Genomic DNA, 72,089 nt, shown 5'->3' with positions numbered 1-72,089 from the left:
CACATGCCCCCAGCCAAAGGGCAGATGCTTCCCACCTCACACAGAAGCAACAAGTTTGTCCCTGTTCGGGCACATGTACGCAGCCCACAAGAGGGACAAAATTTATTACTGTCTAATCAAAAGACAAGACTGCTTTGTGCAGTGATGGAGTTCTAGATGTTTGAACCGCAACTGATTACAGGCTCCTCTCTGCCTGAAATGCTGAAAATAAAATACTTCACTGTCGATAAAGAGGATTGCTTAGTGGTGTAAACCTCTCACTTGCCATAAAAAGAGTCTGTTGAATGACAAAAGTGAATTTCAGCAATGTTTTTTAGTGAACTTTACCAAGTGAAGGTATCTCTGTCAGGATCTTATTTACTATCCTTGTTCCAGGTAGGAAGAAGTGATCTCTCTACACTAGCAAATGTTATGCTGTATAATGACTGACTACGTAATTACCTATTTCCATCCAGACCTATTTCAAGCTATGTGAAATGATTTCTATTTGAATATATTATAAGATATTTCAGGATAAGGAATACTCCAAATTGAAAACACTGTTGAAATAAATGCTAAGTCAATGATGACTTATAAAGGATCTTCCTCAATTAACCAGATTCAACTTCTTTTATATCTTTCAATGTAATAAACCTAGTAGTCTTCAAATTATATATGGAGTTTTCCAGTCAAGCCTTGTAATTGCAATGTAACAAACAGGAAAAGGTATTTTTCTTGCATTGAATATACAAGCAAAACCAATATAAAATTTAATTATATATTGTAAAATGCCAACAAAGGTAAAATATTAATTTATGCTTCTTTGAAGGCTACTCTGTCCTTTGGTGCAAAAAATATTTTGATTGAATTGATCACATATTTGGACAAAATTCTTTATAAAATGTAAAATACCATGCTTTCTATAAAGCAATGTTTTAAAGTGAACAAAATAAAGCTGTTGTTTTAGGTATATCCCATATTGCAATTATTAAGAGATTCAAAGTCACCCAGTTATTTTCATTTATTTTGCTACTTTCAATAATTGATATATTTGCATTATGTAGTAATACACAATTTAAGTGAAAACTGTCTAACTTTCAAATTTTAAGGGGTAGCTTAATTAGCCAAGCTTGTAAGAGCAATTTGTAAAATCAAAAACTCTTCTCTCTTCTGGAATAAATAAATAATCACATACTTAAGTCTCAGTTGTTTATTATTATAAAATTAGAAGCAGTAAAAAAACAGCATTGTTAGGGGAAGGATATATTGCAAGAACGTGTGTTTCAAGGTCATTAATCATTGCTTCTTTCAACTTTTAATTGAAGATGTGATAACATTAGAACGCTATCCATCTCCTGTTGGGGTTTCTGAAATCCTATGACAGCTCAAGGAAATGTTCATAGCAAGAGTAAGTGAAATGTAAGGCAAAATTTAGACCATTATCACAAAAAGCAGACGCCTGATTTTTCATCTGCTTTTAATGCAATATGATAGATACTTTGTTTTCCATTCCTAAGAGTAAAAATTATTTAAAACTCCATAATTTACATATGTAAAGTAGAATTAATGATATACTAAGTAGCATCAACAGTTCAGCACTGAACAAAGGTAGAACAAACCTTTTTCTTTCTTTCAAGAAACTCTTAGAGGAAGGATCAGAACTTTTTTCAAACTGCACACCATAAACATTGCACCAAAAATGTGTCAATTACAGAGTCAAATATTCATGAATGTCTTTAGATTTTTCAGAAACTTTTACAGAACACTGAATTCAGTAAATAGGTGTGCACTGTGCCCAGGATCAAATGACAATGATATTCTCTATTACATACTCTTCTTCGTATGCATAGCTGCCCCATTACCAATCGACGGGAAACAAGGTGTAAATCTATATCCTCACACTCTCATTCAGAGCAAAGTGCCCATTTTGAGGGTTACCAGTCACCTGACTTGTATATCTATAGCACCGCACATTTATGTTTTGCCTTGTATCAGGATAATTATGTAAACATTGCCTCTTTTTAAGCAGATAGCGTATACCTGGAGGCAGAATGTGACTATACCCTCATATACAGTACACATGACTACGGTAGTAATAGCTAAATAGCAAGCAGTTTTATTCAATGCATTGTAATGAAGCATTTTAGATGTTTGTACTTGTACACCTTGCACTAATCCTGACCTTCAGCTTTTGGGAAACGTTTTAATAGCCACTCAGCTACTTCTTACTGAACTGAAAGTTGGTGCTGGCTTCTACAACCTGTTCTGCTTTGTAAATATTCTAAAACCACATGATATGAATAGTATAGGCAGTAAAAATAATACTAAAAAATATATATCCTTTTGAGTGGGACATAATTTTACCACAGATTTTTAACAGGATATATAAAAAGCTTTAGCAATGCTTTTGGTGTTTATTATGAAGACCCACTACTACAAACCATGATGTGGGACAGTGAAGAGGTCTTTCTTCCTGTTTTATGTGGTGTATTTGAGTAACAAGCACAGGCACTATCATTATGTGATCAGTAATATGGCATATTTCTGAAGCCTGCTGAGACTTGAGGAAAATTCTAGGCTGCATTCTAATTGGCCTAATAGCTAATATTCTTGTAACCATTTCTGGAAAATATTGCACTAATGCTGGTTGGATTCCCTGTTTGCTCTGCTTTTTACCCTGGTCAACAGTTTCCAGGCCTTGCATAATATCTCTCTCTCTCTCATGTGTCATCTAAGTTTGTATTAATTCACCTCTATCTCCTCTTTAGCCTTCTCTGATCCCCACTTCTGCTCCTGCTTGCCATTTATTTCGTCTACAAGGTACTTTTCTGTGCCATTAGCTATGCATGTGATGCCCTTCTTATTCCAGATCATTCTGCCAGCACCCCCTCCTCAATCAAAAATCAGACATAGTGACTATCCTTATTTAGCTTGTGGTTGAAAGGCAACTTTGCTATAATCACCATTATACACAAGTGTCTATACTAAGTAGGCGTACCCATAGTATTTAGACCTATTTTCCCCCCTTTTCCAGCCTCTCATTTCTTCGTCCTGACCTGTATCACATCTGGAATTTAGACTGAAGATGTGGGTTTTTTTATTTAGCATTGGAACAGCGGGAGGATGGTATATCGAGCATTCTTGTGAATGTGGCTCTACAAGCACAAAGATAAGCACAGCCCCTGCCCAGCTGAGTTTGCTATCAATGGATCTTCTGGTTCAGGTCCCTCCTCATCTATGAGAAATATAAAACTAATAAACACAAATGAAAACTGAGGAAAATAGGCTTAACAGTTACTCTACATTTTGAAACAAACGGTAGAGGAGTGTCAACTTTCAAGTAAATGGTAGGAATTCTTCCTTGTGCTTTTGATTATGGACTGTTAGGGAGAAATTTCCTTCATAGGTCATGAGAATCTTACATTTTCTTCTAAATGGGCAGTAGGACTATGTAATAAGTAATTTGGCAAAAATTTTGCTTCAGCTAAAAATGAATGTGTGCTCGCTATGGCTTCAGCTAAGATGGGTGTGTGCTTGCTATGCGTTTGGAAAAGGGATAGTTTTAAATAGGATATCAGACGAAAGCAACAGTTAGAACTACCGAAAATTTGCAGAACAAAGGGTGGTGTAGTTAGCTAAGATAACCACAGAAGTGTAAAGAGTGAAGAAGCCACAAGAAGGACATGGTGATAAAGACTTTGGCCCTCCCTCCATGGACTATCAGGAAGACCCCGGAGGAAGCATGCCGCCTGGGAGGGGGGCATGTTGCATTCCCAGAACTCATTGACTATGTATTTGGGGGTGGGTTGCATTCCCAGAACTCATTGTTTATGTATTTGGGGGTGGGTCGCGTTCCAAAAACTCATTGATTATGCAAACCATGTTCCAAGAAGAAACATGAATAATTATAAGGAATACGAAATAAAAACAAGCGGTTGTAAAGGGAAAAATGAGGCACAGGAGGAGAAACCCCCTGTGTAACTCCCAGCGCTGTAATAAATATTCTTTGCTCCACCGAATTTGCCCCAGACTAAAATTCAATACAGTGAGCGCGTTTCTCACAATTTGGGGGCTCGTCCGGGAGACCTGAAGCCCACGTTCGGAGCCTTGGACGGGTGAGTAGACCGGGACGGCGCGCCACTGCTGATTTCAGCAATCCTCGGATTCTCCCCGCCCTCGGTGACGGACCAGCGGCAACAGTCCGGCAAAGGGGCTCGTGGACCAAAGAGGGGTCCCAGAGATAACCGCGGCAGCCGATAACACTTGTGCACGAGACCCGGGTAAGAAAATTGACTGTTAAGTACTACTCGGGCGGCTGGGTGACGGGGGATTGAGAGTGGTGTGAATGAGACGCGGACTAGATCTGCGAAGCGAGTGCGGAGTCTTTCTAACCCCGGTTCCGTATCTCCGCGAGGAGACCGGCCGGTGAAGAGACGAAGCGAAAGGCTGGAGTTGAGAGATCCCCCGGGGAAAAAATTGGGACAAGGGAAAAGTAAAAAGGAATTTAAGGGAAATTCCAGGAATACCTCCAGACAGTCCATTAGGGAGGATGTTGTTACAATGGGGCAGGAAGGAGAGTCCTGCACCCGGGATAAAGATAAAAGAAAGAAGATTATATATTGTATGTTTAAATGGACCAAAGAGCCCATAAGGCCAGAGAAGTATTGGCCAAAGTATGATTCTATAGAGGGGTGGCTGTGTCAAGCACTAAATGTATACGTTAACTCTAAAGAATCATTTGATGAAGAAGAAAGCAAGTATGCAGCATGTTGGAAAGGAGCTGCAGGGATTTTTAAATGGGAAATACAAAAGGAGAAGGAGGAAGACCAGAGACCAGTCTGGGATCCTCTTGAATATTTACCTCCCCATATAACCCGGACCCTCCGGAAAGCGCAAAAGAGCCTCAGGTCCCCGTTAGAAGGGAAAGCCAGAGGAAATGGAGACGGGAAGTGAGGACGTCCATAGTGGAAGAAAATGAGAAGATGACGGAACCAATCGGGCTGCATCCTTTATGGGAAGTCCCGATGCCAGGAGTTCAAAATGGGGGAGGATTTGTGAATGTGCCCCTAACCAGTACAGAAGTCAAGAACTTTAAAAAAGAAATGAAGAAATTGTTGGAAGATCTCCTAAGTTTGTCAGAACAATTAGACCAATTTTTAAGTCCAAATGTATACACTTGGGAAAAAATGCAATCCATCATGGGAACTTTGTTCTCCCCGGAAGACAGATAAATGATTTGTTTAGCAGGGATGAGAATATAAGAAAGGAAAAACATTCATAGAGTGGCGGGGGACCAAAAGTTATCCCTACAAAGACCTGATTGGAATCAAAATGACCCCGCAAGAAGGAGAAACGTGTCTGATTATCGGACGTTAATTATAAGGGGAATTAAAGAAGCAGCCCTGAGGGGGTCAAATGTGAGCAAAACTTTTAATAAGTAAATAAGGGAAAGAGGAATCTCCGACGGAGTGTTTGGAGAGGCTCTGAAGGAATATTTAGCAGTTTTCTAAGAATGACCCAGAGACTGTGGCTGGCCAGGAATTATTAAAAAGTAAATTTTGTCACCCATGCCTGGCCAGATATTAAGAAAAAAAAAAAAAAAATGAAAAAGATGGAAAACTGGCATAAGAGAAGAATCAATGAGTTGTTACGAGAAGCACAAAAAGTATATATGTGAGGCGCGATGAAGAGAAGCAGAGGGAAAAAGCAAAACTAATGGTAGCGACTGTAAAAGAAATAACAAAAACTACAGCGCTCCAGAATCCAAGGCCAGGGATGAGACCATACAAGATACAAGGAGCCCATATGCCACCGCTTAAAAAAGCCCATATGAATGAAATCAGGAGCCCCAGACGGTGGAAAGTGTTACTATTGTGGGCAAGAAGAACATTTTAAGAAAGAGTGTCCCAGGCGAAAGAGAGATCGAGTTACGTCAACAGGAAGAATACACTACCAATTAAGGGTGTCAAAGGCTCTACCTCCTGGGGGAAGAAAGAATTAGTGAGCCCTTGATAAATTTAAAATTAGGCCCCCAGGAGGAAATTTACACCTTTTTAGTAGACTCAGGAGCTGAGAAGTCTTGGATTATGAAATTGCCTTTGAATGAGAAGATCCAGACACCGGGAAGAAGCAGCAACTCCGCTGGACCTCCCTGCCTCAAGGATTCACAAAATTCCCAAATCTATTTGAACAGACACTAGAGAAAATTTTAGAGGAGTTCCAGGCAAAACCCGCAGTAAGATTCTTGCAATATGTAAATGACCTGTTGGTATCAAGAGAGAGAGAGCAAAAAGTCAGAAGGAGACATCGATATGTTTGCTGAAATTTTTTTTTGAAGAACAAGAATTAAGAGTCTCAACAACAAAAGTGCAGTTTATACAAAAGAAAGTAAGAGCATCTAATTAGTGAAAGAAAAAGAAAAATCAATCCAGAACGAATTACAGCATTGTGTCCCAAGAATGAAATGAAAAATAAAGATTTTAAGGTTACTAGAGTACTGTAAATTATGGGTTAAAGGATACACTCAATCAGTAAAATTTTTGTATGACAAACTAGTAAAAGAAGGTCCAATAAAGTGGACAGGAGAAGAACAAGAGCAATTTAAAGAATTAAAGCAGAAGCTAATAAAAGCCCCGGGTTTAGCCCTCCCCTCCCTAGAAAAAACATTTCACCTTTTTGTAAACGCAGAAGAATGGATAGCACATGGAGTCATAATGCAGGAATGCGTCGGAGAAAGAAAACCGGTGACATATCTATTCAAAATTAATAGACCCAGTATGTCGGGGGTGGCCCACATGCATACAGGCAGTGGCGGCCACAGCGATATTAGTAGAAGAAAGCTGAAAATTAACCTTTGGGGGAACTTTAATTGTACATACCCCCCACACTGTGAGAACTATCTTATCTCAAAAGCCTGGCCGGTGGTTAACAGATTCCAGAATTGTGAAGTACGAAACCATTTTAATAGAAAGGAATGATTTTACCCTCGTAGTAGATGGAAACACGAATCCTTCACAATTCTTGTATAGACAGACAAGTGGGGAGATGGAACATAATTGTTTAGACTTTATAAATTACCAAACCAGGATAAGAGGAGACCTAATAAACACACTGATGCCCTATATATATATATAAAACAAAAACAACAACAACAACAAAAATATCCAAAAATTTTTATAGACGATTCCTCCTGATGTATAGATGGAAAGAGAGCAAGTAGTTATGTCGTCATCAATAGGGGAAAAAAAAGCAATAATTGAAGAAGGATTAACAGCGAATTAGTCAACCCAGAGTTGTGAACTATACACTCTGAAGAGAGCTTTAGATTATCTCCAGAGAAAAGAAGGCATTATCTATACAGATTCAAAGTATGCATATGGAAATTAACCATGAGAAGGAAGTCTGGTGTTTTTGCTTTGACAGGAAAAAGCCCTGGAGAGCTTTCAGAAGATGCATAAGAGTCAGTACTGCTGCATGAGAGCAAGAGACAGCAAAAGCCTTGAAAGTGCCTTCGGACTAGAGTGGCATCCAACCCCTTCGACCCTACTTTACTGCGATTGTAATTGTTGCGTGTATATACGGTTTAAGTGTAATAATTGTAATAAGGTCATTTTAGGTCCCCGTGGCAGACAGGAGCAGTACCTCTCCCAAGTCTTCGATCTTTAGTGGATCTGATGTGAGTATACCCCAATAGATAAGTGTAAGTAGATTAGATATTATTGTTGCAGAATCCACAGAAAATTACGTAATGTGGACCAACCCAACCAGAATGTTTATAGATCCTTAAACTATCAACTCCAATACAAGTTCCAGGAACGAAGAAAAAAAACCCTACTGTGCCACAAGAATCAGAGATACCGAACTAAAGAGGATGGAGGGCAAGACCAGGTTGGCCTCTGTACTCGCTGCCAAGAAGAACTATTTCTCGGCTGTTGGAAGCACCCCAATAGGCACGAGAGGTAGGAGTATAAGCCATGCTGGACCTCCACTTCTAGTGGTATTATCACTAGTGGTATCTCTAGTATCTGGTGACGAATGCCAGAAGTGCTCTCAGACGGTCTCCTGGGGTAGATAGTCCTTTTATACTATGACTGTGCACATGCATATCAATCACCAATGTTATACCGGTGAGAGTTTAAAAGTGTGCAAATACGGCGAACAAGAATATTGAGTTGGACAGAATTTAGGAATAGGTGGAACAAGATTAAAGTAAGGTGTCCTAAAAGGAAAAAAAAAAAAGAGGCTCTGCTTCACTAAGGCAGGTCACTAGGATATTCCAGACAAGATATGGTAAAAGAAGAACTAGTGAAGGGCGTGACAAAGGTCACAAAACAGAGAAGAAAAAAAATTAAAAGTACAAAACAAGAGCATATACCAAGAAGCTGCAAAAACAGTTACAAAAAGAGTTAGGATTCCCCACTCTTGGACAAAACTTGTTTTTAAATCTAGCAACAGACATAGCTAAAGAATGAAATGTGACTGACTGCTGAGTCTGTGGGGGGACCTTTAATGACTGAAGAGTGGCTGTGGAGATGTGCAAGTTTGAGTCCGATTGAAATCCTGGAATGGAATTATACCCTCACTTGTTTGACTTGGGAAGGGGGGAACTTTTCAGATCGAATGGGGGAGACCCCATGTAAAAAATAAAGTCTTAAAAATAGATTCAAATTTCACCCGAACTTGGTTTCCTTAAAAACCAAAGTCATACCTAACATTTCAAAACGAAGCCAAAAATTGTACCCGGTGTCCTAGTTTGAGGTAAAACAGAACCAATTTTGTTCAGTAACTTTGTTTCTTAATGAAAACATTCTGTCGGTCCCATCTGGGGTCCGCCAGGTCCCAGTAGCGGATTTTGGCCTAAACCACGACACCCGGGTACCAAAAAGTAGTCTCTTTAAACGTAAGAAGGAGGGTATGAATCCATTCTCAGGAATGAAAAACAGCTCACAATATTAAGAGAATGTAGAAGATACAATGAAAGAGTTTTAGCAGGCACCGGATGAGTTGTTCTGGATATGTAAAAACTGGGCATTCTAAATTCAATGGTAAATGCCAGTTGGTGAAATGAATTACTGAAAATAGCTTGGTGGAAGAAATTAAGACTGATTCTGCTGTGTGCCTTTTGAAAGTTTATTATTTCTGCCTTGTTTAACTATCCTGTTTCATAAGATTAATTCACAGTGTAGTCCAAAGACTGCAAGTGGCAACCACTCCTCAGAAAATCATGATCTTGAGAAAAACCAAGAAAGAAGAAAACCTCGAAGAAGCCACTCAAATTCTTGCTAAAATAGAAGAATCCTGCGAGATAAATGTAAAACGCTTCAGCAAAATTAGATGATAAAAAGAAAAAGGGTGGAATTGTAATAAGTAATTTGGCAAAAATTTTGCTTCAGCTAAAAATGAATGTGTGCTCGCTATGGCTTCAGCTAAGATGGGTGTGTGCTTGCTATGCGTTTGGAAAAGGGATAGTTTTAAATAGGATATCAGACGAAAGCAACAGTTAGAACTACCGAAAATTTGCAGAACAAAGGGTGGTGTAGTTAGCTAAGATAACCACAGAAGTGTAAAGAGTGAAGAAGCCACAAGAAGGACATGGTGATAAAGACTTTGGCCCTCCCTCCATGGACTATCAGGAAGACCCCGGAGGAAGCATGCCGCCTGGGAGGGGGGCATGTTGCATTCCCAGAACTCATTGACTATGTATTTGGGGGTGGGTTGCATTCCCAGAACTCATTGTTTATGTATTTGGGGGTGGGTCGCGTTCCAAAAACTCATTGATTATGCAAACCATGTTCCAAGAAGAAACATGAATAATTATAAGGAATACGAAATAAAAACAAGCGGTTGTAAAGGGAAAAATGAGGCACAGGAGGAGAAACCCCCTGTGTAACTCCCAGCGCTGTAATAAATATTCTTTGCTCCACCGAATTTGCCCCAGACTAAAATTCAATACAGTGAGCGCGTTTCTCACAGACTAGATGGGTTATTTGGATCCAATCAGAGCTTCTTCTGACATACAACTTGTTTTCTGCATTCCCTCATTTTGGCAACTGATGATAATCACTCCTGAAACTCATGGTCAAAAGATAATGGTGATAAAAGACTTGGTCCTTAGCCTATGTCACTAAAAGATGCTAGGAGCATCAAAATGGGTTTGGATCTTAGTGATTAAATGAAACTTTAGGCAAGAGGACCATCAGATTTAATGAAATGAACAACTACTTGCCTTATCACTTCCTTTTGCCATTTTTTATTTTTGTTTTTATTTGTTTAGTATAGCATCTGTTTGCCAACTACTGCAACTGCAACTCTTATGCTATGGATAAAGCAGCATGATCAAAATCTACAGAATAAAGTACAGCAAATGCAGAATAAAATCTTTCTTCAATGAAATATCTGTGCACATAATTTGTGAACAGAAAGCAAGCATAAAATAGAACATCAGAGTTCAGTAAAAAGTTTCCTGTTTAAAAATCATAGACAAGACCCATGAAGCATGCAGAAAAGCCACTGAAAGCAAATCTGACTTTTAGAAATGCTTTTGCAAAACTGCAGTGCTCTACATATACATAATGGTTGTTTAGGAAAAAGATGAAAAGTGGTGACAACTAATGATCTGTCTATACTAAAATTAAATATATTAGTGACCTTGGTAATGCTTAAATATGGGTATAACTTGTTTATGCATTACTTCAAATATTTTAGGGGAAACCTCTTTTAAAGTGGTTCTTGTAGATACTATCATACATTTGTTGAAGAAGGAAGTATGGTCTGTTGTTTAAAGCACAGGACTCTGAGTCAGAAGATGTAGATTACGCCCCCTGCACTGATAACTACTGACTATGCAGCTTCCTCATCTCTAAATTGGGAAATAGTATTTAACTACTCAGAGGTAACAAGGAGACAAGTCATTACTGCTTATAATATTACAATTGTAATAATCAGAATAAACCCTGCAGGGGAGTACTGATTTATTAAGAAATCTGTGGGAAAGAAGCAAATCACCTGTATGTTTGAAGTTCTGGTAACTTAATTCTAAGACAAAGTGGAATTTCTGTGCTATGTTGGTGGACGGTTTAGGAATGCAAAGTATCAGTCATTGCATTTGTTAAGCAACAGCCATCTAAAGGTCAGTATGGCTCCAAAGTAGAACTGTGATCTCATAGCTCCAGTTTTTGCCCTTCCCTGTTCACACCCTTTCTGTGTTTATGACTGTTACGCTGGAAGGTATTGGTGGTTTCCATCTTCCATATATAGACAGCCATGTAACTTATAACGATGTGTAGGCTAACTATACCCCATAAGGTATTGATGTTGGAAAAAAAGGGAGGCAACTGCGCAGCTGACTGTATCTTAAGACTGATCAGAAGCTAATCTTGTGAGGGTGGAGGTTTTCCCTGGGACAGGAAAGTGCAGTCAGTGCAAGGCTGACTCACGCCAGGAAACCAAATGCTTACAAGTGTATACAGGCAATAAAACCTGGGGGAAAAAAGGCAGCGAGGAACTCACATACCCAGATATGAGTAAGGCAGGACAGCTTACTTTCTGTATTCAGTGTACGATAAAAATCTTTTTTTTTTTTTCCTTTTTTTAATGTAAAATTAAGGCAACTAGTATTTGGTTTTGATTAAGCTATTAGAAATTGAGCTGGGTGTTTACTCAGTGAGGGAGGCAGGAGTGCACCAAGGAACTGTTAACATACATATTAACTTTTTGTGAATATAGCAAAGGTCTGTAACAGAAGCAACCCGGCAAGGCTCTGAAGGCCCCACTTGGGCCCCACCGAAGGTGACTGGAAGCAACAGAACCAGGACAACTCCATTGCCTCCTTCGCTATGCCAGTGCGCTGGAGGGCCTGGCTGCTGTTGCTGCAGGATCTCTGGATTGTATGCAGGGACGGTTAATACTGATGGAGCTGCCCCTCCCAGTGGTGACAGGAGCGATAAGACTGATTTTCCAGGCTCTATCTACCCTTTTCCTCTTATTCCACGACTTTAGATGCTCATCAAATGACAAAGAAGACAGCTCTACCTAGTATTGTACACTTTCAGTAGGAAGGTATCATCGGCTTTACTTTACAGCAAAACTCGTGGTCCAAACCCTTTTCTATAATTTTAAAGCACTGTTACCATTCCTTTTTATGGTATCATCACCTTGAACCTTATATAATAGGAAAATAGCAGGCTTACAGTCTTAGCTGTCTGAAACAAATGGCAGAAGAAAAGGAAAATGAGAACACGAGTTGAATGCTCCTTTTCGATCTTCAGACAAGCCAGCCTTGCAGATTGTCTGCATGACCAAGCTGGGTTGAGTCAGCAGAAAGCAAGCGTGATGTGGATGACAGACCCATAAAAACAGCAACACACGAATCTGCACCTTTTACTGCCAATAGACACGTTTCAACATTTGCTATGGAGAAGTAATGTTTTACTTTATTTAAAACGTCTATCCTTAGGGTGGGTATGGGACCCCTTACTCCCCTCTAAAGCCTGGCATCTCACTAGCTTTCTGCTAGCCGATGCTTTTACCGGCGCCTCACACCTCATGTCACCGGCCTAGCGAAGTTTCCCTTACCACAGCCACGTCTTTCGTTAAACGGCGCTTCTCCAGAGGCAGCACTCGAGCTCTCGGCCTGCCCCGGCCTACAAACGCCCAACCCCCTCCCCGTACCCCCCCTCCTCCAGCACCCACCCGCGCCGCGGCCGCTGGGCTCGCTCCCCCTCAGAACAGCCGGCGGGGCCGGGCGCTCCCCTCAGTCCGGGCCGGCGCCTCCCTCAGGCGGCAACGGCCGCGGCGAGGCTGCGCGAGGGACGGGAGGGGCGGGGACACGGCGCGCAGCCATCCCGGAAGCGCGGGGCTGAAGCGGCGGACTGGGCAAGGCGGCGGGCCGGGCCGGGCCGCACCGCACCGCGCCGCTCCGGAGAGGAACGGGAAAGGGAACGCGGAGCAGGGGGTTGACGGGCGGCGGTAGCGGCCATGACGAACTTCATCTCGGTGCAGCTGAAGAAGGCCTCGGAGGTGGACTTGGCCAAGCCGCTGTGCAAGTTCATTCAGCAGAGCTACCCGGGCGGCGACGCCCAGGCCGAGCACTGCCGCGCCGCCGAGGAGCTTAGCAAGCTCCGCAAGAGCGCGCTCGGCCGCCCGCTCGACAAGCACGAGAGCGCGCTCGAGACCCTCCTCAGGTAGGAGCAGGAGGGCAGGGCTGGGCCGGGCCGCCTCAACCCCCTCCGCCATCTCTCATCTCTCCCCCCGCTTCCGGTGGGGCGGGCGCGCACCTTTTCCCCCCTCCCTCCCACCCCCCCACTGCCCCCGGTGCCCTGCGCGGCTGAGGGGCCCCGGCAGCAGCTGCGGGCCCAGGCCCTGGGCGCGGCGGAGCCGGAGCCAGGTGTGGGCGGCCCGCGCGGGGGCGGGGCGGGGCGGGGTGAGGCGAAGCGAAGCGGCCGGTGCGCCGGGAGGAAGCGGCTGGGGCTGCCGGGCCGGTTCCGGCGGCCTGTGGGTTGGGTGCTCGCCTCCCCGCGTCTAAGCCGAGCGCTGGGGCGCCTGCCCCGGCTTGCGGCATTCTGGGGTCCCCCCTCCCTAACGGTGCGGCTCGGGCCTTGGGCGCCGTGGGGTGTTGTGTGATGGCAGCGAGCGCCGGCGGGGGAGGTGTGGGGAGCAGGCCTCGTCCCGACCGACTTCCCCTTACGAGTGTCTGTCGCCGTTGGAGCGAGCTAGAAATGACAGGCTGTTTTGCTTCTCAGAAGAGAGCAGGCGTGTCTTTAGTTTCGCTGTTACACTTTGCTGTTAGAGTTGACATCTTTCTTTTCAGTTTTGGATGTTGTTTTTGTTTTGTTTTGGTTTTTTTTTTTTTTATCTTACTGTCGTGTTTTCCTTCGGTTTTCTATGTTTAGCAGCTTCTTAAAGTATTTGCAAAGTCACATCCTTATTTTCTACTTAACACATGTAAACTTGCTATCAGAAAGTTTACTGGTGCTTCTCTTGTGCTGGAATTACCATAGGTTAGATGAGCAAAAGATTAGTCTGTGTCTTCTGCCCAATGAACTGGCTAAAGCCTGCTTTAGGACTAACTGTTCCATCATCTACAATAGCACTCGCTCTTTCCTATCTCTAGAACATTTATGGATTGCAGTATTGACTTACTGCGGTAATCCTGTTGTTCTGTTTCTCTATGTTGGAAACGTTTTGAGCCCATTTGTAGCTCATCTACTCACTGAGGTCACTGTGATTCATTCACTAGGGTAATACTAAGTACACGCTTCTATTTGCAAAACTAGGGTCAAAGATTTGGAGTACTAGAATATGTTTTACATAGCGGTAGCAAATTTTTTTTTTTTTTAAAGAAGGAAAAAAGGGATTTTCTAGTATAGGGAGAAATGGTACTTGTAGACATGACATTTCTGTAATGTCATGGATAAATAGAAATATGTTTGATGTTCACGGGATTTTCTTATTTATAAACTTAAAAAGGAAGAGGAATGGAAAAGAAGTGACTTACTAAAAAGAAGGCAGGATTTGTAAAATGAGTTACTGACGTTTTTTGAGCTTATCAACCCTTCACTGGGTGTTTAGTCTATAAAAGCGATGACTACTGATCTGTTTTGCACTATCTTTGTAGTTTCCTGTTCTAGTCCTGTTTTATTACTGCTTATGCTTTTGAAGGTCCTACTGTGTGTGCCTTTTGAAGGTCAGGGAAATAATGAGCATCTATGAACTGAAAGAGGGATTCTGCTAACCAAATGGAAAGGCATATTCTTATCTTCCCTTGAACGCTGGAATTAAGCTTCTTTTCCTGGTGGTGCCACTTAGGTTTGTGATTAGTTTGCCCCAGCCACATCATAATACTTAAGCCTATCTAACAGCTGTACACTGCCAAAAGGAGAAAGCCCTTTCTTCATTTCTGGTGCTTCTCTTATGCCATTTCTGGAAGGCAAAAGGCATTACATGTGTTTGACAGGTGAGCAACTTGAATGAGTTCAGTGGAAGGTCAGATGAACATCAGGGCCGGTGCAAAAGGGGGTAAAAGTAGTGTTGCTTGAAAGCCAAGGGGCTAAGCTGGAGCTCCCTCTTTTAGTGCCATTAGGTCATTAAATTAATTCAAGCCATAGTATGCAACTTCACCTCATTTTTTTTCTCTCTGAATAATGAAAGAAAACTGCTTCCAATTGCATAATTACCAGCTTTCTTTTTGAGTCAATTTCATATGCAGTGATCTGTTCTCTCCACTGTTGATCAATGATCAGCAGATATCTTCAGCTGGCTCAGGTGCTGTTGCAGTAGTCGGGAGGTGTTGAATAAGGCTCTGCACTGCTGCCACCTTATGTGTGAACAAGAAGTGATATCCCTGCCACACAGAAGCTCCTCTTATAAAACACCTGCATTTTAAATGGTATCATTTTAAAGTATTTGTTCCCTTTGCAGTGGAGATGAGATAGGATGAAGGTCTGAATTAACTGTAAATTAGAGAAAATAAAACAATCAGATGTATGTTTCACCCTATCTCTAACAAGTTATGAGTGGCTTGTCCCTGTGACCATTTGTATTCATTGCAATTGCTGGGAAACAAAATTTGTTCTTTTTATTGTGTAAAAATGTTCTGCAGTATATTCTGCTAATATTCTGTAAGGCGCAGTTAACTTTAGGAAGTCAGACTGTCTGCACACCCTTGAGTTTGAAGTATCTGGCTGAGCTTATGATTGAAAGAGCACAAGCGCCTGAGTGCCTTGTGTTTCATCTGAAAATTCCCTTCCCTCTCCAACTTACAGTATTTTCCTGTTGCTATTGAAGAGTTGTACTCAGTCTTACGTTTAAGTAACAACTTCAGCAAGATTTTTGTTGGAGTTTAAAACTGGTTTGTTAGTCAAGTAAGGCTGGAAGAGCTAATTACAATGTGGATACCCTTTGCATAGATTTACTTCTTTGTGGCTTTTTATAGACCATAATACCTGAGCAATGTAGACCATTTAACTGTTAAGAAATGAGGGCTTAATCTTCTGCTAATTAATCTAGGATTTGCCCACGGTTTTGTAATCTTTAGAAGCCTTGTTTTGCTGAGTAGTTACTGCAGAATTTTTTCTTTAAGGGAAAAAAATAACTCAGTTTCAGCCCTATTTCCTAGGCAAACACTGACCGGTAAAGCTTTGAAAGCGCATGGTGTGCTGTTGTTTGACTGATGAACGCAAATGCTTCTCTTGAAGAAGTATTTGAGGTACCAAGTGAAAAGGGGCACAGTGTAACTGGGAAAGACCTCAGCCTGCTTCCAAGCTTTCTTTGTTTTCTGTGAATCTGAGTGTTCTGAAGGTGACGTAGGTGAGCTTGGTACAGATGTTTCCCCTTAAAATCTGTCATAGCAGATTTGATTTAGTGGTTTTTTTTTTGTTTGTTTTTGTTTTTTTTTTTTCTTTCTTTTCTGAGTATAATTATAGCTTCAAGGGGTTCCTTGCTTCCTCTCTTAATATTAAAGATAGCCTGGACTTAATTTCCGTTTTCTGGAGGGATGGGGTGGTGGTGTGAGTTTAATTGGTTTAATTTTGCTAACAACTCTTGCCGTTCTTTTAAAAAAAGAAAAAGGGAGGGGGGAAGAAGGGGGGTTCTGTGGTTTTATTTTGAATGGTCAAATTCTCTGGGGGCTGGAAGTTGCCTTTCTGGTTTCCAGCTGTGAGTTCAGGACTCCAGTTCTTATCTAGAAGATCGAAGGCAGATCTTAGTCTCTTTTATGTTCTTTTGAAGGAGATTTTTCTTTATGATTCTTTGAAGGAGGAACAGGGTTTGAGATTCTTAATGCAATACATATATTTTAATTAAATTCTAATTTAAACCTTGATTTCCAACTCATTTGAGTGCTGTAACTTGTTTTTGCTAGCATTTAGGAGTGTGTAATGCCTGTTTTGGTGAAAGATTGCTGTACTTTGAGGACTAGATCTGTGTCACTGACATTTGCCCTCCCTTTCATTGCTGTAGTTGGAACTCATGCAGTTGATATGTTTGCATGGTTTTCTGTAGTTCATCACTCTGGCACAGCCAAAAACACAAGGCCCACCTGTGTTGCACAGCAACTTCTGTTCTTTGTGTTTTGATAGTTAGATTACTGTAAATTTTGTTTTAAATAGCAACTTTGTTTACCCTCATCCTTCAGTGTGTGACTTGTGCATCAGATGTGGCCATTACTTTGATATTTATTTTCTATCTTCATACTGCTAGTTTTATGCCATTCTGTGGTTAACATCTTCATTTACCACTTTATATATGTACCATTGGTTTTTATGTACCATTGGTTTTTATGTACCATTGGTTTTTATGTACCATTGTATTTATACATGTTTAGCTACTGCTAAGCAAAACTAAATGATTTTACATGTTGGGGTTTTTTTTGGTCTGCAGAGTTTTAAGGAGCTCTTAAATCTTGAGTAGAATTTCAAGTTCTTTAATAAAAAGAAATGACACCACTTGCTTAAAATAGTAAAGAAAATAGTAACGTAAGTGCTGAACTTTTGTAAAATCAACCAAACAAAAAGCCCTGTGTTACTGGTATTCATTGATGTTAAATGCAGCAATGTGCATGTTTGGGAGGAACGTACACCTACCTCCTTGGCTTATTTTTGTTTTCTTTGTGGTTCTGTTGACATACAAAGAATGGTCTGTCTGCAAACACCAGACTTCACAATGCTATTTAACAAGCTTTGCTTCTTGACTGCCCTCATGGCAGATGAGGACAGGGTAATCGTGGAATGTGGGAAGGCAGCTTGGCTTTATTGATGGCTTCTGGTTAACAAATTAAATTGAGGCAGGAGGAGACAGCATGGGAAGTCTTGTTTTCTTTATGATACTACCTGAAAATGACTGTGTTGAGACCAGCTGAAGGCAGTGAAGGAAATATATTTAAATACATCAGTTAAAGTGGTCTTCAGTGCTAGTATTGAACTAATTTTTGTCCTGTGTGTTAATCTGTATCAATGAAACTGCTTAGGTTAGGAATGGGGAAAAAAAAAAAAAGTGTGATTGTGTGCTAAATCAGACCAAATTTAAACCAATGAGAGAGCATCAACATGCAAAGCTGAATTTCTTTAACTACAAAAGGGATGCTATTCTCTGTGATTTTTATAGATCAAACCTTGGATGTAAGGTCGCTTAAAAAAAACCCTGTAACTACATTATATTTAACTATTGCTTCATTTCAGGTGGTATGTGCTTTCCAGATATGAACATCAAATGAAAGATGAAGAAAAGAGACAAATGAAAATCTTCTACAAAAAATATAGAATCTTTTAAAGCTAGTACCTTTCATGTGCTAGCTTCATAAATGTTGGAAGATATTAGTTGCTGTACTATCACATAGTTTAAAATTATCAGACTCTGTTATTGCCAATATTTTAGTTCTTTCTGAAAAACATCTTTGATTTAAAAGGTTTACTCTCTCAGTGGAGGAATATTTGAAGTCTGACTTCATAATGGCTGCTCTTGTAGTAGTAACCTTAATGCTGAAGTATAGGAAGGCAGAATACAGATTCATAAATTTGTGTAGGCAGTGAAAAAAATAGTCATTAGCTTTAAGATCCACATTAAGGTTTGTTTTTTGTGTGTGGTTTTTTTTTTTTAACTAGGCATACACACACAATGTTAACCCTGTTACACAAACTGTGAAACTCATCACTACAACAAGTTTTGTATATTGGAAATATAAATTGTTAAAAAGAATTTAACCAATATAATGTTGGGTGTACGCCCATATAGCAAGTCCTACAGGAATAGTATAGGAAATGGGCTTCGCATGTTATGTGTTCTACGCAATTGGCAGTTTAAAGTTTTTCTGTTCTGCATCCAGCCTGTCACTTTTAACAAGTGGTACAAGTGTAGGGTACAACTTGGGAAAACTTTGAATTGCTAACTGTTGCTTGGAACCGTGCTATGCTTGCTATATTATCTTTCTGGCATTCTTTCCTGAACATCTTGTACTGTGAGTAGACAAAATATTGGCACAGAGAAAATTTTGATTTTAATTCACTGACTGCAACAAATACTCTAATGAAAACTAAGCTTACAACTAAATAACTTTATCAAGCGTTAGGGTCTCCAGTTGATACTGTGCAAGGCAAATAGCATCTGTTTCAAAGACATTGAAGTTTAAACAGATGAGTCACAAATTGTAGGGGAGCGGGATATAATGTTCAGATCAAGAGAGTGCAGTGTAACTTGTTAATATTATGTTAAATGCTGTACTTAATTTACTTTTGCAGCATGATTTAAGGTCTAATGTACTCTTTGTCTTTCTGTATGTATACAGGGACTCCTTTGCATGACATTCTTTTCTAATGCACCCTCCATCAGAAAATGGAATAGGTCAGCTTCGTCTGTGATGCTCTTCTACTTCTAACTGAGATAGGGTTTCCACATTAGCTGTGGATATTGAACTTGATTATCTGTTATTATCTGTTCCTCTGCTGAAGAAATCCCATTTGGCAGAATTTGTCTGTCCTGCAAATCCTCTGTAGTTAGAATGAGCTTCACAACTTAGTTGTGTGTGGGATTTTTGTGCTTTTTTTCTTAAATGCCAGCATAATAAACAAAACTTTTAATTTTATTTATCTAATAGCTGTTTCTGCCTTTTTTTTTTTTTTAGATACTATGATCAGCTGTGTTCAATTGAACCAAAGTTTCCATTCTCTGAAAATCAGGTAAGAAAACTTATAAAACCATTAAACTGAATAATGGCACCTATGATGTATGACTTCCGAGCCTATACCTAACCCATTAAACAGTAGTTATCTCAAGCAAGGCATTTAATCTCTTTGAGCCCTATTTTCCTAATCTCTGTTTATTTTCTAGTTGGTGGTCACATATAGTCTATACTGAAACTTCATCTCTAGTGGCCATAATTGCCTTCGTTTCACAGATTCAGAAACGTTTTGACTTTGGCTAGTGGTCACTGCGGTCTAGGTCAGAAAGAGTTGTGCTGTGTTGATTCCTCTTCAACTTTTCTTTTTCCAAGAAGTCTTATTTCATACTATGTTAAAAAGGCTTTTAAAAATGTAATTTCTGTAGGAAAACCATTAGTAATGGATGGAATATGATCTTTGGTTTTTGAAGTAGAACAGATGTTTCATTCACAACAGCTAACAGAATAAACCACTTAAGAGCTTACCACTTTATTCCTGCCTCTGCACCTACAAATTACATAATTTTTATATAGCTATGATTTTCATTAAGCTGGTTTTTTTTTCTGCCTTATTTCTTTAGAATCGTGTCTCTAAGGAGAAATTCAGCTTAACTCCTGCCTATTGAAGTCTTCCCCAGGTGGAGACTGGAATAGATCTTTAGGTTCCTGTATTTTGGTGGAAAAAGGTGTAGGTTTTCTTGGAATATGTTTACAAATAGGACAGAACTTACTTTTTTTTTTTTGCTGACCAAATGATATTTAGATGGTAATGTTACGACTAAAAGAAAAAGTTTCTTTCAGACTTAAAGGTTACAAGTAAGGGAATAGTTTTAATGCAGTTCAGATTGATTTGAGTTTTGCATGTAGCTGCGTTCACTTGTAGCCAAGAACTGCACTTTGGTTTTTAGTATGCAAATGTTTTGATATGGTGATCTGCAAACCCTGAGACTTGGAAAACCGAAAAACTTTAAGAGCAAGTTCTTCAGATTTGTTAACTGTTCCATCAAAGGGAAGACGTAGTCGGTGGAAACAGCAATGAACAGCTGGGGACCAGAACTTCCTGAACTAGCATTGCTGCTAGAGGAAAATACGTTACCAAACAGTACTGTACCCTTTCTGAAGTTATTCTCCCCAACTACTTCAAAATGAGGGATTTTGCTGTCTTTTCTGGTTTGATACCAGTGGCCTACAACTAGTTTGATCAGCTGAATAAGATGTCAAATTGTGGGACTTCAAAGCAGATTCTGTGAAGTATTTGCATTGTCTATGAAATATATGCTGGAAGTGTAATATAAAACACACTGATTTTACTTGCATTCTCTTTCCTGAGTACGTTTCCTGATAATACTGCAATTGAATTCACTCATAAAAATGGGTGAATTTTGGTATTACAAAACAGTTCCAAATATGCTAGTAATTTGGAATAGTGGAAACTGCCTGGTTGGGTGGTTTCCTTTAACTGTGACTGTACTAGACTGTCATATTTCTTTGGAGAGGAATATCTTGATTTGGAAACAAATTTCTCTCCCTCAGAATATGATCAGAGCTGAAGGATTATTTTGAGAATGTGTGTCTTGTCTGCTTCAAATATTTTGAGCAAACTAACAGGAAGGGAAAAAATCAGAATAATTTATTTTTTTAATAACTCTTGATGATTCCCTGAAACTTCCATAATGTTTGTAATGTTACAAATGACTTAATTGTTTTATGCAATCAAAGTATAAAAGGATAAATATGTGAATTTGGGATATTTTCTGAAGACTTCATATTTAATTTTAGAGATAAAGATCTTTCTTTTTCACAACTTTCAGGTCTGTGTAACATTTACATGGAAGGATGCTTTTGATAAAGGATCACTTTTTGGAGGATCTGCCAAATTGGGTATGTGAATGTACCAAAAGTGGAAGTACTAATGATACTAAACTCTGAGAATATTTTTATATAACTGAATTGTTAATAGTCTTTCTAGTTTCAGTAGTAGGTTTTGGTAATCCAGCTCTTACTTTTCTAAATGAATAAGGTCCTCTTGAGACGTGCTTGTGGGTGAGTGAGTCCCCTCCAGAAGAAGGGGAATGATGGTAACTGGCTTCAGTAACCTAGTCTGATACACATTTTGTTCAAGAGAATAGAAGGATCTGCCTGTGCCCTGAAATGATTCTCCTATTACTTCTTTTTAAAATATTTTTGTACAGATTTGAACCCTTGGAAAGAAGAATTTGTTTCCTGCAAACATAAGGAGTTTGAGTCTATGATTTGTTTTAGTCATATAGGGACAATTCTGCACTGCAAATTCAGGATCATTAAATGGATTTGGAACACTTGCCAATAGAGAAACTGAGACTAAATGCTTTTGAGTTAAGTGAGGAGCTGTTCAGTCATGTGTCATCATTTGTTAGTGTTTCTATTTATACCTAACTGTGCATCAGGACTAGCATTGCAAGATGACCATTGCAATTTTGAAGCTCCAGACAAAGCCTGAAAAAATGTTACAGTACTTACTCTCTTTTTATTTTTTTTTTAAGTTTTTGTTCTCAAACCAGGACAATCTATAGTTTTCTGGTAGCAACTACTGATGTCTTTGCAGTTTTCCATGTTCTGAATACACATGCTGAAGTTGTGCTTGTATGAACTATAACAATACACTGCCTTCCTATATGTAAGCAGGTGGTGCACACCTTTTGTTACTTCATTTTCTAACTGTTGTAAGAAGTCCTTCTGGATATTTGGAGACCTTCCTGAAGATGTGGGGTTTTTTTTAGAATTTGATTGGTTCTCTCTTCTTTGGGGCTAGCGCTTCATGATGATTGAATCTGTTTCATAGTAAAGTTCAGAATATTTCATTATGACTTAAACATAGCCTGTGAATCGCTTGAGATTTTTAATAATTGTGAGGAAAAGAATTGGTAATCATACTGTTGATGGTTACCCTGAGAATTTGAATAAATGTGATGTTACAGCAGATTGAGAAAGCTTGCTTGTCTGCAGGTTAATTATATACTAGTCTAAATAATCTGTGAGGCAGATGGCTGGAGATTTATGCAACAGTCCATGTGAAATATCAAAGAAATTCTTAACTGAGATGTGAGTAATGCTCAGTTAACAAGCAATGGAATAAATTTTATTTTGAAACTTTAAAGCAAATCTTAGTGGAAAGAAATTCACAAAAGGAGTCTTCTAGTGCTTTACAGTGCTGTATTGCAGTTTATCCAGATGCTGCTCTCCAGATTAACTGTAGCATGTGTGTATCTCTTTATTTCAGACCAGAATTAGCAGTGGGGTTTCCCAGTGTAAAGCATAGTTTTCAGTTACTGATGGGACAAAATTTCTGTTGACTTCTGAGAGGAGGCGATCCTGTCTCCAGGTGGAAATTGAATGTAAAAATCCTTTGACTTCCACGGGACTAAGATGCAGGGGCGTGACTTTAGCGTTCCGGCTCTTGCTGTGGTGACAAAGTGTTATTTTCCCATCTTCCCCTGAATTCCACATCTATACTACAGGGGTAGCTGACAGATACTGTGGCTGCTTGAAAAGTGACCCAGTTCACAGCATGGCATGTAATCTAAAATATGTTGGCTTAAGTTAATAGGTAGAGCTATAAACAGATGAGTCTGAGGAAATCTATATTGCTAAACAGCTGTTCTCGCTGTAGTAAACCACACTTGAGATGCAGTCCAGAGTATAAAGTAATTTTGCACTGCAGAAACTTTAAAGCCATATTTTCTTTCCTTTCTTGGGTTTGTTTTAGTCTTTTCAATAATGTGTAAGTAGTACAAGATCATCTTTTTAGAAAAATTGTGGAAAGTAAACTAAAGAAGAGAGATGTTCTAGATAGGTGACTAATACATTCACTCAGGGAAACAAAGTGGGGAAAATGGCATGTCAGATTTGTGGTTGCTTGTTTGAAAACTCAGTGCAGGTCAAGGAGTGCTTACATAGAAACATAGAGATATGTTTGATAAATATGTAGGTGTATAAGGAGGCTGGATGTTAGTGAAATGAAACAAATATGCCTCATTAGTGCCTTCATGTTTTAAGGATAACTTAGGGGGTTGTAGCTGGGATTGTGAAATTGAAAATTCACTGGTTAAGTTTTCTGTATTCCCCTAGAGTAGGAAACAAATATCTGCAGTCTTTAGATTTTTCCAGTGCTTGCATGTGGCAAATAACCTTTTGAAAGCAATTAATAGGTTCAAAATGGTTCCTGTTCAGGTATTAATATTTCTAGAAGCGTGGGCTCCATCCTCTGGGACTAAGAAGTACTACAGGGGTTGAACAGGCCACACTGCTGTCTGTTGAGCGCAAGTTTTAATTAAGTAAATCCATAACTGTTCCAGTACATGTATAACTGAGATATTTGTCAGCATTTTCAGTCTGAAACAGTAGGTTTGAGAGGTGAAAAATGCCCTGCATTTCAATAGATAGCAAGACAGAGCATGTAAAAAATTTTTGGTCTCAATGAGAGAAGGGTAGTTAATCCTGCATTCAAGGTACAGTAAGAGCATGTAATTGGGCAGTTATTGCAAACTGATTAATGCATGTAAGTTCCTATTTCAGATTATTCTTCAGTAATGCATGTCTTTCTGTATCTTCAGGAGCCAAAAAGCTGCACTGTAGTTAGAAAGGCTTTAAAATTATTTTGTGTATGTGATTTTTCAAACTACTGCTTTTATGCTTTTTGCCACTCTGTAGTTCCTCACTTTGAAACATTTTGTGGAAGTACTTAATTTGGCTATATAAAGCCTTCAGAATGAAGATGAATTTGACTTTAAAAGTTCAGTGTGATTGGTTTTGTTTATTTTTTATATTTGTTTTTATTTTTTATTCATATCTTTAAGTATGGGTATTAGTAGTGTTGGCCTCATCTGTAGGATGTTAGAGTACTGAAGTTTATTTTCTTACAGTATGGGTAACTGTCCGTCTTGATTGCAGCTTTGGCAAGTTTGGGGTATGAGAAGACCTGTGTTTTGTTCAACTGTGGAGCGTTGGCAAGCCAGATTGCAGCAGAACAGAATCTAGATAATGATGAGGGACTGAAAGCTGCAGCTAAGCACTATCAGGTACAGAGGCTTCCTGCTTATGCTTGGGAATTCAGAATTATTAATCTTTGAACATCAAATAAGTATCTCTCAATTTTAAAGCTATATATACACATACATAAATATATATATTTTCCCCCTCTTAATTGCAAAGGTGGATTGGCTAAGTACCTGGTCTTCGCTCATATTTAGCAGCTTTGAAGGATTTAATTCTATGTAGTTCCCCATACCTTCCCCCGAGCGTGTTGGTAACGAATAACCTTCACCTTGATTTAATAATTTTAGCTAGTATAAATTTTAGTTTTAACAAGTTATGCAGTAATAATCTCTTCTTTGTGGAATGCATTAAAATTTCCATGTTTTTATGCTGTTAGGTATGGCCAGTATACCTTTATAGTCCATCTTGATAAATGTCTCGGTGTAAGTGGCTGCAAGAACAAGAATCACAAGGAATTGTTTTTAGTGGCTAAACAGTAAATGGGAGACCGTATACGCCAAAAGCTCTATTTTTTGTTTTGTATGTATTATATTTGTAAGAGAAAAAAAATCTGTTTGGAAACACGAATGGTAATATATTACTTTGTTTTACTTAGTTTGCAAGTGGTGCTTTCCAACACATCAAAGACACGGTGTTGTCAGCCTTGAATCGAGAACCTACAGTGGACATCTCTCCAGACACAGTTGGAACTCTCAGCCTGATTATGTTGGCTCAAGCCCAAGAAGTCTTCTTTTTGAAGGCTACAAGAGGTATATCTTAATTTTCAGCTTGTATATTTATGTTCTCATTACAATTTCCACAAAAACTTACAAGTGTTTTAAGTTAAGAGCTTGTAAAAGGCCTTTCAGAAGTTTTTATTTTTGCCTTTACTGATTTTCTCCCCATGCATTTGTAGGTCATTAAGAATTTATCTAAGGTTCACCTGACAATGCAGTTGTCACATATGCCTTTCCTTTCTTTTTGTGTCCAAAACAATTAGTCTTCATCTACACAAAGGATTTTGCTGGTTTATATTTTTTCCTTTTCACCCTTGAGAACAAAAGAAATTCTCTAAAAGAACTGAGAGTGTTAGAAATGGTGCATAGGGGTTTTACAACTCCTCCCCTCCTCCTCTGTCTGTGGAATGATTTCATGAGAATTTAGAAAGAAAGGTATAACTGTGCTAGGAAACAAATGAAGTTTCCTAAGAGTTTAGGGGAAACAAATTCTGTTTGATTGTTCCTGTTATTAAGAAAGGAATTCTTTGACCCAGTCTAACTTTGAGAATGCCCTGTTTATCTTGGAAAGTGATATTCTGCAGGTAGAACAAAGGATTATGTCTTTACTTGTTAAAGGCTGATTGTGAAATACTGATTCAGAGGCTGCGTATTTTAATACAACTATTAACGAACATATACTTCAAAGATTTTTCCTGTGGAACAGTACTGTCTTCGGTACAAGCTCTCTTACTCTTTGCTAATCTGCTCTTCTCTCTGTATTTACAAGAAGTTGTGCCTCTGAAGTTACATACTTCTAAAAGAAGAACTAAGGGCATAGAGGTCATGTGCAACTGCCCACCAACTCCTCTTTCTCCATACGTTGTTTGGAATACAATGGAGAAAGACAGGTTATCTTAACTGGGATGTTTCTTTTCACAGGGAAGATCCCTGAAAATTCTTGTAACTTTACTGCTTTTAGAACTTTAATGAGAAACTACTGTCCTTCAGCCAACTGATAAATTATGCTTATGTTCTTTATCATGCTGGTAGCAATATTTTAGTCTCTGATTATTTGGACGTTGTTTTGAAGTAAAATTGTATAACAGATGCCTGAAGTTTTTCTTCAGAACAGGAGCAGACGCTTGCGTCATTTTGCATGGGAAATAGAGGTGACAGAAAGATCTATTTCCTTCACCTGATTTCTTCTTACTCAAAAAGTGAAAAAGATAAAGCAAGGCTGATCCAAATCCCACATGTGCCCCATGAACTGAAGATTTTTGTGACTGCCCCCAAGACCACAAGTCTGCCAGTGCTAGAAGGACAGTAAGGTTAATAATCATCTGACTACGGAGGCTGTAGATTTTGCCAGATGTAGAGGGGCAGGAAAGATATTTTGTGAAGAATGCTTGACAACACTATTAACTTCAGAAACCCATCAGTGTCTTTAAGTCTGCATGTGTTAACTCTGCCATCTCAAGGCTTGTATTGTAGCTGCAACATTTTAAAGATATGTGAGTAAAAATTAAAGCTTCTGATGGTGAAAGATATATTCCAAGCTGTCTGCATGAACAAATGAGTCTCCTTTAACATTTCCCTTGTTAATGGAAATGTAGTTAATATGCCAATATTTTTTTTTCTTTTCTTTTCTTAGAGCTCAAGCTCTATGAACGGAGGTGCAGCTACCACACACTAGGTGGGGCTAGAAGGACAGTCTATTTAGATTTATTTTTTTTTTTTTTTTTAAATATTTAGCGCACTGGACAGAAACGTTTTAGTGAAGTAGTAAGTTGCTAGATCTCATATGCTCCTTTTTCTCTGTTTGTCATCTAAATCCTGTTCCACAGTGAAAAGAGCTTTCTGGCATACCTGAAATGCATTTACCTCATAGAAGATAAATATACTACATCATAGCTCATGCCTGAAGTGTTGTAGATAGATGTGTGAATACACTGGAATGAGCAGACCACTTGCGAATTCTTTTGATTTAATTTTGGCAATTAAGCATGCTCTGCAGACTTTCTAATCTCCCCATACCCCCCACTCATGCTTATCAATCTGTCAGTACATAGAAGTCACCTGAATCCGAGGATACTTGTTTGTAAGGACAGCTATTTAGAGTGGACGGCCAAAGTTTGCATTGATTGCCTGCCTTCTCTTGGAAGGCGGAATTGCTGGTACAGGCCAGAGGTGATTATAAAAGGAGATAAAGATAGATGCAGCATGTTCCTATTTTAACAGTTTTGGCTTCAGGAACAGGGTGAGGACCTGAGGCAGGGAATAGTGCTGCTGCTAGGAACATGCAGCTTTGATATGAAGTAGTGGATACCATTTGGAGGAACTGTGGTTATTTATGTCTGGGAATGGTGTTTCTGTACTCGCTGTAAGCTAACAGTGGTGTGGACTGCCATGGAAAGGACCGGTCCCTTCTCTTCTGTTGCACTTTTACAAATCTTTGAGAGTCCTGACACGGAATTGAGCTAGAGAACAGATCCTGCTGAAAATTAACTATTTTTTGCTAACTAAGTTTCAGCTAAATTCTTTGACTATGGCTGCACAAATGCTTGTGTTGGCACAAGGGAAGGGCTGGGAACAAGCTGCCAGAGTTAGAGTGGGACTGTGGCTCTTATTGGCAGCTTGCCATTGGTCTGAGGTAAAGCATCAATCTTAATCCTCGATAAATGTCAGCAGCTGCCAAAGGATTTCTTGTACAACTGACTGAACTTTCAGTGTCCTGATTGAAATAGAAAGTCTGGAAACTGCTGCTGGATGTCAAGAGAGAAGAATGGGATCCCACCTTTGAGCTACAATGTAAAGCTATACCCTTAGAATGTGGTTATTGCTGTTTGAAGATGAAGTAATTTTACGTGATCACTTGTAAAAACTGATTATAATCAAAATTGTTCTTTGTTTTATCTCCCCCTCCCTGCAGATAAAATGAAAGATGGTATCATAGCTAAACTCGCTAATCAAGCTGCTGATTACTATGGTGATGCTTACAAACAATGTCAATATAAAGATACTTTGCCCAAGGTTAGTAACTCTCATGGAAACTAATCTAGGATCTGCTGTTATTGTGAATAACTGCTGTTGTTTACAATGGACTTGATGAAATACACTTAAATTGTATTCTCAAGAAAAGCTGACTTATTGCTATGTTTAAGGGAAATGAACCTGTGATTTGAAAAACAGTGGAGAATGTAGGAGGGAAAAGATAATGTGTTTTTTTTCTTTTTAAAGAAGTAAAATCTTATTACATGAAGTGTGTTTACTTACAACACATTTCATTTAACGTGAACTTTTAATGTTTATGATGGCATTTAGGTATGGCTTCTTAGCACTTAATGCCTTACTAAATCTGTTTTTCAAACTAACACTTTCTAATGGGGCTTAATTGGCTTCTAGTCTCAATGTTTTCATATGTAATTTGCCCTCGCGTACAGTGTGAATACGGTGGTACTGTTCACATACCTGTTAATGAAAAAATGTAACTGGGATTCAGTGTATGCCCTCTGTCCTTCTGCCTGTCTTCTCCTCTTCTTCCACCCCAAAACAATCTTGATACTTCTAAATTTATGGGCACTAGTTAGAACACAGGAAGTTCCGTTCAAATACACGGAAACACTTCTTTACGGTGAGGGTGACAGAGCACTGGCACAGGCTGCCCAGGGAGGTTGTGGAGTCCCCTTCTCTGGAGATTTTCAAGACCCGCCTGGATGCAGTCCTGAGTAATGTGCTCTAGGCAATCCTGCTTTAGCAGGGGAGTTGGACTAGATGATCTCTAGAGGTCCCTTCCAACTCTGAAAATTCTGTGATTCTGTGAAATTATCTGAGTTAAGTCTTGACTGTTCATTTGTGTGCTGTTGGTTTTGGAAGATGGAGGAAGATATTTTTTCATGCTCTTTGAATATATACTGTATAACAACTACTTTAAAAATGAACAGGTTTTCAGTTTATCAAATGTATCAATTATGTTCAAATCATAAAATAGTACAAAACCTTTTGTGCAGTGCTATAACTGTAAAAGTTGGATAAGATTTACTTCTGGTATTGTTAGACTCTTTAAATTTGTGTCTAACTAGGTAGGAGATTGTCTTCCATAGTGCTGTTTTTTGTTAATGTCCCTGGGAAGCATCCCTTGTTGCTAATTTGCAGTTATTTTTCTCTCATTAATAGTTTCAGAACTCTGAAATAACTATTCCAGCTTGCAGTGGTCTTTTTTGTTACAAAGAAAATGTAAAATATATTAGATTTACTAAAAATTCACTAGAAAACTTACTAAAAACATTTTTGCCAGAGATAAATGGAAGTGTTTGATGTCTGGTCCTATAACGTAATATGCAGTCTTAGTCAAATTATTGCAAAAGTGTTTGCTAAAGGCACTTTTATTCCCTCTGGGAAGAAAAACTTTGGGTAATTTTTTCCTCCCTCTAGTTTCTAATGAAGAATAGAATTTTGATAATGATAGGAACTGTATGGGTAAGGGCTACTGTACTAAAATAAAAGTGTGCATTTTCATTCTTAAGCAGTAAATTACACAACTGTCTGTCAGCCAGTCAGTGACTTTTTATATATATTTTTGGGAAAAAAAAAAAGTTTTTTAAAGTTAAACTGATATCTTGCTTGGCTGCAATTATTTTAGATTCTTTTATGTATGCACATATTTCCTCTCACTTTCTGTGGCATTTTAAAGATTGGGGCAATTTGTCACTCTAGATAATGTGTTTACAATTGATTTCTGAGAGGCAATGAGATATAATAAAGCCCTTGCTTTGTCTTTTGTTGTTGTGGACCTTTTTAAGCCATAGATCTGCTCCCTTTTCCAGTTGCACAGTAATCTGTCAATTGATTATATGAAAGAACATAATGAGGTTTGCTGCTTCCATGAGTTAACACCAGGTCTGAGAACAGTTACATGTTCAGGAGTGTGAAATAGAGGTTGACTTGATGGGTTAAGACTCCAGTTGCAAGGCCTCCCAGACAACTTCTTTCTTCCAAATCTACCCTATTTTTTTCTTTTTTTTTTCATCTCTATGGGGGCAGCAAGTTTGCACAAATGTGAAGAAGCAGGTCTTTATATACTGAGGTCTTTAAAACATCACTCTGGTTTTCCAGTGCTCCTTGATTTAAGAAATAAAACAGTAAGACCAAATCCTTGATCAAAGACCATGCCTATACTGTGGGCTGCAGCGTAATGTTTTCTTCATGTCTTGGTTGGTACTCCTGCAAAGATAAGTGCATTTATATAAAAGTCTAATAATGACTTTTAAATCTTTTAAATTGCTTTTCATGTCAATAGTTATTGGTCCCCTCTATTTGTTCTTTGCTTTCATAATTTTAGAGTTACTTTCTTGATAGGTCTGGTGCTGTTTTAAGTGTAATTGCTTAGTTTAAATAAATAAAAAAAGGGCCCGTCTTCCCCCCTTCCCTTTCATTTAAGAACTTCGTCTTGGCTTTGTCTTGGGGGCATTTGGGTATGTTCTTGTAACTGTCCTTTCTAATATATGCATGCGTTTCTAATCTTTGAAGTAAATGTTGCGACTTCATGGCTTGAATTTAAATTTTAGTTCATCTAAAATAATGGACACTAGGAATTTTGCAACAACAGATTAAAAAAACTGGATTCAATCCATGCAAAGTCACACGGTCTCTGACATTTACTTCTAATGTTTTAACCTATCTAAACCATTAATTGGGTGATTCTAATTTCCTTTTCTTCTTCCTTTTTCTTCCTGCATCCCATGTTATCTGTGGTGGTTAATGTGGTTGGACTTTGCCCTGGTCAGTATTTTTATTTCCAGGAGGTGTTTCCTGTTCTGGCTGCAAAGCACTGCATTATGCAGGCCAATGCAGAATACCATCAATCTGTCCTGGCAAAACAGCAGAAGAAATTTGGTGAAGAAATTGGGAGGTTGCAGGTGGGTAACTCTTTTTCTTCTCTGAAAAATGTGGGAAAGCTTTAAATTGTGTAAAGCTAGTTCAGAATTCTAAAATTAAAATAACTAAGAATGAAACACATATTAAAAAAATTACAGAGCTGTATCTTTGTTTGCACAGGCTTCTTATCTCAATACAGCTGATATAACAGATTTGTTAATAAATTTTCCTAAGTAATGTTATTTAAAAAAAGACCCCAAACATTAAAATTCTGCCTGGTCTATACATAACTCCTTTCCTGCAACCGTGATTTAAATCTGAATAATTTTTGAAAAATGTACACACAATTGTATTTTTAGTCTTTATAGCTTTTTGCCTCTATATCTGGTTTCTAGAGGGACTCAGATATAGATGTTATAGTAATATGAGTAAGGTCTTCACATGTTTTTAGTAAGGTAGGGAAGAAAATGACTGAAAAATAACTCCTTGCTTCAAGTTCCCTGGTCCTTGGGGCGGAAAAAAAAAGCAGTGCTGCTTCAACTGACTTTGTAGGATCCATGTGCAATATCTATTTATTGATATGCAGGAGAGTTGAGAGACTTGTATAAGACTATCATGATGACATGTTGAAAGTTACCATTATGCATTTATTGACTTGGAGTGGGATGGAGCTTGAATCTTTTTTTTTTGTATGCTTGCATGACAATGAAGTTGCTGTATGAACTTCTGATAGCAAGTTGTTATACTTTGGCTACATTACTAGGTGATAGATGAAGGTGTATTGGTTGTTTATTCTTGAGTTTGAAATCTGCGTAGTAGATCTCCTTTTCTAGGACTCTACGGTAATAGAATATTAATGTCTTTTTGTTAGTGCTCACCCTTGACAGGTCTGGCTATATCAAATTTACTGTAATTCTGAAGTTGTCTAGTAAATTAGCTTGTGTCCATGATTTTTCTTCATGTTGTGTTACAGAAAATAACCCTTCATGCTGAATAGTTAAAGTTTTGGTGATTTGTGGGTGGGGTGGTTTTTTTTGTTGGTTTTTTTTTTTTTTTAGGGAAGTCTGAGCGGAAATACTCCATTATTGTTTCAGCACTGCTTCATGAACAGCATGTAGTCAGAAGTTAAAAGCCTGTGGCATCTTATTTAATACATTTAAGAAGATGAAACTGAAATCCTGTTCTCCATAGTTATTAAAATACTGCTTCCATAATTAATCTAAATTAGAGGTTTAGTATTCTTTTTGATGAGTTTTTGAAGAATGCAGTTGCTATAAAGTAATACTCTATTTCCCTTTTTAAAAGCTACAGCAAAGATGGATTAAATTGGGGAATTATGTAAATTCCTCCAAAATAAAGTATATATGCACACCCTTGTTTCTTCTCTCACTTTCTGTTTATGGCAATTGCTAGTTAGACTGTGGTATTTTATGAAACCAGAACTACTGTTTTGTGATGTATGGCACAATGGAAAGTGTCAAAAAATCTCAGCAAATTTCAAATAGACTTCCTTTCTAATGTAGCTCAGGTTCCACTTTGCAATCCCAAGAAGTTGGTTTTTGAATTGTGAGTTTATGTAAACCTGGACTGATGTTGTTTCTTAGAATTTTGTTTTTAGGCATTCACAACACAAATGTGATCAGGATTGAGCAGATACAATCAAAGGACAATGTTTTGTCTTGCATTTCTTCTGTAATAAGTTGGATGTTGGAAAACCAGATACTTCAGGGTTGTGTCTAGACTGAGTAGACAGAATTGGAGAGACAGAAGACCTGGTATTTTATTTCAGTTTGCAGTAGGATTCCAGCATAATTTCTGTAGCTTCTGAGCTTAAGGTTAAATGGGTATTAGTGGCAGGTCTGACAAGCAAGACTCTGGCCTCTTCCTTCATGAATGTGCGTGAGGGTTGAGAAACAATTTGCAGTATCTGCAAAAGCAAGCTGTGGGTTTTGTGAAACAACATGAAAATGATACGGTGGTGCTTTTTTTTTTTTTTTTTTGTGAATGGGTGCTCGAAGCGTTACTGCCTTTAACTCATGATCACTTCTTCTGGATTTTGGGGAGTCATAGTGAAGGTATTTTGAGAGATTAACTTGGTTACTGGGTTTTTGGGTTTGTTTAGTTTTTTTTTCCCTATGAACTATTTTAATGAGTAAAATCTTTTTTTTTTAATACAAAAGAGGAAAGAATACTTTCTTAACAAAATAATAATATTGATCATATGCGTTGGCAGTAGTTACTTGGCTAAGTGGGAAGTTCATCTGTTTTCCTAAGTATATATGAAAGGAAGAAGGAAAAGTTTTTTTGATTTTAACTGTATTTTTACTCTTTTTTTTTTTTTTTTTTTTTTTTTAGCATGCGGCAGACTTGGTGAAAACAGTGGCGTCTCGTTATGATGAATATATAAATGTTAAAGATCTGGTCGACAAAATCAACCGTGCACTTACAGCTGCCAAAAAAGACAATGACTTCATTTACCATGACCGGGTTCCTGACCTGAAAGACTTGGAGTCCATTGGAAAAGCCAGTCTTGTGAAGTCCACACCAGTTGTTGTTCCCCTCAGTCAGAAATTCACTGGTAAGGGACATGTGTGGAGTGCACAGTAATTGTTACTTTGTGAAACACATGGCCAACAAAGTTCATTTAGACCATGAAAAAGTAAACATTTACTTTTGAATTTCATTAAGTGTACAGCAATTTTTTTGAAACTGCCATTTGTCTTTTCCACTTTGTTCTACTACTTGATGATAAAAAGTACCGAAAGAATAAACCACACCTTGAAAATCATTATCTGCAATGTTTTTAATCCTACAGTTGTTTTGAATATAATTATATTACACATATATATGTAATATATATATAACAAATTATTTCGAAATCAATTTCAGTCATAAAAACTGAAATCTGCCCTAGAGACCTGTAGAAATAGATTTATTTTTTAAGACATCCTAGGGGGTTTGGGAGAGTATCTTGAACTGTTTAGATCAGTCTCTGTAGTATAACCTGTACAAAAGAGCCGTTAAGGTGTTTGTGTCCTTTTTACCTTCGCAGTGCAACTTGAGTAATTTATACTACTTTAATTGCAGACCTGTTTGAGAAGATGGTTCCATTGCAAGTTCAGCAATCTGTGAGTGTTTATAACCAGAGAAAGGCAGATCTAGTAAACAGGTCAATAGCCCAGATGAGAGAAGCCACAAATCTGGCAAATGGGTAAGTGTGGCTGCTTCTTAAATTTATCAAGAGGACTTAGGGAACAGCCTATAAACACTGGTTGCTTTGCAGCCTGCAGCCATTCAGGTTACTGTATGGTAGGCTGACAAACTTAAGCCATAGCAGGGATATTTAGAACTACTTTCCTGCAGATGTTAAAGACTGAAGTCATATTAAGAACAAATAGTATTTTATTTTCTTCAATCTCATTTTTTAGGAGTCTGATACTTCCTCAGAAGAAGTTCCAGTTCCATTAATCTAGATGGATTTTCATTTTCCAGTGGTCAGCTTGATTGTACTAGTGACACAATATCTGATATTTTTCACCCAAAATCTTGTTCTTTAAAATAAGTAATAATATTACATTCCCATCTTTCAGCTTGATATAAATTTAACTCAAGGCAGTTGGTTTTTTATCTACCAGATAGTTAATACTGGAAATGTTTGCCATATTTTGTAAGTGCTAAAAGAGCAGTATTTGTTTAGCTTTTTATGAACTTTATAACTTTTTTGGTGAGATATACACTAGGAATAAGTTTAGGGTTTTCAGTTTGAAATGTCTTTCCAGGCATACATTATGCCGTTTCCTTTATAATTGACTCTGTGATTGTTTGACTGGATAGCAGTGGAATTTACAGGATAAAACCATCTGATGCTACAAAAAGTTGCTATTGAACTTGTTGACTTTTTCAGTGTGTTGGCTTCCCTCAATCTTCCTGCTGCTATTGAAGATGTGTCTGGTGATACTGTTCCTCAGTCTATTTTGAACAAGTCTAAGTCTGTGATTGAACAGGGAGGAATTCAGACTGTTGATCAGCTCATCAAAGATCTGCCTGAACTGCTACAAAGGAACAAAGAAATTTTAGATGAAGTAAGCTCAGCAGCTGCTAAGACTAAAACATTCTTAGACACCACCAGTGAACTTTTTCTCCTTAAATGGCAATAGAAAAAGCACACAATTATCCAAATGCTTGTAACTTTAATACCACTTTAAAAATATGTAATTTAAGTGTTTAGTTCATACAAAACCCGTGCTGTTGCATGTGGATGTTCCCTTACAAGTATTTTGTTTTTAAAATTGCTGGGGGGTGGGGAGAGAAGCATTCTAAAGAAATGCCTGGTTTTTATTTGCCAAATTAAATTTATAAAGGATGTATAAGTATTCTTTATTTTCTACACTAGCTGTATATTTTGTAGCCATTTCATGTTTAGAATGGCTTGTAATGCATGTAACATTTTACTCTTGTAGTCACTAAGATTATTAGATGAAGAAGAAAATACAGACAATGACCTGCGAACAAAATTCAAAGAACGCTGGCAGAGAACGCCATCCAATGAACTATATAAGCCTTTAAGGACAGGTAAAGTTCATGTTTCATGCTTTGAATTCTGGAGATGCTCTACAAACGTCCATTCTTGTGTAAATTAAAGTAGTTTTCAGTGCTCTGATACTACCTTTAAAGAAACAAATTTCAGTTTAGAAGAGGTTTTGTCAAAATATCCTTACTGCGATCTGCACCGTTATTTGGAGTTCAGAGATTATGTGATAGCAGAGAATTTGCTGCTGCTTTTGCACCCCTGCAGTGTGTGTGCAGTCTGAAGTTTTACAGAGCATATGTAATGAAAAATGGCTGCCCTTCTAAGAATCTGGTTGCAATTACTTCTTAAATACATTTCTTTGTATATTAACATCCTTTTTTTGTATTTCCCATCAAGGTATTTTTCTCTTTGATTTGGTGTTCTGTTCCCCCCCACAGTTAGTAAAACTACTTAGGCCATGACTATAGCATGATTTCTGTGTGCTTAATATGTGTTGTTTTGAAGCTAACAAGGGACTGGTACCAGTGCCTTAGTTTGGCAAAGTTACAGGGATTTAGACCTGGGGAGTAGCTCAAACCCGTGTTCGTTTATATAATTGTATAATTATATAATTTTGTATGCTTCTCTGGGGAATTAATATAAGCGCCTAGTTTGTGCACTATTTAAAACATAACTTAAAAGCTTAAGTTTTATTTATGTCTTAATAATGTCAGAATGTGCAGGCTCATAAAAATGTATGAAGACTTGCCGAAAAGCATGAAAACTGCTCTCCTGCAAGACTTGGATAAAAAGAATTTTGAAATTATATAAACACCGTTTTTCTCCTCCCACCACCAGAGGGAGCCAATTACCATAATATTTTGAATAAAGCTGTGCAAGCAGATGGCCGAGTTAAAGAGCGCTATCAGTCTCACCGGGATACGATTGCACTGCTGTGTAAGCCAGAGTCAGAACTCAACGCAGCCATTCCTTCTGCCAACCCAGCAAAAACATTACAAGGAAGCGAGGTAAGGCGTTGAAACTGGTCTCTATTTTGAATAGAAGTGCTATTTGTCTAACAAAGTAAACTTACAGGAATTGTTGTGGAAGCTGATCCTTAGCTGCTCTTGTTTCTGTCGCAGTTGATACAGGAGACAACTAAAATTTGGAAAAGCAGTTGTCTTTTTGTTTAAAATCTGCTTGAGTATATTCTGTACGCTTAGAGTGAGCGACTTCAATCACCATGGACAGTAAGACTGGTTCACTATTATAAAAGGAGCAATTCTTGATGAATATTTTTGCTATGTAGGGTGGTGGGATGTAGTGCTCAGGTTCTTGGGGCAGTTAGGCAATGTAAAAGACGTGGCCTAGTATTTTAAAGTATTAGGCAATTACACCAGCTTGCTTTCCAAGAAAGTCATGGCTCATCTATAGCAATATGATTATTTTTCTCATAGGAGTGATTTGAAGACAGTGTTTTTGACTGCTATTTTTAGAATATCCTATTGGTTATTCAGTTTAAAAAAAATGTAAATTTAAAAAACTGTGTATCAATTCAGTGGTATTAGTGGAAGCAAATCTTTAGAGGAGAATATAGCTTGAGAAATATTTGAAGATATTTGTTTTGTTACATTTTGTCCTGATTTGTTATCTTAAACACATTTATAAACAAATACTTATGCAATAGTGTTGCCAGCTTCAGTGAGGAGTGCAAGATGGGAACAAGTAATAAAGTATACCTCCACAATAATTCCTTTATACCTGCGAACTTCTGACTATTTTTATTACCTAGGTTGTTAACGTCCTAAGAACTTTGCTGGCCAATCTGGATGAAGTTAAGAAGGAGAGAGAACAACTGGAAAATGACCTGAAATCTGTAAATTTTGACATGACAAGCAAATTCCTGACTGCACTTGCACAGGATGGTGCTATAAATGAGGAGGCTATCTCTTCAACAGAGTTGGACAGAATTTATGGAAGTTATGTACAGAAAGTTCAAGAGTCCCTAAAAACACAGGAAGAAATTCTCAAAAACATTCAGGTACGACACCTTGTATGTCCTCCTTCCTCTTAAACTAAGGAGCAACAATTCTTCTCTCTGTCTCTCCCCAGTGCTTTAGAAATCTCACATTGCTTTCTACTCTGTTTTGCTTGTTACTCTGTGATAGGCCAGTTGATACTCCTTTACTCCTCAGATTACTGAAAAATACAGAGGTGTCTTTTTTGTTCACTGCAAAGAAATGTGAATTTTTAGCAGACTCTCCCTCAGCTCCAGTGTAAATTCTCTTGGACCTTGTCTTGGCCCAATTCTGCAGATGGCTTTTCCCTTGAAAGAAGCTTAACTGGTGTGTTAAATTTTTGATTTTATTTTGTTTTTTCCCCTTATCCCATCTTAATACTGGTTTCGGGGAAAACAGGAGACCTGTCCTTACTGTCTACTAGAAGATGTTTTGGGCCTTTGAAGTGCATTTTGATTTATTCCTAACTGCTATTCACAAGGTACTTGATGAGCTTTGCCCATACTGGAATTCAAAGTAAAAATTAATAAGAATTTCCCAAAGTTTATTTATAAATTCAGCTTTAATTGGTCAGTAATGCTAGAGACAGGTACCTGAAACATCTGGCAAAGGAGGAAGTCTTAGTACTTGGGCAAGTAACAATAGTGGGCTTGAGTAATGATGGGCCCTATTTGTGCACAAGATTGCTTGCGACTTCTGACTGCAACTTGGATTGCAAGAATAAAAGACTTTTCCAAAAGGGAAAAAAATTGTTTCTAAATGACCATACAGCCCATATTTATCAAGGATTTTATATTCATGTCTTTTAACATAATATACTTTTAAAATCTTGATGGATATTACTTTGCTGTTTGAATGTTCTGGAGTTCAAGTTTGGCTGCTTCTGGCAGCTGAAGTCTTTTTAAGTATGGTTGTTTATTTTCCCAAAAGAAACGAAATGTAGGTGATTCTTCTGTAAGTTTTCCACTTCCCTGTTGTTCTAGTAGCTTGTGATTGTCAACCAAATTTGAGGTAGCACTTCTTCAAAATACTAACTTTCAGTTTGATTTTATGAATATCAATGGAGAAAGCCAGGAGAGAGCCTAATTAGTGTAGCTTTTGAGAGTCTGCTCTCAAATTAGATGAGAATTAGCTGAAGGCAGTCCACAACAGAACAGATAATTAGCTGATACCTACTGCCGTTGAGTTAATATATGTATAGCTCTGAAATAGCCCCTGCACTTGGCAGACAGCAAGTATTGGTGAGTACAATGTGTGAATGGAAGGTAAGGAAAGGTAGATATTGGGGAAAAGAGGGTAGAAGCAATGAGTAAGAAGAAAAATAACGAAAGATACACAATCTTACATGGAACTAGCTTGCATTATTTTCACTGTTGTTTCTCTTTCCCTTTCTTTTAAGAATGCACATCAGGATTTTTCAAAGATGAAACAATCAAACAATGAATCTAATCTAAGGGAAGAAGTTTTGAAAAACTTAGCTGTGGCAAATGACAACTTTGTGGAACTTGTGGCCAATTTAAAAGAAGGCACAAAGGTATGGCAATGCTTAAGGGATTGGAAGAATGTTTTTATTATTATTTATACAATGAAACATAAAAATCATAATAAACTTTGTAGACATGCTAGATGAGAAGTACATTTTTGAGGATTTCGCTACTGAAGTGAGGACAGCAAGTTGCTTGAATTTTGATTCTTTCAACAGCTGTGAAAGGCTGCTTTGTTCCTATCTGAAAAGTAAGCTTTTCTGAGCATTGCTTTATATTAAAATAGGAAAAGGTGTTAATTACAGCTGAGTAACTGATGCTGAAGTACCCAGATGAGCCATTTTATCTGAGGAATTCTTTCATCTGTTCTCCCATGGTATTTAATCACCTTATCAAATTTGTGTTTTATGTACTGCTACTGCATACATGAGGAGAGATAGGGAGGGCTTTATTTAGCTTGCTTTTTTTTGATCTGGGCTTCTCAAACATGTCTTACTGCATCTGTATTAAGTACTTTTTGCTGGGTTTTTTGGTAGGTCACTAGAGGAAAAAGGAAAATAAAACTCTGAAATGTCTGTACAAATTAAATGTATGGAACTGACTGAGGGCAGTAAAATAAAAAACAGAAAAAAATATCCGTTAGAAAATAAATAGGTAATCACCAGAAGTGATCTCATTTTATTCTGGTTGTAATATGTTTTCTAGTTGTCTTAAGCTGTTTTTATATTTATACACACGCACAGATAGAGAGAGATATATACAGAGAGAGAGAGATTGCTATCTGTGGGTGTATCAATATATAGATAAAATATTTATATGAAAATACAAAATCCAAATCGTGTGATATTAAAAGGATGGATAACAGCTGACTAATTTGATATTGAAAAAAAAAGTAGAATAATTTGCACTAGCAAACTTTAACGTGCCCAGAACCTGCCATTCAGTAATAATGTAATGCCTATAACTGGATCAATGTGTAGAAATATGCTAGCATGGAGTCTGAAAGTATTGGTTGAGCGTGTTGTTTTTGTTTTTTTTTAGTTTTACAATGAGCTGACTGAAATCCTGCTGAAATTCCAAAACAAATGCAGTGACATTGTCTTTGCTCGCAAGACTGAAAGAGATGAACTGCTCAAGTAAGACTTCAATATTTTGTTTAAGCATTGTAGAAATGGTTAAGTACTTATCAGAAATTAATCTCTGGGGATATGTTTATTATGGTACTTGATGAAATGAGAAAGGAAAAATAGGAGTGTTAAGACTATCACCTCTCCTTTGCCTTAATGCTAACACCACTCTCCCCTCCCCTGAAAAACTAGCAAAGTTGATAGTAGATTTTTTTCCATTTATTTCTACTTTGAAGTCTGCTCTGCTGTTCCTATATACAGTTTAGTACGAATCTGTTTCATCTTATCATTATTTCACTCTCAGTTCTTTTTGGCAGGTGTTTGCTAATAATTTTATTCTATTCTTTCCTTTGAGGAACTTCTGACTTCTGCACCTTGCTCCTGCTGTCATTTTGGTTTGAGAAATTAAATAAATGCTTCAGCATATGATTTCCTTCTATGTGCCCAGTGTGGTGGGGGTAAAAACACTGGTATTCCACCTCTGCTCCGTAGTCTGATCTGGTCTGGTATTTTATCATTGTTCAGATATATGGGTTGCCTACACTGGGGGGGAGAGAAGCAGAGGTTGTGCTTCATGTGAAGGAAAGTGTCTGGTGTTGTCATTGTCCCTCATGTGTGATCAGGCTAGTATAGTAAGCTTCAGCCATGATTTTTAGGCTCTCCTTTTAAAAGGAAAGCATAACTGAAAAGGGTTGCCTTTTGATCGGTATTCTTTAGTAAAGCACATACGTAGCCTTTTATAAAAAGGGATAGTTGTTACTAAAGTTTCAGTTGGTAACACTGCAGTTGTTCTGTGCGTGTACCATGTTGTGAATGGGATGCTCAGCCCTCAAATTTCATGTTTCCTGACTTCATCCTGTGCAGAACTGTTCTTTTTCAGTTGGGTGTTTGTGTGCCTAAACCACGACAGTGTTGCGCTTGTAACTTAATTCTTAGTAACTGTACACAATCCTTTCCACCTCTTTTCCACGTCTTACATTCATGCAGTTTGGTAGACTGCCTAACCAAGGCTTAGGTCTGAATATCTCACATCTAATATGTTAACATTCAGTGTTAAAGCTGTAGGCTTAGTGTTGATAAAAAGTTGAGCTGAATCTTGCTGTGCTATCTTTTACTGCCTCATATATTAACTGTTCGCTGACATGAAACCCTGTTAAGGTTTTCATTAGGGGCAATGATGAGATTTGGGATATTTGTACTACACGTCTACAAAATTTATTTCTTGGTGCATCCAACCCACAGTTTGAGTGAACAAAATGTGTGTTTTGCCCCTTCTCCCTGCGCCCCTTCCCCCCAGTAAAATTATTGACTGTAGGCTGCACCTTCACTTAGTGAAAATAAATTTGTTTAGACGGTTTCTCATTTAGAACTAGAGATTCCCCCCCGATTGCCCATTGGAGGATCAGTTCTAATAGTGTTTTAAGCTTCACATTTAATGCCTTTGGTCACTTTGTGATCAAAACATATTTCACTCTGAATGGCACTACTATTCTGTAAGCCATCAGTCTTTGCAGTGTGATTTTTAAGAAGAAAATTGTTACTTCCATCCCTTAGGTCATCTTCTAAGGTGATAATTTTTGATTTTGTTAGTTTCAGTATAATACAGTGTTCAATAGTTACTCCACTATTAGTGAGAAATAGTTTGAGATACACATATGCATATGTAACAGAGCATCAAGACAGTATTTCCAGCTTTTTCTCCATAATTCCTTTTTACTGCAGGGCTAACTGCAAGGAGAGTTTTCTTGGAGCTTTTTGTCTTGTTTTTTGTACCAAGTTTCTGCAAAAGTTGCCAGTTTTGTTCTCCTTTGGAACTCATTTTTGTGTGCTATGTAATAAGAGCCTGTAGTTTGTTCCTAACAAGACTGTATACACTTGTCAGTCTCCCCTGTCTTCTGTTTTAGAATGCCCGGTATCAAGTTCTAGCTGTTACATATTCTTCATGTATCATTTTTATGCAGAATTGTCTGAAATTTTGAATGCTTCCTTAAGTCTCTCTGAAGAATCTGCCCCATCTCAAATATTGAATCTTTGCAATGAGAAATGCACTACATACCTCTGCATATGTAACTGAAAACTGCTTCCTTAGTCTTGACAAGCTGATTGTAAAATCACACTGTTTAATGGCAGCTTGTAGTACAATATGACACCACAGGCTCCTTGTGTCATACCAAAGTACCTTACCAAGAGAAATTTGAACACTAGAGGTAACAGAATAGAGAGCTTGAAAGCTCATGTGCTGAGGCATTCAGATTTTTGGCATGTTTTTTTGGATAGTTATGGTTACCCACATAGATAGTCTGTAATATTATTTATATCGGAGTCGTGTCTTTTTTTTAACAGTTCTGTTAGATGTATGGTATTTGCGTGCAATATTACTTCATTTAGGGCAATCTACGAGCAATATGACATTGCTTTTCTTCTGTATTTCAGCATCTCTTTACATGTCAAAATTACTGAAATTTACTTTTATCCTTTTCCATAGCCTTGAGGTTTCCTTAGGTTCTCAGGAAAGCTTCCAAATTGCAAAATGTTCTGACTATTCTATAATTCCTCGTCCCAAAGCTTTTGGCTAATTCGGTGATCTGTACCCAGTTTTGAGTCAGAACATAAAGACATGATTAGAATATAACTGTAGCAGTTATTCAGAGGTTTGGCTAGGGGATTGTTTCTGTGGAAGTGATTTGGACTACAAATTTAGTTTGAGCTAGCTCAATGATCGTGCTTTAAATACTAGCTTTACTCTGTTGCATCTTTTTAGCTTAGCTTGCTGAAATGTATAACAAACAATTCTTAAACTAAGCTGTATGCTTGCTTTGTTTTTAACAGAGATTTGCAGCAAAGCATTGCTAGGGAACCCAGTGCTCCCTCTATTCCTCTGCCTACGTATCAGACCACATCAGCTGGAGGAAGTAAGCCTGCTGCATCATCAACTCCTACTCCAGCACCCAGAACCATGGTGGTAAATATATGTTATGGAATTAGTGGGTTGAAAACGGAAGGTCCATACTTCAAAACTCCAAACTGATCTGTAATTTGTGTATATCACTCCTTAATATATTGGTGTATTTAGAGATATGTTGAAGTGAAATAGAAGGCAAAGTCTAAAGACTTTGCGGAGAGGTGTATCATGTACTACTACTGTTTGTAATTTATAGACTTGAAATGGAAAGCTTATTGCTTTTTAGATGCTTTGCATTATTATCTGTACTGATGAAATATAGAATGTCCATTTTAAATGAAAATAAAAATAAAGTAATCCTATAACCACAGCTTTTGATTCCAAGGCTTTCAGAAAGAAGCTCCAGCTTACTTCACTTTCTCTTGTCAGGGGACTAAACCACAGCCACCTGCACGGCCACCACCACCGGTGATTTCTGCAGCAAGCAGTTCCTCTTCTGCATCAGCACCCTCTGGAACAGCTGCACCTCCTGCTCCTGCTGCTCCTCCTGCTCCTGCTCCTACTCCTACTCCTACTCCAGGAGCCAGTGCACCTGCAGCAAGCACTGCACCTTCACAGGCACAGGGACCTCCTTACCCAACTTATCCAGGTTACCCCGGGTAAGCTATGGGAGTACTAAGCATTTCTTTGTTACCCTGTTATCTAAAAGCACTTCTAAAACCACGTGACATTTTAAAACTAGTGATTGTTATTAATTGAAGAAGTGTTTAGTGTTTGAGACAAGATGATTTTTATTTTAGTTTTGTGGGTGAGTTCATTTCCAGTTTTTGTAGTTGGCTTTCTTAAAGGAGGAGGGAGATTTGACTGCAGTTCCTTAACTGTGGTTTGTGGACTATTGCCAGCCCTTGCATAATCAGTTGGTGTTGCTTATCTCCAAAGTGTTGGAATATCTCATTTTTCAAATCTTGGTATCTTGCTAAAGATAATGAAAAATACAAGAAAAAAAATCCACTTGAGTAGTGTGCTTTCTTCCGATTTTTTTTTTTTTTTTTTTTTTTTTTTTTTTCTCCCATCTTTCTGGAATCATCACAAGGAATTGAAGGCAGCTGCTCTGTCCTTCAATAGCAGGCTCAGCAAATGTCAAAATATGTACAATGATATAAAATATAAGATAATCAATTTAGATTAGCTCTAGTTCAGCAAGTTGCCTGTAGTCCACCTTCTGTCTGCATTTCTGTTCTATGCATTATAATATTTTTATGTTTGATCCTTGAAAGTTCTGCTACGCAGAAAGGGAAATGAAAGGAAAGCATTTGCGGTGATTACATGTCTTTATCTTTTAATGAGTTGTTATTTGCAAATTAACATCATCAGTGTTTTGCAATTAAAGTATGCTTTCCCCCCAACAGGTACTGCCAGATGCCAATGCCAATGGCATATAATCCATACATGTATGGTCAATATAATCTGCCATATGCACCCTCACCAGTGTATCAAAACCCTGGACAAGCACCATATCCGGCACCTCAACAACCTGGATACCCTTTTACTCAACAGCCTTTTTACCCTCAGCAATAATGTATCTGCAAAGAAGCTCTGCTTGTTAAAATTTGGGAGAAATTGGCAATAAGCGTACTAAAACTTTTAGCTTCGGTTAATGTACCATACTGAACTGTATGCAGTCTATAACTCCTGTAGATTGTTAACTGCTCAAAAAAAGTCTAGATCAGTTTTTGATTACACTAAACACTTTGAAAGGTCTGCTGCAGTGGTGTAGACTGTAGACTAATGCCAGAATTAGAGCCTAATTCAGTGGTCTGAAACTGTACACTATGTGTTGGCTAGATCAAAATATTTCTTTGCAAAAATCCTATAAGTAACAAATAGGTTCAGATGAGAAAAAGTGAAGCAGTGCGTGCACTGGGTGTGATATATTCTACAGAACCATATAGCATTTCCTTCTATGCTCTATTGGTTTGTATTTTTTTTGAGTTTAGTTAAAATATGCTATTTTGTCTAATAATCAAGGCCTTGTAAATTGTCAGTAAAAAAATAAATTACTTAAGAATGGTTTAAATACTTGGCATTTTCATTACCGTAAAAATGTTTTGTGTGTCTGTAGATTCTTTCATTTGTCCTTTGACTTGCATAACATAAAGACTTCTCCTCAAGTGTTTAGCCTTACAACTGAATTTCCACCTCTTTTCCTTGATTCTATATTTTTGTGACAGAATCTATAATTCACTGTTTAAATGTTGGTAGATGAAGTCTTGCAGGTAGAATTTTCCTGTAACTTTGCAGTGTATTGGACTAAAATATGTTCATTACTGTTTTAAAAGAATGATTACTCTCATCTCCAGAATACTACTTAAAAGAAGGGAAATCGGGGCCTCTCTTACAGGACCAGTGACTGGATTGGTCTAACCCACATTTTTCCAAAGAAATGTTGATCAGAAATGTGTTATGGCTCAAAATAGGGCAACTATTGATTGTTGGAGCTTTTCAGATTGTTTTTAAATGATTGCTTTTTTCCCTTAAATTAATGTATTCCCTCAGGGAGCTTGTTATCAGTGGAGAAACTCTTTTTGGGGGGTGGGAGGGAAATTATCTTGTAAATTAAAACAGATTGAATGTTTACTTTTGGATCCATCTTCTCAAGGGATTAATAATCTTGCACTACATTTTGCATTAGATAGTGAAGAATATAAGTTTGTGGTTAATGGCTTCTACCAAATATTTACTAACCATCTTTCAGTCTTTTTTCTTTTTTCTTTTTTTTTTTTTTTGTATTTTAAACATGCTTGTCGAGTGAGGGACTCTCCATTACTTTACCCCTTGATATGAGTGAGTTAGTTCTGTGGGACAGTTAATTTCCTGAGTGCTTCATACAAGATGTTCTGGCCTTACAGAATAGTTGTCATAATACCAATGTTAAATGTTACTGCTTTGTTTTTCTATTTAAGTGCCTGATTAAAATATCGAGGTATATTTTAATGTAGGGGTTTTAGAGGGTGCCAGTTATTGTAGCATCTGGGTGGAAACCTCACTGGATCTTAAATACTCTTCCTCATAAAGAAAGCAGCATACGTATCCACATGAGCTCCTTTCTTTCTGTCTCAAGTTCTTCTTGCTATGCCATCAGTCTGATTACTTTGTAAACACTACTTGTCTTTAGTACTCCCCAACCCCCATAGAAAATGCGTATCAAAAGGTAAAAATAAGCATCCGTCGTAGGACATGAATATCTAAACGAATTTATTAACCGTGTAGAAGCTCAGTGATGTGGGGGAACAGGATGAAGTAAAAGAATACAGCACCGTAGATACAACTGTGCACAAGGATAGGTGCTTTGCATTTTTTTATAAACATTGCTGAATGGGGTGGCACAGGAACTGCTCCAATATTCTTCCCCGGATGAGAATACATAAGAGGCAAGGAAGGACAATGAGAAAAAGCTAGGAAGATAACTGTTTGGAACCAACAACCAGAACCTGATTTTACTCTAACTGGAAAAACAGTAGTTTTCCACTAATTCCACTGTGTCAATGTGAGCAAGTGCAAGTCTAATGCAACCTTTTAAGTTCTAAATTTCTAGTCTGCTATGGCCTGTAGATTTTTCATTTTGCACATTAGATGCATTTGAGCTATTGTGTAAGTAAGTTTGTTTCTAGTGCCTCAATTTATAAAACTTAATGCTGTATAAAAATGTAACTTGGTTCATCCTAAAGATTCCTAGAACTGAAATTTCCTCTTAAAATTTTGTAGATCTGGAATCACTGTTAAAACATTTTTTCCAGTTGTGTTACTGCTTGCTTTAGTCTGCTATTATTTGAATATGTATAGAAATCTATGCATTATGTTCAGCCTTCACATGATCGTTTTTCTCTCTCTTTTTTTTTTTTTTTTTCCTAAAGAGAACAGAAAAATTCAGAGACGTGTATGTATCTGCTTTTAAGCATGCAGCTGTCATGACTTTGGTTGAAATGTTACCTTGTTCTATAGTTTATTAAAAAAAACAGTTAGAAAACCTGATTTTATGGCTTTTCTCTTGAGTCCTTTGGCTTCAGACAAGTGTTATTTTGGAAAGGGTGGAAATAAATTACACGCCCCCAGGTAAGTTTGTGCTGTGGTGAAGGCACTCAGCATATCAGCTACTGTGTGAAAGGAGTAGCCTGTGTATTACGCAGGTGCTTTACTGTACAGCTGCTGCTCTATAATAACAGCTGTGTTTACATCCTGGTAGTTGGGTTTATTTCCAAAGCTGATGGAGTGTATTTCCCTTTGATTATGTGAGGAGGAAATGGTAAGGTCCTTCTGCCTTCAGAAACTTTGATTCAACGTTTAGTTTCATGAGCTCAAGTTGCACTGGGTTTTGTGCGACTCACAGCAGCATGGGTATGCCGGGCAAAGCGATTATAGCCTTGTAAGGGCAGTTAACTTTTTCCCAGCAGATAAATGGTCCCCCCATTGGCACTCCCGAGAATTTGATCTCCCCCCACCCCTGAAAAAGACTGTATAATACCATGCTTATTGCAATTTTTGTGTGGACAAGATAAATCATGTCCTCTCAGAGACTTTGAAGTCAAACATTTATTTTGTCTTGCATAAAAGCTTTCCATGCAATTAATGAGAAAAGCAAGTCTTATGAAGTAAACTAATTATGGATCATCAGTGAAATACCAAACTACTGCAGGGCTAGTAGGTCTTTCCTCGATTTTTTTTTTTTTTTTTTTTCTTTTTAATGTTGTTTCAGCCCGTATGAAAAAATGTCTTCTTTCCTGACCACTAGTTTGACATTGCCAGCTAATGATGGTTCTTTCGCTATTGTCCCAAACAGGATGTAGCATTATTTTGAGTACTTTTAGGACTGATCTGTGGGATCTAGTCTGAATTACACAGAATTACACCCTAGTCTTCCTTTGCTATTTCAAAGTACCTTGAGGCAGTATTTGCACCTTGGTGTTCTGAAACGACATTACTGGTTGCGAGGTAGATGAAAATGACAAGAACACTTTTTGGGAAGCAGATTTTTTCCTTTCATTAGCTGAGAGATGTACTTGTTTGTTCAGAACTGAACACGTTCCAGTAAGTGACTTGCGTCTCGGAACTTGTCTTCTGGCACCTATTTATCTTGACAGAACATTAAAATAGACTAAGGTGAGTGATTGTGGTTTTAAGTTTTGGTGAATTTTCAAGATTTCACTATGTTTAGTTTAAAAGAAACTATTTTGAAAGTTATAGCTCTTGATAAGTTGTTACTGCAGACTAACAGTCAAAATTGCTTTTTTGTATTGTTTGTGGGGCTTTTTTTGTCACTTTAGCCTAGCATTAGCCACCTGCTAGCTTTTTAGATTTTATTATGACTTTTGGAAGTTATATTTAAAATGTGCAGTGCTTATTATTTTTAAAGAAGTTGGCATCCTGTTTGTCATGATAGTTAATTACTGCTAGATTTAAAAAAAAAAAAAAAAAAACAAAAACAAAAAAAAAACCAAAAAAACCCCAAAAACAAAACAAAAAAAAACCACAAAACTTCTCCTCCCCCCCCCCCCCAACAATTCTAAGTACTTTTCCTTATGCTTTTATGTTCTGACAAATAGCCAAAAACTTTATACTTAGGTTGAGATTTTTCTGCTTTGGACTCAGGTTTGGAACTATAGTAACTTTTACTGGCAAGCATACAGTTACTGTTAATCCTAAATGATGACTTTACTCTTACATCTAATTCCCCTAATTGAGCATAATACTCCCTGATGGTAACAACTGTGTCTTGGTTGTTTTAGCTCGCTCTCACTCATAAAATGGAGTGATGTTTCTAAATCCTTGGGAGAAGGTGGCCACCAATTTTATTAATTAGGTTGTAAAGAAAAGCTTTCCACTATCAAGCATGAAAAGGAAGAGCCGACTGCCACTGCAAAACCAGCACCAAGTCTTCATCGCAAATTACTGCTCTAGGTTCCTTCAGCTCTTTCGCCTTAAATCCATTCAGCCATTTTGTATGGTGATGTCTGAATGCGTTGATGCTCTTAAGTTAAAGAACTCCTGGGCGCTTCAGTGCTGTTCTCTGTGTCGGTGAGCTGCTGGAGTGTTCGGTGGTGTGAAGGTAGCCCGTTCTAAGCAGTGCTTTTGCCAGCCCCGTGGGGTGTGTGGCTGGGCAGGCAGGGCTGTCCGAGGGCTGCTCCCAGCAGGCGGATTGTGTGCAGCCCCCCTGGTTGGAGGCTGTGGTGGAGCAAGAGTGTGTGGGTACAGGCCCTCCAAGCCAGCTGGCCTCAGCCTGTGCTTGTGGGTATGTGTTCGTGCACATCGACAGCGGATGGCATCTGGGTGTCAAAAACACATCGGAGAGGTCGTTCTGGCTTCCAGTGTGGCTGCTGGTGAGATTTACACCTTTGAATTAGGGTAATCTCTTGCCTAAAGTAACCTCTGTCCTGTGACCCAAAGTAACCTTCAACCTCGAGAAGCTTCTGTCCTGTGACCTCAATTAACCATTGAGGTGAAGTACCCTTGGACCTCAAGTAACTGCTGTCCACTGACCTTGAGTAACCTTTGAAATGGACTAACCTTGGTCCTGTCACCTCAAGGAACCTTTTAACTTCAAGTAACCTCTGACCTTAAGTAATTGGACCTAGAATAAACTTTGTCCTGTGATCTCAAGTAACCTTTGACCCCAAGCAACCTCTGTCCATTGACCTCAACTGAAGGGTACACAGTCACAGAATGGTAAGGGTTGGAAGGGACCTCTGGAGATCATCTAGTCCAATGCCCCTGCCAAAGTAGGTTCACCTAGAGCAGGTTGGACAGGAACGCATCCGGTGCGTTTTGAATATCTCCAGAAAAAGAGACTCCACAACCTCTCTGGGCAGCCTGTTCCAGTGCTCTGCTGCCCTCAAAGTAAAGAAGTTTTTCCTCATGTTGAGATGGAATTTCCTGTGTTCCAACTTGTGCCCGTTGCCCCTTGTCCTGTCGCTGGGCACCACTGAAAAGAGTCTGGCCCCATCTTCTTGACACCCGCCCTGTAGATATTTATAAGCGCAGATAAGATCTCTTCTCAGTCATCTCTTCTCATTCTTTTCCAGGCTAACCAGACCCAGGTCTATCAGCCTTTCCTAATAAGAGAGGTGCTCCAGTCCCCTAATCATCTTCATAGCCCTATGCTGGACTCTCCAATAGTTCCTTTCTTAAATCGGGGAGCCCAGAACTGGACACAGTACTCCAGATGTGGCCTCACCAGGGCAGAGTAGAGGGGGAGGATGACGTCCCTCGACCTGCTAGCCACACTTTTTAATGCACCCCAGGATGCCATTGGCCTTTTTGGCCACCAGGGCACATTGCTGCCTCATGAGGTATCCTGGTGGCTACAAGTTGATCAAGTATCCTTCGGCCTTAAGTAACATTTGATCTCAGGCAACCTCTGTCCTATGGCAAAGGCTGGACTGGTCTCACTCTGGATATCTGCCTTAGAAAGTAACCTTTGACCTCAAGTAACTTCTGTCCTCTGATCTCAAGTAACCTTTGACCTCGAGTAGCTGTTGCCTCCTGACACAGCCTGGACTGGGATCACTCAGGAAATCTTTCGAAGTCACTGGGGAGGAGCAGCAGCATCGGTGGATTCGTGCAGGAGGCGTGCGGGGCTGTTGTTGGAGGATGAGGGGGGCAAATGGCTCCCTGTGGTGCGGCCCAGCTCCAGCCTCTCCCCTGCCCAGAGCGCCCTCCGCCTTCAGCACTTTTCGGTGGGTGAGGGTGAGCGGGCATCCAGAGTGCTATGGTGTCTGTGCAAGGTACCTGACAACCAGAGAATTAATGTCAGCGCTGTCTGTGTGGAGATGTGCGTTGTGGTTTGAGGAACCCACAACAGTTTATTGTCATTTAGACAATTCTTCTCTCACCCGATGGCCCCTCCCCACCAAGGAAGGGGAATCGGGGGGGAAAACCAAGGAAACCTGAGGGTTGAAATGTAAACAGATTTAATAGAATAAGACTAAATAATTAACAATAATACTAAAGAACTAGTATTGATCCCAATACCAATATAAAATATACAAGGATTATACTCAGCCCATTCTATCAGTAGGAAGCTGTGCACTCCCAGCAGTGGGCAGCAAATGTCGGACACTGCCAGCGCTATGGCTTCGGGAGGAGGGGAAGGCCTCAGGGGTCCGGCACCGGGGCACGAAGTTTCCTGGAATGCCGCCATCAAGGGAGAGAAGAAACTCCACAGCAAACTTTCTAATTTATATTGAATGTGACATCAATGGTATGAAATAATCCTGTTGGCCAGCTTGGGTCAAGTGCTCAGGTTTCAATCCTCCTCATCCCTGCACCTGGCGAGCTCGTAAACACTGAGACCTTGAAATCCACATACCATTGTGGGCTATAAAGTAAATATTTTCACAAATTCAGACACTACAGTCTTCTAAAAGTGCAGTCTTCCCAAGCATTAGAAGAGACTTTACTGAAAAGTAAAATTACCAAAAGAGAAACTAGTCCTGTGTTGTTTAAACCAGGACAATGTGCCTACACAGCTCTCGTTTCTCTGCTTTGTATTTCCTACTGAGGATTTTTCACTCTCATCGTCACACCTTGCTGGACCTCTTAATTTTTGCTGGTTTAAACTTTTCTGAGTCATGCATTCATGTAAGATAGGGCCAGCCTGTACTATTGGCATTCTCAGAAAATAACTGGCAATGGGGCGTGCAGTGATGTGGTGCCGTGTGCTGAATCTGCAGCAGAGGGCAGGCTGACATCGCCGAACTGGGAAGTACTCTAACAAATCCAACAAATCTTTTTTTTTTTTTTTGCGCAACTGAATGCAAAAGAAAAGAGATTTTGAGTTCATGTTGGTGGAAGGACAGAAAAATTGCTTTTAATTAAGCATTGCCAATTTTAAGTGTGTGTAGACAATCGTGAACGCTCCTTGGTTAATATCCTGGAGCCTGAACTGTAGAACCAGCCACGTGTGGGGACAACTACGTCAGCTGCCCATGTCCACCATCCTGACCAGCTGCAAACTGGACTCAGAGCGCTGTGCTGCGGCGGTGGAGGGATAGGTAAGAGTTCACGGTCATTCTGAACTGTTTTATTGCCCTGCAAGCGTTATGTTGCTTTTGGGTATGTTCTACCTTCAGCCTACGCATCTTGACGGTCTCTTTCTGAATCTACCCAGTGTGGTTTAAGCTCATGTCCCCCTCATCTGACATGGTAAGTGAAAGATGATGCGCGCACTGCTTACCCAGTGCAGTGCGAAGTTATCTGGTTGAGCTTAAAGGGCTGCTGTGATGGAGTGACATCGGAGCAAAGTGGATGGCAGGTGTTATCGTGACCCGTTCTGAGAGTGGGAGTAGAAAAAAGGAGCACGTGTTGCTGGCAGGAGAAAAGCGCATCGGCAGTAACAGCTCTGTCACCATGGGGCAGCTATAGCACTAGCAGCAGATGTTGCACCAGGGGGATGAAAAGCACTTGGAGAGGGAAGGTGCCAAATTGGTCAGAGAGGAGAAAGAGCCAGGGTAAAGCGGAAGGAAAGCTGAGGGCCAGCTGATGGCTGAGGGAACAGGGGGCTCGTCAAATGAGTTTAGGAAGAGGAGGGAGCAGGGAAGAAAGGCCCCAGGATTTTGACGGCATGAAGTCATAAATCGTAACATTTTAGGCAGCACAAGGAAAACAGAATTCGAGTTGAAAGGGCTTAACAATTAACTGAAACAAAAGAAAGAGCAATGATAGTCAAAGGAAGGGAAAAAGAGATGGAGCTTTAGCTGTACAGGCAGGCAGGGAGAGTTCAGAAAAGGAATTTAATGGTGAAGAAAAATAATTTTTTCCCTTGCTGCTTGGGGTAGGGGAGAAATGCAATGGTAAGGAAAGGAGATAATCAAGAAAGTGATTTCCAGTGGGTCTGAAGATCTGGAGAGCTGGGTGAAAGCAAGGAACTGGTGATGGGCAGAGAGAGTGTTTACAAGGGAAGAGGGAAGACGCAGATCCAGTGGATTTGACAACATTGTCAGAAGCTGGCTGCAATGGGGAGTCAGGTCATAGAAATGAGTAGAATCATCCATGGAGTGACCAATCTGAATAGAGGAATCAAGGCAGGTGCTTCTATGCCACTCTCCAGCATTGGAGACAAAAGGGGGTGACGTGACCCCTGCAGCCTATGAAGGAAAGGAGAAACAGCAGGTCAAGGTGCAAGGGCCCAAGAACTAGTGGTAGATAGAGTATCTCAAAGCAAAGGGAGTTTCTTGTTTAAAATAAGAAAGCTGACTTCTGTCTCTATTCAGCCTCTTGCTGCCACTAGTTACATTTCATTAGTGAAGGAGCATTTCATATTCTATCAATAAATTTTTCATTAGTCAGTAGTTTCCAGCAAGTATTAATTTCCATAAGCAGGAAAGGAGTACGTGATCTAGCACAGAAACAGATGTAGATCCAGCAAAAAAAAACCAAACAACCCTAAACCCTGCCTGGTGTGTTGCTGTTTTCCAGTGTTGTCATAAGGCCACGTTGAAACACTTTTTCTTGCTGCTTTGAAGTAAACAAAACTTTGCAGTGCACTCCCAATCCCCAAATGTAAGGAAGAAATAACTAACCAAGGCTGTCTGGCACTTTCCACATGATGCACGCTAGGTGGCATTATATGGAAAGACAACACAAACCCAAATCATCCAACACGTACTGCACTGCTGTTAAATCCCTGCATCTCAATGGCATCATCAGCTTTGTGTGGAAAATTTTGAGCAGCATTGTTAAGGGTCAAGATGAAATGATAAAAGCTGATGGAAGAAAAAGTTTTGCTGTGCTACAAAAAGAGATTGTTGTGGAAACACTCAAGAAATCGAAGAGCTACCTGCAAATCTCTAGAAGACAATTTTCTGGATTTAGAGATTTTTGTTCCATCTTTGATGTTAAGGATGGGGTATTTCACCACAGGTTGTCAGTGGGGCTTAACAATGGAGGCTTTCCAGCCCCACCCCAATTTTCTGTGAAATAACATGCCATGCCCATTATTTTTAATTAAGGGGCAGAGGGGCACTAGGTTGGGTGAAATACTGATAGCAGTGACCTACATTATCAGTTAATAACTTTGCTAGTATAAAGTATTTCTGCATATCTCTGAAGAGGAGGTAATAGTGGACACAGGCGTGTCCTTCCTCCATTGCTCCCCTCTGGACAAAGGACACCACTTCAGATAACTGCTTATGCTGTTGGGTAGCAAAAGCAAAGTGTCCCAAAGGTGGCCATGCTATTGGAGGCTTACTGGTTTCTGCTGTGATATAGAGCTGACAGTAGGACCTTGAATATTACACACGCTGTAACAGGCCAGTTATGGCAAAGGAAGAGTGTGTGCCCTGGGTGAATTCACCTGGGCTTATTTTTTTTTATCTCCTATGACTTCATGGTGGCTGTGTTTCCTGTGGCCTCTCATCCAGTGTGGAGAGAAATGTGAGGAGGTGAGCTGGAAACTCGGGGTAATATAAGTAGAAACTTCTTGTGCCTTGGTGTACTATCCCCTCCAGCTGTGCTTGCTGTCTTTTGGGGTGGTGTGAAGAGATCCATTCCCTGCACAGCTGCAATAATGTTCCTATCACAAGGCACAGAAAACGTGCTGGCATTTACAGCACACTCAGTAGATTGTTACCTGTTACGGAACGTCACCTACACACAGGTTATTAAAACTGTCTGTGTGTGTGGCAGGAGGTACAAAGCCCCTGTTGTGAAGTGGATGATCCTGAAATACTGCTCAACAGTCATACAGGTCACTTTGAAAATGACCATAAGCGTAAACAGAATTTTCCTCTTCCTGAGTGTTGATTAATACAGGTCATGGCGGTTTTATGCAGCTAACCTTAAGCATGGCTAATTTCTTAAATCACGTTCGAGATGAGGCTGACGGGGCTTTGTCACAAATATCCTACACGATAAACTAGCCCCTAAAGTTTTTGAATAAATGCAAATGCTCCAGCTAGCAGGTGTCTCGTTCAACCAGATCCTTCTGCCTCCATATGTGCTCTGAGCGATACCTGTTGTGGAAGCATTGCTTTGCATACCGCGCATTAACGCTGCACGTGGGGAAGACCAAATGCAAACAGAAATTTGCGGTCAGAATGACCTTGAATTCTGATTGAGAGCCACAGAGTGAAGCAAAATCGGGCTCTGTGGGAAAGCATCTGGTGTGTGTCTCTGCTGACAGCCTCTGCCGCAGCGAGCAGAGAAATGGCTGCCAGTTCTTGCAGAGAGCGGATTAGAGATTAGAAAGTGTAGTAAAAGAAGACAAAGGTACGGGTTGTACGCTTGCATGCTCTTGCAGCCTACTAGGGTGCAGTCTCGTGTAACTTAGTTCATATAATTGGATTAGCAACAGTGACAGAGGGGTATAAAAAACTATGAATATAAAGGTACACTAAAGGATTTCATCTTTTCCTGAAATGAGGAATGTAGTGACAGAAGATTAGAGATGATAAATTAGAGGTTCTCTCTAATTTAGCTTGATGACCCCACCTGTCCTTTTTCTCATGTGGATGGCTGTGAGAGGCAGCATGGTAGCTCACCTTGAAGGAATGAAGAGATGGGCTGAACTTGTTCGACTGTTTCATTTTCTTTTTCTGAAGCGTGCAGGTGGCAAGGCAAGGCACCCCAAAAGACGGACAAACAGGCAAGACAGATGTTGGTTATTCTGTTGGCATCCCAAACCTTCAGGCAGGATGTCTTGCGTTTTGACAGTTTCTAAACAGGAGCTTTGACTTCCAAACCCAAGAACAGATTTCCTGTGGATCTGTGCCCTGTGCCGGCAGTGTGTCATGGTGTTTGATGTCCAAGCAAGCATGAGCTTTCCTACTGAAGCACCTTCTGGAGATGCAGCAGTTACAGGGGTGGCCTTGTTCTCCTCTCATGTAGGTTCTCTACTGTCTAATGAGATTTCTTTGGCTGGAGAACTTACAAGATCACTTATGCCTTACCTGGATGCTTTCACAAAACTGCTAGCATCTAATTATCCTCAGAACCTCAACTTTCCTGGCAAATTTGTTCAAAGTTACTGGAGGCCAGGACAAGAATACACAGATGTACATACATATGTGTGTATCCACTCGCTCCCTTGCAGGACAGCATCATCGCACAAGTGCTGTTTCCATGGAAACAAGGCTAAAAATACTGAATAATGGAAATTAGAGACTCATCTAACAAGTATTTTCTATCTTGGACAAGGTTATTCTCATCTATATGCTCTGTCTGCATTTCTCTTCATGGATTTCTGAAAGACTGTGGATTTTATTGTGTTTTGTTGGTACTCTTTTCCTCTTAGAGGTAAAGAAGGACACTCAGCAATAGCCCCTGTTGTTATTGCTTCTGAAGAAAAATGCTGCATTGCATCACTATGGGCTGCTGAAGCATCTCGATGAGATCAGAAATTCATGACGAGGTTTCTTCCCCCGTGTTGGTTGCTCTGCAACTACGTCCCACAGAAAGCAGCCCCTGGGGCACAGGAGTAGGCAGCCCGAAGCAGGCTGCGCACTGGCAGTTCTTGGTCTTTGAGTCAGGAACAAACACCTGCTTCGTGCCAGCACTGGGAGCGTCAAAAAGGCACATTAGACACTGATTTATCCTTGCCCTGCAGCTCTCCCAAAGGGGTGTTCAGGACAGCTGGGCTCGGAGCCCACGGTCTAATGCGCACCAGCAACTGGCTGATGCGTGCCCCGTGCCCTGCCCCAAGCAAGCTGCCGTAGCCACACAAAGCCTCTAGAAGCCTCCAAAAAGCGATCTTGCGATTTGCATATAAGCAAGACTCTACACTTCACAAAATCTTACATTTTATTTCATAAACATAGGCATCTGCTGCTAATTAAAGTAGCAGCATATAATTATACCCTTTCTTATTAGTAGATATAGAGTCTGACAGTTGCTTAGATACAAAATAAGCAACTACAGATTGTCTTCTGCACTTTAACAGGCACAGGGAGCGGGAACAATAGAATTGTAAACTTCTTCTGTATTATCTTCAGTAAATGTGCCTGGGAAAAATACGTTTAATCTCATTGGTAGCTTGTAATTTTAGCTGCAAGGTTCTTCGGCTACCTCTCTGCTTTCCTCCATGAATTACCAACCAAAAACTTTCCATGGAGAGAGAAGGATGCTTCCTTGGGGAAAACATCAGACAGAAGGAACAACAGTGCAGTTAACAGCCACTGTTTTGCTGAGACCCCATTTTCTGGCTTTTTATTTCCAATGAAAGTAAGTTTCTTCTTATTGATTAAAAAAATCCAGGAGCTAGTGCAGTTATCACTGTAGACACCGGCAGATAAATAGGAACATAAAGCGTGCACACACCGTAACTAATATCTTTAAAAGGCAGATGTTACAAAATGTGGTTGCCTTATTTTTTATGGGTTAAGTTCACAGCCAGAGCACTCTGGATGTGACAAGATGGATCTACAGCTTTCCTAACAAAGTCCCTATTGCTTCTTATCAGAAAACTCATGATGCTATATTGAGAAATCACTTTTCTTGCCCCGCAGAATATGTCAGCTGTACCCTGAGAGGCACATTTGAGTGTGTGACCTTTACTTTTCTCACATTCTGCTAATAACCCCCAACTTTCTTTGCTCACATATCCAAAACTCTGTTGATACACCTACAGTCTCACTGCTCTTGTTATTAAACTGTAGGGAATGTAATCAGAGCAGTTAATGCCACACTAATCCTTCTGATCCGTGCAGTTATCTCTGAAGATATCAGAAACGAAGCCGTCTGTAAAAGAAATGATGTAAGTTCTGCTTAATTCTGCATCAGCGAACCTTTGGAGGAACACACAGAGCTAACCTTCGAGATGCTGAAACACTTGAAGCCACAGTGAGATTTCGAACGCCTTTGTTATCGACTATCAAAAATGTCCAATATTTCTCGAAGTGGTTAGCTTATTCCTAAAAAGAAAAAAAAAAAAAGCTCCTTTTGGACAAGGCAACATCTTTCTTTCCTCTACAGCACTGGTGGTAAGAGACCTAAACAAAGGGAGGAAACTTGCAGGGATGCTGGTAGGGCTCGGGCGGCAGGGGGTGCCCGGGGAACGCCGCAGCCAGCCTTGCTCCGCTGGGAGCTGTAAACCGCAGATTTTCTTCTGTGGCCAGTTTGGAGAATTTAGGAGTTGAACAAAAAACCTGAAGTTTCTTCTTCACTTAGTTAGAGCAGCTTTAACAGAATTTAGGGCACCGTTTTGTGGAAAGTGGAAGGCAAAGTTAACTCGCGGACAAGCAGCTGGAACTTGCTCCTCAGCAGAGCAGGTTCAGGCAATGCTCGATGTGCTGCCGAGTCACCTGTCGGACCACCAGTACAGCAGCTCACTTGCACAAGGAAATAATGGGATTTTTTTTGTGTTTTTTTTCCAGTCACCTGCATATTTTCTAAGGTTTTTTAAATTCTGATAACTGGGACTGTTAACCCATTGGGGTCAGAGGTGAAATGACCCTTCTGTACAAGAATCTTAATTTCTGATTTTCTTCATCCTTCCCAAATATGTAGTAACAGTGGCCATCTGTGCTAACTAGTACTAAATATTTTAACCAGCAGGGTGTCAGGCTGGAGTTCGAGTTCAAGATGGAGGGGGTTGTGTGGTTTGTTGGTTGTAGCTCACAAGACATGTGTCTCCCAGGAAGACCCTCCTGGTGCACACAAGTTCAGGAGGCAGGTTGCAGATGCAGGGGAGGAGAATGAGGGTTTACTTACCACTCCCTGTGCAGCCCGGTGGGGCTGACAGGTTGGGAAAGGTTAGGCAGATGAAGTTAGGCTGTGCAGCATACTTGGAAATTACTTTTATGTGCTTGTTAATGACACTTATTTAAAAAAGAAAAAAAAAAGAGGGGGGGGAGGGTTAAGATGAAAAAAAGGGAAAAAAGGTAAAAAAGAAAAAAAGAAGAAAGAAAGGAAAAAAGAAAGAAAAAAGGAAAAAATGCAAAAAGAAAAGAAGAGGTTTCTGAGCCTGGTGCAGTCATTGGGTGTAAACATGGAGTAAGTACCCTGTGATGGCTGAGTGTTGGTGGGTTTGGAGCACCTTTTTCTGTCTCCAGATGGCCTTCTAGTGTCAGTGGGTTGTTGCTGTTCTCTCTCCTCTGAAGCATCCCCAGTTTTAGATTCTACCTTATTGTTTTGGCAAATGTGCCTTTCAGTAGCTGTTGTGAATACCTGAACGCTCTACTTGGCACTTTCCAAGTTGGGCAGATCAATAGCATGGGCATTCCTGAACTTTTACCCTTGCGTGTTGGCCCTTTCCAGTCTGTGTTGAGCTAGTGGGTTCGCTCTGTGCTTCGTGTCTCCTTGCAGCCCACTGTGAACTCCCATAAGGGAGGACACACAGATCAAAAGACACCAGTACATAGAGGTGTGGGGAAAACATTACAAGAAGCTAAAGCACTGCAGTGAAGAACACTTAACAACTTTTCCCGTCTCTGTTTTTGCTACTGGGCTATTTCCCTTTCTTTCCCAGTTTGACACAAATTTTATCATCCTGGTAACATTAATTTGCCAGATCTGCCTCTCTCTGAAAGACTCCTGAAAAGAGGGCTGCACTGCGAGCTCCTGTACTCTCTACCTCCCCATCAGATTTTTTCAAATATTTTGGTGTGGGTTCAGAAGCTTCTTTCTTCTGCTGTTCTTATTTCTCAGCACGAACTTCATGGTTCCCAGAGGTAGATTTAGAGTTTAAAGGTAAGTGAAATGCAGCGTCACTGAGTATGCTTCAGGCTCTTCCGCATGAAACATAGAAGAATAACAATCCTTTCACCTTCTTCCGAACATAAGTATAGCCCTACTTCCCGTCAGACAAAGTCATGCAAAAATCAGTAAAATCCTCAGTATAGCCAGCTGAATTGGCTGCTCACCCTTGCGATCTGTGGGCAGTTGACAGTTGTGTGATATTGTTTTTTAGCAACCTTCTGATGGAGTTGCTTGTAAATTCTGCCCCCTCCAGTGCACCACAGATCCTTTTCAGGAAACCAAATTTCAAAACAAGGTAATCTAAGAGGTTGCCTACCACAGTCTTGCTTGACATTTTGGCTTCAGGCAAGACATGCAAGTGCGTTGGTGTGCTGTGCCAAAAATGTATTTCTCTTTTTTCTTGACACAAAGCATCTTCTAACCCAAGCTGAAGTTACCTAGTGGCATTACAGATAATTTGTGGGGGTTTGCTTTGTGCTGGGATGCAAGTACGGGCTCTACTAACAGAACATGCAAGGCTCACGTGTGATAAGAAAACCAACTTCCAGTGAGTTTACATACTCACTCTGCTCCTTGCTATCTAATTTTTTTCACAGACCTCTCGTTACACCTCCTTTTCTGTACTTTTCAGTACCCTCACCTTTTTTATATAAGATTTTTTATAGTTTTTTTTTAATATAGCTTTTTTTTTAATGAGAGGTTCTCCTTAGCCACCATGCCTCTTTCCAGAGAACACCTCAGGTATCTCATATAACAGACCCCTGAAAGGTTATGGATGTCCTGTCTATTGGTTTGGCATCCATTTGCCAGTCATCCTGCTGAGAGTTTTGCTACTTCAGCAGTACAAGAGCAGCAATTAGACCTCATCTTTCTTAGAAAGGGCTTCACAACAAAAGAGGAGGCAGTTCCCTGCCGTCTGCAGCCGTTGGCCTGAAGGAGGAGGCTCTCCACATGAACAAGTGCTGCCTATGGACCAGCTGGGGTGGAAATGTTCCAGTTCCGTGGGCTTTCGGTGCAGGCAGGTGTCTGCATGTAGCTAAGGAGGTAGGGGCCAGGTGGGTGAGGCTGTAGAAGGAGGGATATGGAGTTACAGCACCAGAATAGGATGGGAGGGCAGAGAGCATCACTTTTGCTCCATCAAGGGGGGCACACAGGGGCTGGTGTAGGACTGGTACCACTTTGTCCTATGATGAATGCAGGAGTCCTAAGCAGGCTCAGACTGAGAGAGATCTCAGAGCAGATATCTCCCATTATATGCAAGTTACTACAGAACCAGGAATGAGTTCCTAATGAAACACACATGATCTGGGAAAGAAGGTGTCTGAGAGGTGGAAAGGTGACCATCCAGCTAGAGTGGGTGTAAAACACCAGTGCCAAAACACTGAAGCAGTATTTAATGTGTGGTCTCACAAATGCGCAGAGCTCATCAAAGCTGTAAACGCAATCATCCTCTTTAAACTGACTAGCAAGACAGGAAGAAAACTGGGGACCCGAGACCTGCTTTGAAGCTTCGATTTGTCACTTTGATGAACTGCAGGTATCACCAGCACGAGGGATAGCCTAGAGCAGTGTCCCCTTTGGCAGACAGCTCTCTTCAGGCTGGCCAATGCTTACCTGTTGCAGTTAAGGGACCTCTGAAAGGCACAGCTAATTGGAATACCTTGCTGTACCTTGATGCATCTCATACCTCTGCCATTAGTAGTATCTTTGCTAAAAGGTGTTTTGGAGAAACCTTGAATAATTCCTTGGCAGAAAATTTCAAGTACAGGTCAGGTTTGCTTTTACTCACACCATGCTTTTCTTTTATGACTTTACTTCATAGATGTTACTCAAGAACTTGCCCCATTGCTTTGCCAGAAAATTTCAAGTACAGGTCAGGTTTGCTTTTACTCACACCATGCTTTTCTTTTATGACTTTACTTCATAGATGTTACTCAAGAACTTGCCCCATTGCTTTGCCAGGAAAAAAAAAAAACATATTGTTTTTCCTGAAAGCTTGTTGGCTGTTTAGCATGAACTTCAGGGAATCTGACAAATCTGGGGTGCTTTTGCTTCAGTGGAGTAAAAGATACCCAGATAAATGCTGTTGAACTGAAAACTGATTTGGTGTCTGCAGTCCAGGCAAAATGAGGAAACATCCATACTCTCACAATGGGGCCATGCTGTTTCCTCTGAAAGAAGCTTTGTGTTTTTTTTTTTTTGTTTGTTTGTTTGTTTTTTTTAATAGAGTATGGGTTTCCACAATTTGTTAGTCACGGTGTTTTTGAAAAAGAACCTCCAATTTTCCTGTTAGTTAGTGCTCTTCCCGCACTGTAAACAGTAATGCTCGATCAAACATCATGACACCATTGTAATGAGCTATTATAATGAGCTGTACCTAATACCTTAATGAAAACATCTGTGTGTAGGCTACAGGGGAGGTGACAACCAATAGACTATTTTTCTGACTGTATCAGTGCGTTCAAAACTCTGTAGTTTGTATAGTCCAGCTAGATAGTCTCTGTTCATACCTTTTGCTGTTGGCTTTCTTATTTTTCTAAGTCTGCTCTGGGTATCCAGCATTGGGTATCCAGTCCCAGCCCCAAGTCACCAACTCCTGTGGCAGTTCTGCTGCTTGGGGCTGTGCTGTTGGGGGTGAGGAAATTCAACAGCCAGCAAAGACTGCAGTGACTCTTGGTGGTTTTTCCGCAAGCGCACCCCACGTGCCACGTTGCTCTGTTCTCTAATCCCCTTGAACAGACATTTTGATTCCTGTGTCACACGCTTCTGAGTTAGACCACATTTAAGAGCATTCATCTTCACCTCCTGTTTCTCCAATGGATAGAATATTTTTCTCGCTGCCTCTGTGCATCCCTCAAAGGCATTACCGTGCACGAGGGCATCATTCAGCATGCAATACCTCACTCATAAATGTTCCTGGGCACTCTTCTAGACCCAGCCAACAAGGGCATTTGTTAACTGAAAACGGGATTGCAACCTATGTGATACAGTATCTGTGGAGTTGACTGAGCCTGGGGAAAGCTGACAAGAGATGATTTCTTTCGACTGTGAAGCCTTGAACCGTGAAGTTCGCAGCATTGCTCATCCTTTCAGAACACTGTCATAATTTGATGGATTAATCAGGGTTACTTAGCAGGGGTGCTTACCTGGCAAGACAATTCTGTAGCTTTTGTGCCTCTTGTGTACAAAACTCAAGGCCAATGAGCAGCTGCATCTGGCTCAAACAGTACTTCAGAATCAAGACCTATGTGAGTTTTATATTTCACACATGATTTTTTTTTCTTCTTTGAAGGTACTGCTATATTTGTCTTTGCTGAGGTGTGCACTTCGTTGCAAGCTACATCGTTACATCTGATGACATTCATAGAGCCTTTTGCCCCAGCGGCATTGAGGAGATGTGTGTTTTCTCTCTCTGGTAAGTATTTGTTATTAACAGTCCAGTGCATGTCAGCATTATTGTTTAAAGGATATTTGTGCATCAAACTCTCCGGTGCAAGTTCTGTTGACAGCTTTGAAATCAAACTTTCTGCCCTGCCGTTCCCCCTAAAGCCTGTCTTGGGAGATGGCACAAGACCATGCACATGTGTGTGTGTGCCAGTGCCCTGAGGCTCAAATGTTCTTTGACCTCAGGAAGGGTCATGAAACACCTTTGGCCCTTTTTTGGGTTGGCTATGAGATAGGAAACACAGGATCCTTACTTCTACTTGCATGTGACATGCTCAGGTTGGACTCTGTGGCTTGTGATTCTTCCTGCATCCCTCTGCGTGGCAGCCTGATGTTCAGGTTTCTTCCGTCTCCCATCTTAAAGGGAGGTCAAAGAAAAAGCTTGCTGCTTTCTTTCCTGCCTGCCCTGGTCTCTGTACCACGCTCTGTGTTTTTGGCACCTGCCTGGAAAGCTTGTATTTATACTTTGATATTAGCTTTTAGCCTTTGATCTGCTCTCCTTTAGCCATTAATTGTCTTATCTCATTCATCAGTGAGACTGCTTTTCCCCCGAGAGGAGATGCTCTCTTCCTCTGCCCTGTTCTTCCTCATATTAGAGCTACAACATGTTCACAGTGCCTGGGCTTAGCTCTCCAACATATTTTTCTCTAATTCGCTGCTTACAGCAAAATGCAGCTTCTCAAATGATATGTCACCTGCAAACGGACTCTCTTTTCAACAAAGTCTCATGGTATTGGAATATGACTGTGCCGTAGTCATGTCAGGACTGAAGGGAGGAATGTGTTTTTGCAGAATGGCAGGGTTGTATTTTGGATTGGAGTCAGCCCTTCGTGAAGCAAAGGACACTTGTGCCTCAGGTGAAATGCTCAGACTAGAAAATGCCGATCCCTCTCTTCTGGGACTCACCTGGGGCTGAGAGTCGAGCTTAATAGCGCCTTATTCCTGGTAACAGGGATCTTCAGAAGCTCTCCAGTGTTGGAAGCCTTGGATCACCTTTTCCCCCTGAAGAGCTCCAGCAGATGAGGAGTGAGCAATAAGTTCCGATCACGGCTTCTGGACTAGACCTCACGCCTCTCTCAATAAACTCAAAAGGAAAGGCTTAATCTTTTTTCCTAGGCATCTCCCTACAAATTATGTTCTGTTAATTGAAAGCCCTTTTTAATTAACATTTTCAGAGTACCCTTCTTGAATGACCACTAATTAATGTTTGCTCTCTTTTGGCATAGTACCCAGTAAAAAATCTCTTTTTAATTTTTTTTTTTAAACCATTGCAATGCAGAGTTTTACACCTTCCAAGTGTTTTGTTTTGTTTTGTTTTGTTTTACTGCTTCCTAGCTTAACTATATATATTTTTAATGCTTTTTTTTTTTTTTTTTTTTTTTTTTTTCCTCCCTGCAGTTCTGCTGCAGTCTGTCCTGGAAATATCCTGAACCATAGATTTCTTCTCTGTGCTAATTCTGTAAATGCCATCAAGTCTTCCTGCTTCCACATAAAGGCTTTTTAACCTTCTCTTACCCAGTAAAGAAACAATTTCTGGCTGCTGCAGAGGAATTCAGCCTTCTCTCAGCCATGTTGTTTCAATACAGCTACCTCTTATCTTGCTAAATATTCCTCTTCTAGATGAGAGGCATTTTCAAAAGTAAGATTTTAATAACATGAGAATTTGGTCCCTTCCTCATAACAAAAAAAAATCCCTTTCATCCTCAAACACATATAGCTTGTACCAGCCTCACCACTGCTCAGCATTAGCAGCGTGTTGCAATTAAATCTTATTTTTCTGAGTTACAGAAGGTCATCTCCACTTGCACCCTGCTGGATGTCCAACCCTACTGCATGTCGGCAATGCTGTACATGGAAGACCTCAACCTTCCAGTAGCTGACCTTGCTCCAGAGCTGGGTCAGGTTTTGAACTGGAAGTACTGGGTGTCAATAGCACAATAACTGGGCTGATTTGCCCCAGGGCTTGTACCGCTGCACTGATGTGGCCCTCCAGGCTTTGGAGGGTGCCAACCCAGCACCTTCCGCTGACAGGGGTCAGCTGGAGTCGGAGCCAGTTTGGGAGCAGGACAGGTGACCGCTGAGTGCTCCCAGAGAAGCAGTAACCCCAAACACACTGCTCTCTGTATCTCACATATTTCTTTGCAGATCTCCATATTTCAGGCCCATCCTGCTGCACAGGGTGGTGTGCCTTATTTCTGAGTAAAGATGGGTCTGGGTGCTTGGGCTGCACTGCTCTCCACTCCTTTGACTTAGGGTTGTGCCGACAGCCCCTCCTGAACCTTGCTACATACTCAGTTGCTCTGAAATCTTCAGAGAAGAATAGACATGGGGATGCTCTTTCATTTCTAGTTGTCAAAAAGATTGTAAGGCCATTTTTTCTACAGATGGATATGAATGTGCCCTAAGTATCCAAGCCTTTTCCATCTTCATATTAAATTACTTCAGCATATTTCTACATGGGGCTACGCCAAGTACAGCATAGAGGAAAGTTAATAATGGAAAAGCAAAGAAGTTAAAAGTAAATCTGGAGTTTTAAAATTAATTCATGTTAATAATGCAAACTGCTACTCTTTAAAATTCCTTGCTATGTTTTTACAGTGCTGTTTCAAAAACCTCTCCGTAAAGAAGGCTAAAAAACAAAACACAACTCATAACTTTTTAGTAGCTTATGATTTTAATGGAGAAGGTGCTGGTGTCCATTGGTTCAATGATTCACCCAAAAATCTTAGGAGTATGGGAAGAAATCGAGGAAAGGTCACGTATTTCCTTTTGTCTTTCTGTTGCTTGTGACACCCCTACAACGCATTGCAATGCTCAATGAGGCCTCTCTGCTGATGGCTTGTGAGTGTGCTGTCAACTCCAAATGCTGTCCTAGCATGAGATTTAAAAGAGAAGAACTAAATTGGTTCTTCTCACCCTCTGCTTTGAGTTTTGAGGTTTATGTGGGAATATTTCCTAAGGCTGGATGTTTGCATACAGTTTTATTTCTGTCTTTTTAAAAGGTGGTTAAATTTCCAATGGAACTACCTGATGTAAAAAGTCTGAAGAAACAGAAGGGTCTGAATATTTGGGAACAGTCAAGCCCTGACATGATGTTGGACGCTCAGATAGGTAAGTAGGAAGGCTGTTGGTGCACAAAGATTTCTCTTCATGAGTTTTCATACTTCTCAAAAGCTGTTCTTCATTTAGCGGTACTTAACGGACTCGCAAAGCCCTTGATATAGGGCACTTTGGCAGATTAACGTTGACTTAGAACAGTTTAATAGTTCTTAGGTACAGTATGTTCACTGAGCTGGCGAAGCGTATATGGAAGAAAGGATAACCTTTTTAATGTGATTAAGATATATTTTTAACTAAAAAGAGGTAGAAAAGCCTTGGCAAACAGAATTTGCCACTTCTAAATACCAGAACAGATAGAAGTACAACATCAGTTTCAGGGCTCTGAATTCTAATTCTTGGAGAAAGCAGGTTGGAGGGATCTAGCTGCAACCAGCCAAATAAGTCAGGTCCCAATCAGCACTCACAGCAAATGCAGGACCTCCTTCTGCAGTCACCTCTGCAAGGGCAGGCCCTTGGCCAATGGCTGATGGGGACAGGTCAGGGAGGTGGCCTTCGCCCTGATGTTCAACTCTAAAAAGCAACAAAGTCCACTTTGTTTGAAAGACTTCTGGCTGGAGGCCATGGGCAGTACACAAGACACACCAGATGGAGGTAATACCTCCCCCCAAGACCACACCATCCTCTCAGCCCTTTAATGGACCCAACTGTTCTCACCTGGTGTATTTCCCCACCCCTCACCATGCCACAGGAACACCATTTCAGCCCAGCCTGGGTTGCTGCCTGTCCCCTGGGAGTAGCTGGTTTTTGCTGCTGTGGGTTATGCAGGTATGTGCGTGCTCACTATCTCACTGGGTGCCTGGGTCTGTGCTGGGGCTAGTCCCAACATAGGGGAGGGGGGGAAAACCTGACTGGGTATGCTGAAATTTGAGGCATGAGCTGGCGTTTGCGCTGTTCTGACTGTGTGTCTAGTGCTAGCCTGCTTGCTCTGTTACACCTAGCCTGTGTATGCCTGCACAGTGGTGGCTACAGAGGAGCTGTCTGTTCCTCTGAAAGCCATGTGCTGCTCAGGCTAAGGCTGAAACAGCAACTGTTGTGTTGCTAGCAGTCGAGGCTAGCTGAGATCACGCGCTCTCTCAAGGAAGTCTCTGTGGATGAAATCTAACAGGGTAAATGAGATCCCCCTCTGATAAGGGTCTAGAGGACCCTGCAGGAGAGGTGGACACAGGTGCTGTCTCTCTCCCACCTACAGAATGACAACGTCTGCAAGGTTGGCTGCTTACTTAGTGCCTGTAAGCCCCTAGTCATCTTTCCATTTGCTTTGTAACTCAAGGAAATCTTAACCTGATGCCTTACTTTTCCCTGTTGATCAAGTTGTCTTGGCCCTGCAGCTGGTAGTTCTCAAGCAGCCCAGGTGCTGGCTGTGGCAGTGGTGCAGGATTTCACCACAGCTTGCTGCTTGGTTTTCACAATGTAAGCAGGGTAAGCTGAAGAATTTAAAAGGAAAGAGGATAGTTTCCTCATTCGGGGCGCTGGTAACTCTGGGAGCCCTTTCCAGCCTTGTACTTGCCATCCACTTCCCCAATGGGAAGCCTGAAGGAGCAAAAGTAATCTATTTCCTACTGTTTAGCTGTATTTATTTTCCACTGCCTGCTTCTGTGCCTGCAGCACCACTAATGTTCCCAAAGCACCTGAAGTCATTTATTTTTCTACCTCTGCCTATGACAGTGGTATTGCACCCTAGAAGGTTTTGCTTGAAGCCTTCTGGGCGTTACTGGGGGTGCTCTAGGCATGTGAGAAAATAAATAGACTTAGGAACAGTATGTGTTAAATCCACAGTGGGTGTCTAGACTGCCAAGGTTTGTGTATGTTTTCACTTTTAATAAGTGTACATAGATATATTACTAAGTATCTGGTAGACAAACATACTCTAGATGCTGCAAACTTGCTGTTCCTATCGTCCTCTCAGGAGCCATTTGAACAGCATCAGCTTCCCTTTATAAACACTGTAACATTTCTTTAAAAACTTAAATTACTTTTGATGGTCTCCATTTAATTAGAAAAATCTTTGCTATGTTTGTCTTATTTTTATGAGCTTTCCTGGGTCATCCAAAGCCCTCTGCGAATAAGGAGAATGCTCTGTCATTGGTGGGCCTGTTCAGGTCTCGCTGCTCTGAACTGAGCTGTGCACGCACAGACCAAGGTTCAGGGTTTTGAGAGACATTAGCTGAGGAAAGGAGGAGGTTGGCTGAATGTTTTGAAGAATGATGAGGTTTGGTGAGATTGAATGGCTACAGGCTTCAAAAGTAACAAGACTTTCATTCTTCTCTGTGATTATAAATGGCTGAGAATCAAAATGGGTCCATTTATTTCCATGAGTGGCTGCTTAGGAATAGCCTGGTTCGTGCTTTGAATAACTTGTGTTTTCCCCTCCTTCATGCCCTCAGCTTCTGATGATCTTTTTGCCGGTGTACCTACACATACTTCACACTTTTATCAACTGTTTCCTTACCCCTGGTGGCGTCACTAATGTGACCTCTAGATCTTCACTGGCGGCTTTCTTGACTGCTAGCTCAGTCATATTAAAAAAAAAAAAAAACAACAACCAAACAAACAAAAAAAACCAAACCCCACCACCAAACAAACAACCTGCCTGTTTCAAGGTGGGGCTGGTTAGCAGGCCTGCTGTCCCCCTGTTTATAGCCAGTTTGGCCTCTAATGGTGACCCTGCAACCAGGGAAGATCCGAGGACGGGACATATGAGAGTAAGGCAAGCTTGTTTCACTCTTATTTCACTTGGGTGCTTTGCCTCTTTCCCCAGTATCTTGCCAGCAAAGGCACCTGCTGCTTGTCTGACAACTGGCTAAGACTCAAGCCAGAAAAAAAGCTCATAAGATATTTAAAACTTCTGTAATTTGAGCTCCCGTGTAGCTTCCCTACTTACCACAGGGGAGACAAATCCTCTTACCCGGCTGTCAAATAAGCCCAGCGGCAAAGCTGGAAACGAGCTGTGCATGGCTGCCCGGGCTCTGCAGGAGCTCCCAGGAATGCACTTGGCCCTCTCCTGTTTTACAGGTCTTGCCTGGAGCTTTATGGGGACCTCTGGGTTGTCCTGGGCACTCTGGCACCCAAGTCCGTTCAGCTTGGCAAAGTCACTCGAGGTGACAAAAGCGGTTTGAGCTATTGATACAGTTTGAAGTTACAGACGAAAAGGGGAACTTCTCATCAAATAATTCAACTTTTCCTGTAATGCTGCTGCCCCCAGGCTTACTGTCCCGATGACCCTCTGTTGGCCTGTGCTCATAGGGGTCATAGAAAAACCTCTCTGCCTATTAAGGAGGGGGTGGAGGAGGAGGAGAAACTAAAAAGAAATCAGTCTTTTTTTTTTTTTTTTTCCCCCCCCTGAAATTGAAAGACATTAAGTTTTCTAGAACAACAGGTCAATCTGGTCTTGCTATGGAGCAAGATCAGTACCATATATAAATACAGATGTTAGGGGGGAAAAAAGATTTAATGCAAATGAATGTCTTATTCCTGTGCAAGTTGGAATGGCTGCGCAATAAATACAAAGCATCCAGTCTGTGTTTAATGCACTACGAGAAGCCATAAAAAATAAGATTTCTTTCCCCTTTTATTGAAGTCACTCAAAAAGCTATGAAATTAAAAATAACAGCTGATTCGTATGAATTTTCTTTCCCAGGGGTTTACAAATATCTCAGGTATTTTTGTTTTGGACTGTGTTTGACACACAGCCCAATGCAGGAGGTGTATATACAAGACAAGCAGCTCTACAATGCCTCTTTGGAATATTTTGGAGGCTTCTGAGCAGGGTCCGCGTTGAGGCACAATTGACTTTATAGCATTTATCCTGCCTCTCTTCAATGTTAACGTTGAAACATGGTTTCTTCAGTGCGCTCCCCCAGGTCACAGTCTAAACGCTGCTGTTTGTTAGCAGTGTGGGCTTTTTAAAAAAATGCACCTTGTCAGGAAGTGAGGGAAGGTACCCCATAAACTGTGCATCCCCTCTGTTGAGGCTGCACCTGGGTCAGCTGCTCCTCTGGGTCCGGCCAAAGCTTGTGCAAGGACGGCTCACAGCATTTGTCTCCAGGAAAAAGCAGGTTTCTCAAAGAAGGGTGGTGTTGAGAGCTTCCAAAGCTCTGGGTTCCTCACCTCGAGTGAGGCAACTAGTCACAAAGCGATCAGGCATCCAGTAGGAAAACTCGCGCAGTAAAGCAATATTTCAGAATTTGCCAAGACTGGGCATTTATCTGCTATTTAGTCAGCACCCATCAGGATAGCAGCTAATTGAAGCCAAAGGGACCACTCATGGTGTAAGATACCAGGCAATGTGAGTAACGATAATACTATTTGGCCTTTAATTAGTCATTTACAGTTTGTTTCAGAGCTAGAGAGCTCAGGCTGGACTTGCTTCTCCTGCATACGGGTTCCTCGTGGATTAATTTGTTGCTCCCACAAAAGGTATGAAGGGCTGGTGACTGCAGAGCTGCTGATGTCTGCAGGTGTTTGCACCACTCTCTTACCCTTTTTGTTCATCACCTGAGAAATCAGGCTTTTTCTCCTCCTTTGTCACAAAATATCTGTGGTCTCTCAGGTGTCTCAAATCTTGCTGATTTCTCTTGGTGCCTGCTAAATTATAGCAGCTTTACTGCAGGATAACAAGCCTGGCTATCTCCCAGCTGGTTTCATTGCTGGTTGTCCAGCTGTTAACCTGACCAGGAAAGTGCTACGGATGTCTGTCACAACGCAGGGTTTGTTTTTCTTTCTCATTCCTTATGTTGCTGTAAGTATACTTGATTAGGATTGAACACCTGAATTCTGTGGGAATTTAAATTCTTGATTATTGCCTGTTATGCAAGGAGACTGGTTCTCAATGGGGCTGGATGGGGATGTTTTTCTTCTTACTGCTGGGTTTCTTTTAGGAATATATCTTCCTGGCAACTTTTATTTTGGTTCTCCTGTTGTCTGTGTGACTTTAATAGATAGCCTGAACACTGTGGTGATTGCCGCTGAAAAATGTTGGGCGGGCAGATAGGATTAGCGATAAGTTTCAGTGTGCTCTTAGCATGTGTCCCTTGAGGTCTGAGGTCTTTCCTGGGATCCTGTGCTCTGGCTGTTGTGATTTGATGTGGATTGCTGCTACAGCATTGCCTCTGCTCATTAGATTTGACATTGCTGTGAATTTAGAGAGGTGGTTTTATTGTTAATCAGCTTCTCTGTTAATCTCACACATCTCCCCCCGCTGTGTAAAAGCTCCTCAAGAACTTATACTTCTTGGCTTTGTCTCCTTGTTTCTGTTTGTGCTTGGCGTGAGCAATTACATATATTGCAGTGAGTAACATATCATTTGCTGAATCCTGCCAAGAAAAACATCTCCTATTCTTCATGGTTGTTTTGGTTGTTTTTTTTTTTTTTATAAGCTGGCTTCTGTGGTATTGGTCCTCGTCTGTTCTGGGAAACAAATCCTTTGCTGAAAATGTTTTTCCACTGATACATCTTGCTGTACCAGTATTGAAAGCTACTCTTATCTTGACAAGGGTACGTACGTTTTAATAGTGTTCCCTTTAGAAAATGTGGCCGTTTTGGTACCTTTGGTCTTCTGCATTGCTA

At 40.1% G+C, this 72,089-nt stretch overlaps 1 protein-coding gene across 2 annotated transcripts; it reads left to right on the top strand.

Moving 5' to 3' along the window:
- Positions 1-12,852: 12,852 nt before the first annotated feature.
- Positions 12,853-47,306, top strand: PDCD6IP (programmed cell death 6 interacting protein). Of its 2 annotated transcripts, none has more exons than XM_082479524.1 (18): positions 12,853-13,160; positions 19,592-19,646; positions 21,439-21,508; positions 24,557-24,684; positions 25,257-25,410; positions 28,289-28,389; positions 31,158-31,274; positions 33,589-33,811; positions 34,321-34,444; positions 35,138-35,315; positions 35,694-35,805; positions 36,602-36,771; positions 37,536-37,784; positions 39,161-39,295; positions 40,287-40,381; positions 43,202-43,334; positions 43,704-43,933; positions 44,684-47,306. In XM_082479524.1, the coding sequence occupies exons 1-18, from the start codon at positions 12,955-12,957 to the stop codon at positions 44,850-44,852; spliced, it is 2,649 nt and encodes an 882-aa protein (XP_082335650.1). In that variant the 5' UTR covers positions 12,853-12,954; the 3' UTR covers positions 44,853-47,306. The 2 variants fall into 2 exon arrangements, with proteins under 2 accessions (XP_082335650.1, XP_082335649.1); XM_082479523.1 differs by having other exon boundaries at positions 31,143-31,274.
- The last annotated feature ends 24,783 nt before the right edge of the window (positions 47,307-72,089 follow it).

This window comes from Vanellus vanellus (assembly GCF_965231255.1).
Source record: "Vanellus vanellus genome assembly, chromosome: 2".
Classification (NCBI taxonomy): Eukaryota; Metazoa; Chordata; class Aves; order Charadriiformes; family Charadriidae; genus Vanellus; species Vanellus vanellus.
The sequence above is the reverse complement of the archived record's forward strand: the minus strand, read 5'-3'. Positions and strand labels throughout refer to the sequence as shown.

Excerpts from the sequence above, each read along its gene's own strand:
- PDCD6IP (XM_082479523.1), top strand. The coding sequence starts at position 12,955 with ATGACGAACTTCATCTCGGTGCAGCTGAAGAAGGCCTCGGAGGTGGAC. Across the intron at positions 13,161-19,591 it reads GCGCTCGAGACCCTCCTCAG|ATACTATGATCAGCTGTGTT; the intron begins GTAGGAGCAGGA and ends TTTTTTTTTTAG. Across the intron at positions 43,335-43,703 it reads CAGCACCCAGAACCATGGTG|GGGACTAAACCACAGCCACC; the intron begins GTAAATATATGT and ends TTCTCTTGTCAG.